The sequence below is a fragment of the Triticum aestivum genome, chromosome 4B (assembly GCF_018294505.1).
Source record: "Triticum aestivum cultivar Chinese Spring chromosome 4B, IWGSC CS RefSeq v2.1, whole genome shotgun sequence".
Taxonomy (NCBI): domain Eukaryota; kingdom Viridiplantae; phylum Streptophyta; class Magnoliopsida; order Poales; family Poaceae; genus Triticum; species Triticum aestivum.
The window spans coordinates 399,118,237-399,190,325 of NC_057804.1; the positions used below are offsets into that span (position 1 = coordinate 399,118,237).

General features: G+C 44.0%; 2 protein-coding genes across 32 annotated transcripts; one reads left to right on the forward strand and one right to left on the reverse strand.

Moving 5' to 3' along the window:
• The first annotated feature begins 19,310 nt into the window (after positions 1–19,310).
• Positions 19,311–27,748, forward strand: LOC123092340 (phytochrome B). Its single transcript, XM_044514087.1, has 4 exons — positions 19,311–21,721; positions 22,197–23,004; positions 23,995–24,288; positions 27,065–27,748. The coding sequence occupies exons 1-4, from the start codon at positions 19,546–19,548 to the stop codon at positions 27,285–27,287; spliced, it is 3,501 nt and encodes a 1,166-aa protein (XP_044370022.1). The 5' UTR covers positions 19,311–19,545; the 3' UTR covers positions 27,288–27,748.
• Positions 27,749–31,851: 4,103 nt separating this feature from the next.
• On the reverse strand, positions 31,852–37,022 carry LOC123092341 (uncharacterized). 31 transcript variants are annotated; one of them, XR_006444476.1, is made up of 9 exons: positions 36,133–37,010; positions 36,005–36,046; positions 35,719–35,787; positions 34,827–35,597; positions 34,648–34,742; positions 34,479–34,549; positions 33,775–33,874; positions 32,278–32,340; positions 31,852–32,182 (listed from the first exon to the last, which is right to left on the reverse strand). XR_006444476.1 is itself a non-coding variant. In XM_044514109.1 (9 exons), the coding sequence occupies exons 1-6, from the start codon at positions 36,362–36,364 to the stop codon at positions 34,718–34,720; spliced, it is 438 nt and encodes a 145-aa protein (XP_044370044.1). In that variant the 5' UTR covers positions 36,365–37,015; the 3' UTR covers positions 31,852–32,182; positions 33,775–33,881; positions 34,479–34,549; positions 34,648–34,717. The 31 variants fall into 31 exon arrangements, 22 of the variants coding, with proteins under 22 accessions (XP_044370044.1, XP_044370043.1, XP_044370042.1 ...); XR_006444478.1 differs by having other exon boundaries at positions 34,640–34,742; XM_044514109.1 differs by lacking the exon at positions 32,278–32,340 and having other exon boundaries at positions 33,775–33,881; positions 34,827–34,953; positions 36,133–36,230; positions 36,288–37,015.
• Positions 37,023–72,089: the final 35,067 nt, after the last annotated feature.

The window sequence follows — 72,089 nt, forward strand, 5'->3', positions numbered from 1 at the left end:
ATAAGGAGCACTATGATCATATTTGAGCATTGGGTGTAGCTAATATTCAAGTGTGTTTCATGAATGAATCAATGATTGAGCATGATGGGCTAGGGATAACTTGCTTTAATGTTGATATTTTGAAAGACATGGTTGCTTGTTGGTATGCTTGAGTATTGAAGTCTTCATGTCAAAACTAGACTATTGTTTTCAATCATATAAAAGTCCATATGTCCCATGCTATAAAGAAAAGAAATGTGGTGAACATGTTAGGTAGCATTCCACATCAAAAATTTTGTTTTTATCATTTACCTACTTGAGGACGAGCAGGAATTAAGCTTGGGGATGCTGATACGTATCCAACGTATCTATAATTTTTTATTGTTCCATGTTGTTATATTATCATTCTTGGATGTTTTACAATCAATTTATAGTCATTTTATATCATTTTTGGTACTAACCTATTGACATAGTGCCCAGTGCCAATTGTTGTTTTCTGCATGTTTTTTACATCGCAGGGAATCAATATCAAACAGAGTCCAGATGCAACGAAACTCCTGGAGGATTGTTTTTGCGCCAGAAGAAAGCCAATGGGCCAAGGAAGCACCTCAGGGGCTGCTCGAGGGGAGCAGCACCCACCAGGGCGCTCGAGGAGGCCCAGGCGCGCCCTGGAGGGTTGTGCCCACCTCGGGTGCCCCCTGAACCAGCTCTTTGCTCTATAAATACCCCAATATTCCAAAAACCCTAGGGGAGTCGACGAAAATCAATCCCAGCCGCCGCAGAGTCCAGAACCACCAGATCCAATCTAGACACCGTCATGGAGGGGTTCACCACTTCCATTGGTGCCTCTCCTATGATGCGTGAGTAGTTCTTTGTAGACCTACGAGTCCGTAGTTAGTAGCTAGATGGCTTCCTCTCTCTCTCTCTCTTGATTATCAATACAATGGTCTCTTGGAGATCCATATGATGTAATTCTTTTTGCGGTGTGTTTGTTGGGATCCGATGAACTTTGAGTTTATGATCAGATCTATGCTTTTATCCATGGAAGTTATTTGAGTCTTCTTTGATCTCTTATATGCATGATTTCTTATAGCCTCGTATTTCTTCTCCGATATTTGGGTTTTGTTTGGCCAACTTGATCTATTTATCTTGCAATGGGAAGAGGTGCTTTGTAGTGGGTTCGATCTTATGGTGCTTGATCCCAGTGACAGAAGGGGAACCGACATGTATGTATCGTTGCTACTAAGGATAACAAGATGGGATCTATATCTCCGCAATAGATAAACGGATCCCGTCTACATCATGTCATCGTTCTTATTGCATTACTCTGTTTTCTCATGAACTTAATACACTAGATGCATGCTGGATATCGGTCGATGTGTGGAATAATAGTAGTAGATGCAGGCAGGAGTCGGTCTACTAATCTTGGACGTGATGCCTATGTAATGATCATTGCCTGGATATCGTCATGATTATTTCTAGTTCTATCAATTGCCCAACGGTAATTGTTTTCCCACCGTTTGCTATTTTTCTCGAGAGAAGCCACTAGTGAAACCTACGGCCCTCGGGTCTCTTTTCATCATATTTGCCTTTGCGATCTATTTTCTCTTGCATTTATTTTCAGATCTATTAAACCAAAAATACAAAAATACCTTGCTGCAATTTATTTGTTTCACGATCTATTTATCTACCACTTTTACCTCACGTTATTTGCCTATCTTGAGGCGCCGTACCCGAAAGTGATTGACAACCCCTCTAACACGTCGGGTTGTGAGTATTTGTTATTTGTGTGTAGGTGTTGTTTAAGTGGTGTGAGGAGGTTCTCCTACTGGTTCGATAACCTTGGTCTCATCACCAAGGGAAATACCTACCGTCGCTATACTACATCATCCCTTCCTCTTTGGGGAAATATCGATGTAGTTCTAGCAGACATCATGCCCCTGCCCCCGTATATAAAGGAGGGGAGGAGGAGGCCGGCAGCCTAGGAGGGGCGCGCCAAGGGGGGTTGTCCTACTTGGACTCCTAGTCCAAGTAGGAGTCCAAGTAGGATTCGCCCCCTTTCCTTCCAACGGAGAGGGGGAAGGGGAAAGGGGGAAGAGGGGGAAGGAAAGGGGGGATGCACCCCCACCCCTTGTCCAATTCGGTTTGGGCAGGGGGCGCGCTCCACCTCCTGTGGCAGCCTTCCATCTCTCCACTATGGCCCATGAGGCCCATTAACTTTCCCGGGAGGTTCCGGTAACCTCCCGGTACTCCGAAAAATCCCCGATCTTCTTCAGAACCATTCCGGTGTCCGTATATAACCTTACAATATATCAATCTTTACCTCTTGACTATTTCGACACTCCTCGTCATGTCCGTGATCTAATCCGGGACTCTGAACAAACTTCGGTCATCAAAAAACACATAACTCATAATACAAATTGTTATCAAACGTTAAGCGTGCGGACCCTACGGGTTTGAGAACTATGTAGACATGATCGAGACACATCTCTGATCAATAACCAATAGCGGAACCTGGATGCTCATATTGTCTCCTCCATATTCTACGAATATCTTTATTGGTCAAACCGCACAACAACATACGTTGTTCCCTTTGTCATCGGTATGTTACTTGCCCGAGATTCGATCGTTGGTATCATCATACCTAGTTCAATCTCGTTACCGGCAAGTCTCTTTGCTCGTTCCGTAATGCTTCATCCCGTAACTAACTCATTAGTCACATTGCTTGCAAGGCTTATAGTGATGAGCATTACCGAGAGGGCCCAGAGATACCTCTCCGATACACGAAGTGACAAATCCTAATCTCGATCTATGCCAACCCAACAAACACCTTCAAATACACCTGTAGAGCATCTTTATAATCACCCAATTATGTTGTGACGTTTGATAGCACACAAGGTGCTCCTCCGGTATTCGGGAGTTGCATAATCTCATAGTCAAAGGAACATGTATAAGTCATGAAGAAAGAAGTAGCAATAAAATTGTAATGATCATAATGCTAAGCTAACGGATGGGTCTTGTCCATCACATCATTCTCTAATGATGTGATCCCATTCATCAAATGACAACACATGTCTATGGTTAGGAAACATAACCATCTTTGATTAACGAGCTAGTAAGTAGAGGCATACTACGGACACTTTGTTTTGTCTATGTATTCACACATGTACTAAGTTTCCGGTTAATACAATTCTAGCATGAATAATAAACATTTATCATGATATAAGGAAATATATAAATATTTTTTTATTGCCTCTAGGGCATATTTCCTTCAGTATGAACACTGGATTTTGGATGGGATTAATTATACCTATGGTGCACACATTGAACAAGACCAATTGTGTGCACAAAACGCTGGTAGAAAGTCTTATTTTAATGTTGATACTCATAAACTATATATATCTTCAACAATATGTTACGATTGGTTTTTATTCTACATTTCAACAGAAATTGCCCGATGTAGCAGTTCCTGGATCGATTTCCCGGCATGGTCGAATTACACTTGTGCCTGCTAATAACGCCAAAGTGATTACAAGGTATTGCATTTCCCATAGAAATGGAACCATTCAAATTAACAAGTTCTCGCTTGTCGTGGCAATGCATCCATATTGGAAAATTGGAGACACTGTTCTACTTATGCTCTACCAAGGCACAGGAGGGCTCTTCCTTTTCGTTGATGAGATGCCGAGTCGCCATGATCAAGCTGCTTCCAGCGGATAGTTGTGGTTGTTGGCCCTCAGCCTCTTAAAATGTGTTAGCTGTTACTATGTTAAGTATATAGATATGGACCATATGGTTGTTGGCCCTCAGCCTCTTAAAATGTGATAGTTGTTACTATGTTAAGTATGTAGATATGGACCATATGGTTGTCAAAACCGTGTTACAAAGATCCTCCTTTTGTCGAATAGTGTAACCAGTATATATATGTTATTCAAATGCTGGTAGCCAAGTTCTTAAATTTTCATGGAAAGTATTAGTATCGTACACATTCATTGAGTTTAAGCGTGTGCCCGATGTCTAGAAGGCATTTGCATATTAACTATCCATATTGCAAATTCACACATGTGTTAACATAAGGAAACATATGTGTAACTTACTAATCATCGCACACGAGTACTCGCAGATGCATAGTGTGCAATACTCCTAGCCACCGCAAGCAACTAGTTTGCATTTTTCAAAGTTTTTTATACACATAGAATCACACACGAACTAACTGTATTAACCGTCTTTGTTGTAATTTCTCATCGCAAACAATTCATCTGAGTCGGCTATTTCCCGCATATCACACACATCTTGTTTACACAACTCATTTGTGTTCTTTTGGCTCATCGCAAATAGTTCATCCATGTGAACTGTATGCCGCATATCACACACATCTTGTTATGTTGAACCGTTTCTGTTGTGTTCCCTAATCGAACATAGTTCGCCTGAGTGAACCATATGCCGTATATCACACACACCTTGATCTGTCTAACCGTTTCTGTTGCACTCCCTAATAGCAAATAGTTCATCAAAGTGAATTGTATGACGTATATTGCACACACATTGATATGGCCGCCCGTTTATGTTGTTCTCCTCATCGCAAACAGTTTGAATGGATCAACCGTGTGCCCTACATCGCACACGCAACTAAAATCGGAACCATGTTTGATGGCTCCGCCATCGTAAACGTTTTGCATCTTTTTTGACGGGTTTTTACATCACCGTTTGCGATTAATGCATCACACATAGTTTTGTCAAAGGGCCTCTGATCGTAGTGTCGCGTTAGCAGCATCCTGCAGTAGTGGGTCTTCATGATCCGGCAGCACTTCGCCATCCAGAGCTAATCATTGCCAGAGAATTAGAGGAAGGAGATTAAAACCACAGAGGGCTTCTAACTATCAGGACAAGAGGATTAGCCAAGATCTAATTAGTCGACTAGGACCAACTAGACCAAGAACTAGAAGAACTATAGGAGGCTCCAAAAACTGTGTATCAAAAGAGCACAAATCCTCATGTATATATAGGTTGGAGGGGAGAGGGAGGGCTGCCATCAAGGAGGGATTGGTGTGCCGACTAAGGGAGGAGCATTAGGACTCCTCCCCCTCTTCCAATTCGGCCTCAAGGAGGCACTTTCCCGCTTGGGCCTTTTTTGGCCCAAGTTGCCTTCCACCTCTTGCCCTTTTTAGGTCCGTTGATGTTTAAATTAAATATAAGATGTTATAAATACTCCTAGACCATTATATATATATATATATATATATATATATAAACATCTCCGGAAACTTTTTCCACCTATATATAATTTATCGGTAACACCCGGTATTACCCCGAAACGCTTCCGGATCCTCCCGGAACTGTTTTGAATATTAATGAAATAATTCCACAAATATGTTCTCATGACTCCCGTCCTTTGAACACTCAGTAGATCACGATTTCCTTAAGCTTGTGACCCCGTAGGTTTGGTAACTCACAGACATGGACGAAACCGTTTGTTCAATGACCGACAGTGGGACCGTGGATGTCCATATTGGTCCCTATGAGCACACGAATGATATTCGAGTGAACCTTTGGTTATCATGTGATCTTGGGATCCATCGGTATCCTCTTGAGTCATCACCGTGCCCACTATACCGAAATCCTCATTATCGATTTTGTTCTTTTTTCTTGTTATTGTGTTCCGGCATCCTTGTGATGAAGTCACTTGTGTCTGGCCAGACAATGATTGATGTCATCACACCAAGAGGGCCCTAAGAATATCTCTCCATCTTCGGAGGAGCAAACGCCACTCTCGAGCTATCTGGTCACTTGTCAAACTTTCTGATGAACCTGTAAGTTATCGTTATGATCATCGTGTTACAAGTGACATTTGAGAAACCACAAAGCATGTCATACAATAAGAAGTGACTATGATACACTCGTGGTCTAAGGAGCAATATCACACGTTAACACTCTGTGTTATTACAATTGAATGCAGACGATATTAACTCAATTCATAACAAACAAGATTGGGTCGATTCAATGTGACCATTCTTCTACCGTCATAATCTCAATGTTGTTTTAGAATCATATTTACACTTGACGATATCCTAAGATCCAAAAACGTGATCACCAACAACACTTGAGATAGTCTTAGAGGCGAGACTAGGAACCTTTTATTTACCATTTATCATTCCACACGTGCATATGAGTTTTCCCCTGAATCACATATTCCAAGATCATAGTAGTTATAGCATATATTATAAACTCTTAATTATGAATATGGAAATGTAATAATACAAATATTATTGCCTCTAGGGCATATTTCCAACACTTTGCTAGTGAAGATGAACTTGGATTCGAGCCATTTTTAGTGCAGTTGTGTGAAGCACCTAGAAGTATACTTCGGCGTCGAACCAGCTTTGGCAATGAAGCAAATCCACATGTGATTTAAATGAGTAAATAGCATAAAACTAAGATGTTTGGGGCTAGGGTTCCAAAAAACTATGACTTCCTTTAATTTCTCGAAAAGCTACCATAGAATTGGTTGTGTATTCCAAAAAACACTAATGACTAGATGATTAAGATTTATTCCGAATTATGACACGTAGGACCCGCTCCTGTACAAACCATTTGTTGATTGTTTGTTTGACTGTTAAATGACATGTGGGTCATGTGTCAGATCTCTCTTCATTCCTCTCATCTTTTTTCTCTCCTTGACCTTCCCATATCTCACCCTCTCTTGGGCGACCTGCAGCCAGCGCCGCCTCCGCCGTAGGCAGCTGCCCGAGGCCTCCTCCTCTTTGTCGACCCTTCTTTGTCTCTCCCGCAACTAGTACCGCCATCCGGCATGGCGCATTTGCAGCTCCGCCGCCAACGCCGTGGGCCACTACCCGATGTGCCCGCCCACTACTGCCCAAGGCCTCCTCTCTTTGCCGACCCATGTGTAACATCCCAAATTTTCAATTTGGAATGTTATACAATAGATCATCATTGCATATCATATTTTATTGCATTTTGGCTAGATCCTAGAAATTCTACGCAACTCAGGACCCACGGAGAGAGTTGGGGATTTCGTTATTTTCATATTTGAGTTTTCTCAAATTTTGAAAATAGGATCATTTGATTTTATTATTTTATCTTCAATTATTTCAATTATAAAAATAAGACAGAGGGAATAAAATGACTTCCCAAAATAAAGAAATATTGAGGATTTAATATAAAAATCAAATAAGATTTTATTTCGGAGTTTTGTCGCTATTTTATTTGAATTAGGAAAAATGCGCATTTCTGAAAAATGCATTTAGGCCCCAAATAAATGTTCATCTTGTCCGGCTTGATTTTAGAGGACGGGGAAAATTTATTTCGGGATTTTTGGAGTCCGTTTAGTATTTCTCTTATTTGTTTTTCTGTGTGAAATTATTTAAAAAAAAACGCGAATCGACTCGGGCCGCCGTGGGCGACCCGGACACCTCTTCGCCCGGCCTTTAAAAGCCGCCCGAGCCGCCCCAGCCCACCCCAGCCCACCGCGCCTTCAAACCCTAACCCTAAGCAGCCGCCGCCGTCGCCGCCGCCGTCGCCGCCGCCCGCGCCGTCGCCCGCGCCGCCGCCATCCGTCGCCACTCGCCGGACCCCATCGTCGGACCCCGCCGCCCTCGCCGGAGGTAGCCCCGCGTTCTTTAGATCGGTTTTATTTTTTTCCGGTTTAGTTTATTTAGCGAACGCCCGTTCGTTCGTTCTAACGAACGGTTTTCTTCGTTTAGCCGCAGACAGCGAACGTTCGTTCGTTAGCCTGTTCGCCCTTTTTTTTCCTTGGATTTTCCATGATTATTTTTTATCGCGATTTCTCATCCGATTTTCGTTCTAGTATAACTTTTCGCCCGTTTATCGGAATCAGGCGATTCAAGCGCCTGGAGTTTCGTCTCGAAACCCTCTTTCCGTTTAACTCACTCAAACAAGTTTTGCTACTGTAATATTTGACTTAGGTCCAGATTAGTAAACGAAGCTTGTTTCTTTTGCCGGTTGAGTTTCGTTGTTTCGTTTGATTTGATTCTTTTTGCAAACCGAAGTTCTTAAGTTGAACTTTCTGGTGAGATCTCTTATTTGAGTTTTACCTGTGCATTAGATGAGTTCTTCATGTATGCTTGTTTGTTTGCGATAGAGTACCCGGAGTGCGCCGCTTGCTACTTCGAATCTCTAGGTTTCACGGATCATCAGCAAGGCAAGTAACACTTTGATCATACCTCTTTTAATACCCAGTTTTATTGCATTAGATCAATCCTCAACAATTGCATGATTAGGATCTGATTAGTATGTGGGTTTTGGGAAGTAGATGAGGTAGTACCTATTACCTGTTTTATTATCAAACCTTTGGGAGTTACTTCTACGTGTGCTTATATTGCTATGCTATGCTAGTAGACGTGGATTGGGTGAGTGTATCCATGACATATGTGAGATTGTTAATTAATGGTTTACTTAAGGTGGCAACTTAAATTCACATCTAGGTGGACTGAGGCACCTGGGGAACCCAGTGTGGCCTGTATTTTTGGAAATCCCGGGGTACCGTGTGATTCTCCTATGGACCGCCACCCAGGCTCAAAGGGATCTTGAGATTATTCATGCTAGAAACTTCCGTGTGCAGCTGCAAGCTACTATGGGCTCTAGCATAGTTGAATATGATGCGTGAGCTCTTGAAGAGGTAGACTAGTAGATGTAGGGGTGTAGGTTGGTACTGTCTACCCGGAGTAGAGAGTTAATGCTTTTGAAAGACTGTGTCTCGGTCATCCGTTTCTCAAACACCATGTAGTGCGAGAAATCAAGCGGAGGAGATCGAGTCTTGCGGGGAAAAGTGTGCAAACCTCTGCAGAGTGTATAAACTAATTATGGTTAGCCGTGTCCCCGGTTATGGAAGTTTTTGAGTATCTAGTACCTGGATTATCATGTGAATCTCATCATGTTACATAATTTAATTTTGTTGGGTTAATGATGATGCTTAATTGGGATTGAGTTGGAGGAACCTTCTCAATGTTTAACAACCACCATGATAGTTAAATAAATTTTTTTCCATTATTGTAGGGAAAAATTGGCTTTATGCAAAACTATAACCATAGAGCTTTCCACCAGCCATATATGCATGTAGTGATAGCATTATTCTGTTCATTACTCTCTATGTGTTACCTTGCCAGCATATTCCATGTGCTAACCCGTTTTCGGGCTGCAACGTTCATGTTGCAGAATTTTCAGACGACGAGTAAGGTGCCTTAGGTCATGGTCTTATACTCGGTGATGTCGTTGGAGTTGATGGACTCACTTATCTTCCAAGCCTTCCGCTGTTATCGTTATTAGATGGCCTTAAGCCATATTTATTGTAATATGTTCTCTTTTGAGACATTCGATGTAATACGTGTGTGATTGCTACTCTGTTATAAATCCTTCAAGTACTGTGCGTGTCAGCATTACTGATCCAGGGATGGCACTGATGCACAGAGATCAGACTGTTTGAGGTCTGGTCACTACAAGATGGTATCAGAGCACACGCTGACTGTAGGACACGACCACTAAGCTAAAGCGCTAGATCACTACTCTCTCTTCTCATTTCTGACTCCTCATCTTTTCTACTATTTTAGGATGGCGGATGCAAGGAACAAGTTCACGCAACTGGATGAAGATACACCCTTTAGAGGCCACTTGAAGGAAGTCACTAGATACCTGAACATTGGATTGCCAAGCTTCACCGGGACCTACATCGCCACTTTACCAGAAGAAGAGCGTTGGATGATTCAAGTTCAAGTTCCAGGAAGGACGTTCATGCCCGTCACTGAGCCCATAGAGTTTTCCTTTGATGCACCAACCTGGAGTCTAGGAAAGAGCATGGCAGCCCACATCACCATGGGACGCATTGGAGAAGTTTACCACAAGGATCTCAAGGATACTATTTACCAGATTTGTGGGCGCCGAGATGAGCAATGGGAGATGATCAGTACCAGGAAGGATACATCAATTGCAGCTTTCATCCAAGAGTTAAATCAGCACATTCGTCGCCAGGAGAACCAGATGTGTGCAGGCATGATAGATCTGAAGAAGGCTATGACCAAGATCACGGAGCTGGAAGAAGAACTTAAGTCTACACACAATGGTTATGAGGAGGAAATATCAACGCTCGTGGAGAAGAATGATGATCTGAAGAAGAAGCTAAAAGTATTCATGGGATTCCCCGCGACTGAAGGAGAAGACGATGATTGCACTTGCCCAGAGAACTACATCATCATCGATGACACTGACTCGGACCCCGACGATAGCGATGATGACTTTGTTGATGAAGCTGGAGCAGATATCATGGAGTCTTCGACCGATCAATTTTCCTAGTCGACCACCATAGCAGTAGTAGTATTCCCCCATGTATATAGTATAGTCCGAGCACTTTTGTAATGATAGTTAGACCGTTGTATGCTCTTGTTTGAATTGATTGAAGTGATATTGTTTGCATTTGTCTCATGTGCATATGGGTAGTGTTTTCCCTTTAGACCTCGTTCTATTCTATATTCTCATCTTTTCTAAACCCTCAGATGCCTCCGAGACGTGACAATGGATTTGCTTTCCCACTGGAGCTCACTCAGTTGATCCAGCAGCAGAATGCATTGATGCATATGCTAGTCTAGAATCAGAATCAGGGGAACAACAACAACAACCCACCACCACCACCACCTGTTGATCACTTAGCCCGTTTCTTGAGGTTGAATCCGCCGGTGTTCTCCAGTAGCACCGAGCCGATAGTTGCAGATGATTATCTCCCGAAGATGGGAAGGGAGTTGACCACTGCAGGATGCACAGATGCGAAGAAGGTGCGTTTTGCCGCACATCAGCTTGATGGACCCGCAACATGATGGTGCGAGAATTTCACAGCCACTTATCCTATCGACACTGTCACATGGGACCAGTTTCAGCAGGCTTTCCGTACTGCCCATGTTTCAGCAGGAGCTATGGCCATGAAGAAGCGTGAGTTTTGCAACTTGTGCCAAGGAGGACGTACAGTTGGCCAGTATGTGGATGACTTTAGTAAGCTAGCACGTTATGCCCCAGATGACGTTGCTACAGATGCAGCTAAACAGGAGAAGTTTCTAGAAGTACTGAATGATGAGCTGAGTATGCAGTTGATGGTAGCAACCTTCAACAACTACCAGGAGTTGGTAGACCGAGCTCTCATGATTGAAGGGAAGCAGTAGCAGATTGACAACCGCAAGAGGAAGTATGGACAAGGGAAGTACAATTCTGGAGCTCAGCAGAAGCCTCGTTTTACCCCGAACTCGGGAGGACATTTTCAGCATACCCATGGAGGAGGAAGTTCGCACAACCATAGTGGCCCCAAGAATGGTAATGGGAATGGAGGAAGCAACGGACAGAACCATACCAACCCATTAACACCGGCCAAGAGGGATCTGAGCCACATTACCTGTTACAAATGCCAGAAGACTGGACATTATGCCACTGAATGTCCTGAAGCTAAGAATGGAAATGGCAATGGAAGCTCTGGGAAGAAGCCTAAACCTTTCAACAAGGGCCAGGTGAACCACGTTAGGGTGGAGGATGTTAAAGCCCAACCAGATGCAGTAATAGGTAAGTTTTTGGTTAAGTCATTTACTGCAATCGTTATTTTTTATACTGGTGCATCGCATTCATACATATCAAGGGGATTTGTGGATAAGTATAAACTGCCAACCCAAGCCCTTAGGTCACCCATGTTAGTAACCTCGCCAGGAGCAGAGTATATGGCTAGTCTATGGTGTGATCGGTTACCATTAAGGATTGGTAACTATGTGTTTCCCTCAGACCTAATTGTATTGGAATCGCAAGGACTGGATGTGTTATTAGGCATGGATTGGTTATCGAAGTATGGAGGGAACATTGAATGCGCCAGTAAGTCGATTTTGCTTACCACGCCAGAAGGAAGAAGGATCAAGTATGTGTCCCGGCATGTGCCGAAGAGGACTCAAGTAAATTCCTTATCAGGAGTTGTACAGGAGGAAGTACCAGTGGTGAAGGATTTTCCTGACGTATTTCCAGAGGAGTTGCCAGGCATGCCACCAGATAGAGACATTGAGTTTTTAATTGAGCTTTTGCCAGGCACAAGACCAATATCTAAGAGACCGTACAGGATGCCCGCAAAGGATTTGGAGGAAATTAAGAAGCAGATTAAGAAATTATTGGACAAAGGCTATATTCACCCAAGTTCTTCACCTTGGGGATTGCCAGTGCTTCTAGTGGAGAAGAAGGATGGATCATTAAGGATGATTGTTGATTATCGAGGATTGAATGAAGTGACAATCAAGAACAAGTATCTGTTGCCGATGATCAATGACTTGTTTGACCAATTGCAAGGAGCTAAGGTATTTTCCAAGATCGATCTGCGATCAGGATACCACCAGTTGAAGATTTGAGAGCAGGATATACCTAAGACGACTTTTACCACCAGGTACGGGCTGTATGAGTATACCATTATGTCATTTGGTCTGACTAATGCACCTGCGTATTTCATGAACATGATGAACAAGGTGTTTATGGAGTTTCTGGATAAGTTCGTCGTGGTATTCATTGATGATATTTTGGTCTACTCAAAGAATGAAGAGGAGCATAAGGAGCATTTGCGTTTGGTACTTGGGAAGCTCAGAGAACATCAGTTATACGCCAAGTTTAGCAAGTGTGAGTTTTGGTTGAAGGAAGTTGGATTCCTCAGACATGTTATATCCAGAGAAGGAATAACAGTAGACCCCACTAAAGTTGTCACTATGACAAACTGGGAAGCACCCACGTCAGTTGGAGAGATCCGGACTTTTCTTGGACACACAGGATACAACCGGAGGTTCATTGAGAATTTCTCGAAAATTGCAAAGCCCATGACGGAGTTGTTGAAGAAGGACACCAAGTTCAAATGGACTGAGGAATGTGAGGCCAGTTTCCAAGAGTTGAAGAAACGTTTGGTTACCTCACCAGTGTTGATTCTGCCATATCAACGCAAGGATTATGAAGTATATTGCGACGCTTCTCGTCGAGGACTTGGAGCAGTGCTTATGCAGGAGGGAAGAGTTGTCTCATATGCCTCACGATAGCTTAAGCCCCATGAGTTGAGTTATGCTACACATGATTTGGAGTTAGCAGCCGTAGTGCATGCATTGAAGACATGGAGACATTTTCTCATCGAAAACCATTGTGAGGTGTACACGGATCACAAGATCTTGAAGTACATCTTCACGCAGAAGGAGTTGAATCTCAGGCAAAGGAGATGGTTGGGGATCATCAAGGATTATGATATGAGATTGCATTATCACCCCAGAAAGGCTAACGTAGTAGCCGATGCGTTGAGCCACAAGAGCCATGTCAACACACTCATGACCGGAGAGTTACCAAAGGAGTTAGCCGAGGATCTTCGCGGGCTATGTTTAGAGATAGTTCCGAGAGGCTATGTTGCAGCTTTGGAGATTCAGTCTACTTTGATGGATAAGATCAGAGAAGCTCAGAAGACAGACAAGGAGATTGCAGAGATAAAGGAGAAAATGAGCAAAGGAAAAGCTAAAGGTTTTCGTGAGGATGAGCACGATACCTTATGGTTTGAGGACCGCGTTTATGTGCCTAATGACCCGGAGATCAGGAAATTGATTATGCAAGATGCCCATGATTTGCCGTATTCGATTCACCCAGGAAATACCAAGATGTATCTAGATTTGAAGGACACTTTCTGGTGGACCAGAATGAAGAAGGATATTGCGGAATATGTAGAAGTATGTGATGTATGTCAGAGAGTGAAGGCAGAGCATCAGAAGCCAGTAGGATTGCTACAGCCATTGCCAATACCCGAATGGAAGTGGGATAAGTTAGGCATGGATTTTATCATGGGATTACCCAGGACTCGTTCAGGCTATGACTCGATATGGGTTGTAGTCGATCATTTGACGAAGGTAGCTCATTTCATCCCAGTGAAGACCACTTACACCAGTGCTAAGTTGACAAAGATATACATGACCAGGATCGTATGTCTGCATGGAGTTCCGAGGAGCATTGTATCAGATAGAGGAACCCAGTTTACCTCAAAGTTCTGGGATCAGTTACATGAGACTTTGGGTACCAGGCTAGAGTTCAGTACAGCCTTTCATCTGCAGACAGATGGACAGACTAAGAGAGTCAATCAGATTCTGGAGGACATGCTAAGAGCTTGTGCGCTAGATTATGGATCTAGTTGGGACGACAATTTGCCATACGCAGAGTTCTCTTACTACAACAGTTATCAATCCAGTTTGAAGATGGCCCCTTTCGAAGCTCTGTACGGAAGGAGGTGCAGGACACCATTGTTGTGGGATGAAGTTGGAGACCGCCAGTTGTTTGGACCATATTTGATTACGGAGTCTGAACAGAAGGTGAAGTTGATTCGCGATAGGCTCAAGATAGCCCAGTCCAGGCAGAAGAGCTATGCAGATTCTAAACGCAAGGAGACAGTTTACGAAGTCGGAGACAGAGTTTATCTTTGTGTATCTCCGCTTCGAGGAGTTAAGCGCTTTGGAGTTAAGGGAAAGTTAGCGCCACGTTTTGTAGGACCATACAAAGTTTTGGAGCGGATGGGAGAAGTTGCTTACAAGTTGGAATTGCCCGAAGGATTGTCAGGAGTTCACGATGTGTTCCACGTTTTCCCAGTTGAGGAAGTGCCACGCAGAGATGGCTAATATTCCACTGATAGATACAGTGCCACTGGAAGCGATTCAGTTGGATAGTGATTTGACCTATGAGGAGAAACCAGTCAAGATTCTCGAATATGCCAGCCGAGTCACGCGCAGCAAGGTTATCAAGTTTTGCAAAGTTCAATGGAGCCACCATACCGAAGATGAAGCCACCTGGGAGCGAGAGTAAGATCTACTGAAGGACCACCCTCACCTATTTTCTAGCCAACCCGAATCTCGAGGGCGAGATTCATCTTAAGGGGGGTAGGTTTGTAACATCCCAAATTTTCAATTTGGAATGTTATACAATAGATCATCATTGTATATCATATTTTGTTGCATTTTGGCTAGATCCTAGAAATTCTACGCAACTCAAGGACCCACGGAGAGAGTTGGGGATTTCGTATCATCATATTTGAGTTTCCTCAAATTTTGAAAATAGGATCATTTGATTTTTATTATTTTATCTTCAATTATTTCAACTATAAAAATAAGAGAGATGGAATAAAATGACTTTTCCAAAATAAAGAAATATTGAGGATTTAATATAAAAATCAAATAAGATTTTATTTCAGAGTTTTGTCGCTATTTTATTTGAATTAGGAAAAATGCGGGTTTTTAAAAATTGCATTTAGGCCCCAAATAAATGTTCATCTTGTCCTGCTTGATTTTAGAGGACGGGAAAAATTTATTTCAGAATTTTTGGAGTCCGTTTAGTATTTCTTTTATTGGTTTTTCTGCGTGAAATTATTTAAAAAAAACGCGAACCGACTCGGGCCGCCGTGGGCGACCCGGACACCTCTTCGCCCGACCTTTAAAAGCCGCCCGAGCCGCCCCAGCCCACCCCAGCCCACCGCGCCTCCAAAGCCTAACCCTAAGCCGCCGCCGCCGCCCCGCGCCGTCGGCACTCGCCAGACCCCGCCGCCCTCGCCGGAGGTAGCCCCGCGCCGCCGGCGGATTTCTTTAGGAAACTCCCCGGTTTTTTAAAAAAAAACCGCGGTTTTTTTAGATCAGTTTTATTTTTTTCCGGTTTAATTTATTTAGCGAACACCCGTTCGTTTGTTCGTTCTAACGAACGGTTTTCGACGTTTAGCCGCAGACAGGGAACGTTCGTCCGTTTTTCTTTTTCTCGGATTCCGCGATTATTTCTGATCACGATTTCTGATCCGATTTTCGTTCTAGTATAACTTTTCGCTCGTTTATCGGAATCAGGCGATTCAAGCGCCTGTAGTTTCGTCTCGAAACCCTCTTTACATTTAACCCACTCAAACAAGTTTTGCTACTGTAAAATTTGACTTAGGTTTAGATTAGTAAACGAAGCTTGTTTCTTTCGCCGTTTGAGTTTCGTTGTTTCGTTTGATTTGATTCTTTTTGCAAACCAGAGTTCTTAAGTTGAACTTTCTGGTTAGATCTTTTATTTGAGTTTTACCTGTGCATTAGATGAGTGCTTATTGTATGCTTGTTTGTTTGCGATAGAGTACCCGGAGTGCGCCGCTTGCTACTTCGAATCTCTAGGTTTCACGGATCATCAGCAAGGCAAGTAACACTTTGATCATACCTCTTTTACTACACAGTTTTATTGCATTAGGTCAATCCTCAAAAAATTGCATGATTAGGATCTGATTAATATGTGGGTTTTGGGAAGTAGATGAGGTAGTACCCATTACCTGTTCTATTATCAAACCTTTGGGAGTTACTTCCACGTTTGCTTATATTGCTATGCTATGCTAGTAGACGTGGATTGGGTGAGTGTATCCATGACAGAAGTGAGATTGTTAATTAATGGTTTACTTAAGGTGGCAACTTAAATTCACATCTGGGTGGATTGAGACACCTGGGGAACCCAGTGTTGCCTGTATTTTTGGAAATCCCGGGGTACCGTGTGATTCTCCTATGGACCGCCACCGAGGCTCAAAGGGATCATGATAATATTCATGCTAGAAACTTCCGTGTGTAGCCGCAAGCTACTATGGGCTCTAGCATAGTTGAGTATGATGCGTGAGCTCTTGAAGAGGTAGACTAGCAGATGTAGGGGATGTAGGTTGGTACTGTCTACCCGAAGTAGAGAGTTAATGCTTCTGAAAGACGGTGTCTCGGTCATCTGTTTCTCAAACACCATGTAGTGCGAGAAATCAAGCGGAGGAGATCGAGTCTTGCGGGGAAAAGTGCACAAACCTCTGCAGAGTGTATAAACTAATCATGGTTAGCCGTGTCCCCGGTTATGGAAGTTTTTGAGTATCTAGTACCTGGATTATCATGTGAATCTCATCATGTTACTTAATTTAATTTTGTTGGGTTAATGATGATGCTTAATTGGGATTGAGTTGGAGGAACCTTCTCAATGTTTAACAACCACCATGATAGTTAAATAAAATTTATTCCATTGTTGTAGGGAAAAATTGGCTTTATGAAAAACTGTAACCATAGAGCTTTCCACCAGCCATATATGCATGTAGTGATAGCATTATTCTGTTCATTACTCTCTATGTGTTACATTGCCAGCATATTCCATGTGCTGACCCGTTTTCGGGCTGCAACGTTCATGTTGCAGACTTTTCAGACGACGAGTAAGGTGCCTTAGGTCGTGGTCTTATACTCAGTGATGCCGTTGGAGTTGATGGACTCGCTTATCTTCCAAGCCTTCCGCTGTTATCGTTATTAGATGGCCTTAAGCCATATTTATTGTAATAAGTTCTCTTTTGAGACATTCGATGTAATAAGTGTGTGATTGCTACTCTGTTATAAATCCGTCAAGTACTGTGCGTGTCAGCATTACTGATCCAGGGACGACACTGATGGGAAGAGATCAGACTGTTTGAGGTCTGGTCGCTACACCATGGTGGCGTGCAACAGGAAAAACAATAGTAGAACATCGAGAGCGGCGACAGCGGAACAACGGGGAGCAACAGCTCCAGGCGCATGCAACGACCGACACGACTGGCTCCCTCCGGCCGTTCCTCGTAGCGACGTTCAGCAGGAGCAGGAGCAGGCACGACGGGCTCCCTCCGGCCACTCTCCGTGCCCGGAGCCCAAGAGTGGAGATGGTCGTGAGGCGGAGCTGCATCGATAGCAACCTACTGCAGGAGAGGTTGCACTGCAGTGGTGCCAAAGAGCAGGAAACAACTTCGATGGGATGGGGTGCAAGGCACCGGGGCTCACAGCGGGCATCAGGGAGGTCGGGCGACGGGGTGGGGCAACTGTGCTGGGATGAGGACATGGGCTACATCGGTGACGTTCAGCAGCTAGGGCGGCAATGGAGGCGGGATGGCAAGAGCACGCCCGACCACCTTCAGCCGCTCCATAGCCACGACCGGCCACCACCAACAGGGACCCGATTGCTTTTTATTTTTACGCAGGGACCCGATTACTTTTAAAAAAGAAGTACATGGACCCAAATGCTTTTCATTTTTTTGTAGGGACTAGATTGCCTTTTAAAAATATGTGGGCCCCACCTATCATAACCTGTCAACGATCAACTTAACGGTCAAAGCTCTGACTAAGGGCCAACATGAAGAGTGGACCCGAGCTGTCATAATCACACTTAAAGTTAAGCAATGTAGTTATCATTGAGTCATTGGTGTTTTTTTGGAACAACGAACCAATTTTGTGGTAGCTTTTTAAAAAATTAAAGAAAGTGGTAGTTTTTTGGAACCCTAGCATCAAATATGATAGTTTATTCGATTTGAATCCATTCAAAGCTAAAACAAACACGACCGGAAAATTAGATTTGCTAGAAAAGCGAATCCAGAAATAATTCGAATCCAATCAAAATAGAGCTCCTTATCCCGATGCATATGTTTATTTTGTTCACCGAGTATGAGCGCACATGCGTTTTTTTAACACAGTACATGCGCATGTCATCTTGAGATTTTACTAAGTCATTGTAGACGCCTCGTAATCAACGGGAACGTCTCCTTTCACTTAACGCGTATCGCCGAAAATCCTGAAATAAATTCAGGATAAGTGCGAGCACTAGGATTTGAATCCTGATGGGTTGGGGATACCATTGTTCTTCTAAACATCCAACCAAAAGTTGGTTCGCCGAGCGCACATGTGTTGATGGTACTCCCTCCTTTTCGGTTTATAGGGCTCAACTTAAAAATCTCACCCACCAAGATAGATGATGAGTGGTGGAATAATTTTGGTAGTTTGCAAAAACACCCAATTATTGTGCTCGTTTTCATTAAACAATTGTGTTACCAATGCATTAATTGCAATGCATGCATGCATGGCCAATAAATCACTAAGAACTTCTACTACATGCATCGAGCCTTGCATGTAGTGATTTAATGCATCTCGATATTTGAGCATGTGATGTGAAGCAATAAAAATGAGATTTATAAAACGAGGAAAACGAAAGTTTTGAAATAAGCCTTATAAACCCGAAAGGAGGTAGTATGTGTATATAGTATCTCATCTGTACTGCTCGCAAAAAACAATTCTCACATGTATCGAATGTTTTATTAAATAATACTTCCTCTGTCTCAAAATAAGTGTCTTAACTAATTCTAGTATAAAATTGTATTAAAATTGAAACACTTATTTTGGGACGGAGGGAGTACAAGGACAATGCATTTTTAAAAACAGAGTAGTACCACCAGTGAAAATATATCTAACTTCACACCAGTTGGTCGTCATCTTCAGCGCGAGAGACAGCACGCTCTCTCTTCTATCCCCCGAGTCCCTGACCTTCCCTTTCGAGCCATCGCATCGTCATCGTCTCAGCGACTCGCTCAAGTATCCTCCTCTGTAAATCGAGCCGCTCCCATCTTTTTATCCTCCCACTCCCAAAGTCGGAAACAATGTCTCCATTAACCGCATAGCCGCGAGGCTAGCTATCGGACGAGCTGCCCAACCGGCCGCGGCCGCCTAATCCAGACCTGTCTCCGACCACCGCACCGTCGCCATGGCCTCGGGAAGCCGCGCCACGCCCACGCGCTCCCCCTCCTCCGCGCGGCCCGCCGCGCCGCACCAGAATCACACGCAGTCCTCGGGCGGGAGCACCTCCCGCGCAGGAGGGGGAGGGGGAGGCGCGGCCGGGAGCGCGGCCGCCACGGAGTCGGTCTCCAAGGCCGTGGCGCAGTACACCCTGGACGCCGGCCTCCACGCGGTGTTCGAGCAGTCGGGCGCGTCGGGGCGCAGCTTCGACTACTCTCAGTCGCTGCTCGCGCCGCCCACTCCCTCCTCCGAGCAGCAGATCGCCGCCTACCTCTCGCGCATCCAGCGCGGCGGCCACATCCAGCCCTTCGGCTGCACGCTCGCCGTCGCCGACGACTCCTCCTTCCGCCTCCTCGCCTTCTCCGAGAACGCCGCCGACCTGCTCGACCTATCGCCTCACCACTCCGTCCCGTCGCTCGACTCCTCCGCGGCGCCTCCCCCCGTTTCTCTCGGCGCCGACGCGCGCCTCCTCTTCTCTCCCTCCTCCGGCGTCCTCCTTGAGCGCGCCTTCGCCGCACGGGAGATCTCGCTGCTCAACCCGCTCTGGATCCACTCCAGGGTCTCATCCAAGCCCTTCTACGCCATCCTCCACCGCATCGACGTCGGCGTTGTCATCGACCTCGAGCCGGCCCGCACCGAGGACCCGGCCCTCTCCATCGCTGGCGCAGTCCAGTCCCAGAAGCTCGCCGTCCGCGCCATCTCCCGTCTCCAGGCGCTCCCTGGCGGGGACGTCAAGCTCCTCTGCGACACCGTCGTGGAGCACGTCCGTGAGCTCACGGGCTATGACCGCGTCATGGTGTACAAATTCCACGATGACGAGCACGGGGAAGTCCTCGCCGAGAGCCGGCGTGGTGACCTCGAGCCCTACCTCGGTTTGCATTATCCTGCCACTGATATCCCGCAGGCATCACGCTTCCTGTTCCGGCAAAACCGTGTGCGGATGATTGCTGATTGCCACGCAGCTGCGGTGAGGGTCATCCAGGACCCTTCAATGCCACAGCCGCTGTGCTTAGTTGGGTCGACTCTTCGCTCCCCGCATGGGTGCCATGCGCAGTACATGGCAAACATGGGGTCGATTGCATCTCTCGTCATGGCAGTGATCATCAGTAGCGGTGGGGAGGATGAGCACAACATGACGCGGGGCGTCATCCCGTCGGCGATGAAGTTGTGGGGGTTAGTGGTGTGCCACCACACATCTCCACGGTGCATCCCTTTCCCACTGCGGTATGCATGTGAGTTCCTCATGCAGGCCTTTGGGCTGCAGCTCAACATGGAGCTGCAGCTTGCGCACCAACTATCAGAGAAACATATTCTCAGAACACAGACGTTACTGTGCGACATGCTACTCCGGGATTCACCTACTGGCATTGTCACACAGAGCCCAAGCATAATGGACCTTGTGAAGTGTGATGGTGCCGCACTGTTTTACCACGGGAAGTACTACCCACTTGGTGTCACCCCCACAGAGGCTCAGATTAAGGATATCATCGAGTGGTTGACGGTGTGCCATGGAGACTCCACAGGGCTCAGCACAGATAGCCTGGCTGATGCAGGCTACCCCGGTGCTACTGCATTAGGGGATGCAGTGTGCGGAATGGCAGTAGCTTATATCACGCCGAGTGATTATTTATTTTGGTTCCGGTCACACACAGCCAAGGAGATAAAATGGGGTGGTGCAAAGCATCATCCGGAGGATAAGGATGATGGGCAGCGGATGCACCCACGATCATCATTCAAGGCATTTCTTGAAGTGGTGAAGAGTAGGAGCTTACCTTGGGAGAATGCTGAGATGGATGCAATACATTCCTTGCAGCTCATATTGCGGGACTCCTTCAGAGATGCAGGAGAGGGTACTAGTAACTCAAAAGCCATTGTCAATGGTCAGGTTCAGCTTGGGGAACTAGAGTTGCGGGGAATAGATGAGCTGAGTTCAGTAGCAAGGGAGATGGTTCGATTGATCGAGACGGCTACAGTACCCATCTTTGCAGTTGATACTTATGGATGTATAAATGGGTGGAATGCAAAGGTTGCTGAGTTGACTGGCCTCACAGTTGAAGAAGCTATGGGCAAATCATTAGTTAAAGATCTTATCTTCAAGGAATCTGAAGAAATAGTTGAGAAGCTACTCTCGCAAGCTTTAAAAGGTATTCCTGACTACAAGTCCTGCTAATTTGGTTGTTCTTCCTTGATTTATGTTTCTTGACGAATCATTTACACACTGTTGCTTACCAGATAATTTCAGGCATTCACATGAAAGTATCTTACAATTACTCCCTCCGTTCCTAAATAATTGTCTTTCTAGATATTTCAACAAGTGACTACATACGGAGCAAAATGAGTGAATCTACACTCTTAAATATGTCTATATACATCCGTATGTGGTTGTCCATTCGAAAGCTCTAGAAAGACAAATATTTAGGAACGGAGGGAGTAGTATATATTGAAAATATGTCAAATTTATAATCAAAGATTGGAGTAGTTAACCCGAAGTAAATGTCATTATTCATACTGTTTATAGTATTATAAATTACCTGGTCTATACACAGTCAACCTGCCTTATAATTAATGGAAAATGGTTGGATTGGATAGTGATGGTTTATGGACTTGTTTCTCATCCAGGTGAAGAAGGCACAAATGTAGAGATAAAGTTGAAGACATTTGGGTCAGAGCAATCTAAAGGACCAATTTTTGTTATTGTCAACGCCTGCTCTAGTAGGGATTACACCAAAAGTATTGTTGGTGTTTGTTTTGTCGGCCAAGATATCACAGGGCAAAAGGTGGTCATGGATAAATTTGTCAACATACAAGGGGATTACAAGGCTATTGTACACAATCCCAATCCTCTAATACCGCCAATATTTGCTTCAGATGAGAACATATGTTGCTCCGAATGGAATACGGCAATGGAAAAACTCACAGGATGGTCGAGAGGAGAAGTTGTTGGTAAGCTTCTGGTTGGGGAGGTATTTGGAAATTGTTGCCGACTCAAGGGCCCAGATGCACTGACAAAGTTCATGATTGTTCTTCACAACGCTATAGGAGGGCAGGATTCTGAGAAGTCCCCCTTTTCATTCTTTGACAAGAATGGTAAATATGTACAGGCCTTATTGACCGCAAACACAAGGAGCAAAATGGATGGTGAGACCATAGGTGCCTTCTGCTTCTTGCAGATTGCAAGCCCCGAATTACAGCAAGCCTTTGAGATTCAGAGACAACAAGAAAAGAAGTGTTATGCCAGGATGAAGGAGTTGGCTTACATTTGCCAGGAGATAAAAAACCCTCTCAGTGGTATACGGTTTACAAACTCCCTGTTAGAGATGACTGATTTAAAGGATGACCAGAGGCAGTTTCTTGAAACTAGCGCTGCTTGTGAGAAGCAGATGTCCAAGATTGTAAAGGATGCCAGCCTCCAAAGTATTGAGGATGGGTCAGTATTCTGATATTAGCCCATTTTAACTTCACTTGTGTGTAGTAATAATAATAATAATAATAATAATAATAATTACGAGTGTGATGCCTTTTCCCTCCACAACTTCTGCTTGGACTCTGAATAGTTTCAACGTTAGCTGGCACTAATTTTGTTTGATTAAGCATGTAAGAAAGATAAGGGATTAGAGAAGTAAGTACATCAGACACTGATAGCTCCAATCCTTGTCTTGGCACCTCTCTAGAGTGTAATTCTTTCTGTGCACATCAACCCTTCATGACAGTTGCATTATTTCCATCCTTGCCTCCTTGGCATCTATCTCACTGTACACTCGCTTTGTCTGGGCAACATTCAAAACACGTTGGTGGTACTGCCTGGATTCTCAACATTGCTACATCAAGTACCACACTAGGAATCTAGGATCATGTCAAAACTAAAGGAATATCCTTATGCATTTATCACATCCTACAAAACTCTAAAGTAAACTTCACAGCCCACGTAACTCCAACCTGTGCAAGAAGTTTGTGCCAAGCATATATCCGTGGTAGTATAATACTAGCATCCTAGTATAAACTTGGTACCATGTTTGCAGATGTTGCAGTTCATCTGCTTGCTTAAAATTTCAGATACTTTTGGTTGCCTTGCACAACTCGTCAATCATCTCAGCTTTTATTGATGGACAATAAATCTGTACCACTTCTACCCCAAGGACGCTCCGGCTCATGTTATGCAAAATCTCCCATATCATTTTGCGAAGTTTAAACATAAAGGAAGCTGAATATCCTTTTGAATACGAACTCACAGCTTTGTGCAGACTATCTTTTTTTCATTTGTTATTATGTACTCTGTGATTTCATATGGATTCACTGGTGTATAGATAGAAGCATTATCTCACCTTTTGCATGATCTATGACAGTTTACCTCTCTGTTAAGTACTTTAGCAATTTATTATCCAAAAATTTATTTGTTCTGTTTTGGCTTATTTTACAGCTCTTTGGTGCTTGAGAAAGGTGAATTTTCACTTGGAAATGTTATGAATGCTGTTGTCAGCCAAGTGATGATATTGCTAAGAGAAAGAGATTTGCAACTTATTCGAGATATCCCTGATGAAATCAAAGAAGCCTCGGCATATGGTGACCAATATAGAATCCAGCAAGTTTTGTCTGACTTTTTGCTTAGCATGGTGCGGTTTGCTCCAACTGAAAATGGCTGGGTGGAGATACAAGTCAGACCAAACGTAAAACAAAATTCTGATGGAACGGAAACAATGCTCTTCCTCTTCAGGTTAGCTGCTTTCCTGTCTCTTTGCAATATACACGAAGATGATATATTACATTACTTTAGAGGAATGCCTTTGCTTGAACTTGATTGAAAGCAAGATAACGATTGTTTAAATTTTTATTGGTCATGTGTGTGGTATAACCGTGCCTTGTTATATGTGGTTGTCATGACCTATTCATGAATTATACAAGTACTAGGAAAGTATGAATACTATCATAATCATTATAATTGTTGTTTGTTATACAATAATTGCCATGGCATGAATATGCTAGTTTTTAATAGTGCAACCTGACTGGATGTACACCTGACGCTGATCACATTGCTTCTATTTTTCTCATGAAAACATAAAATACAAATGAAGCTCCCAACTAACACAGAAGTAACAACAGTATTTGACAGATTGTCTTTAGAGAAGGGGAAAAGGTTAAATGTAAGGAATGAGATGTGGCATCACCGTAGCGTTATGGCCGTCGGTGAACTAGCCAGGAGGAGATAGGCGAAGGTATTGGATAGGTTATATTAGAGGTAGGAAGTTTAAGGGAAGGAATAAATCAAGTACTCCCTCCGTCCGAAAATACTTGTCATCAAAATGGATAAAAAGAGATGTATCTAGAACTAAAATACATCTAGATACATCCCCTTATATCCATTTTGATGACAAGTATTTCCGGACGGAGGGAGTATTAAGTATCCTTGTTGGATACTACTGGGTCTGTTATAAAGTGTCTGGCTAAATTAGGAATAGTCCAGTTGAACTAGGAAGGTAGATTTATGGTCCGGTCTAGAGTTTGAATTAGATCTGACTTGTAGATCAAGTTAGTCGTTCTATATAAAGTACTAGTATCTCTCAATCTGTTCTCTCCCGTGTCCATCATCTCTAACCAGTGTTTTACTCCCCAATCCCCTACGCCGTGCCATCCTGCTATCTTTAAGGGGGAGACGGAGGGAGTAGTTATCAATCTATTATCTCCCTCGATCATCCTCCCTAACCGGTGTTGTACTCCCCAATCCCCTACGCTGTGCTGTCCAGCCAGCTATCTTCATGGCGGTAGACCGGTACTGACCCAGCTTATGCCATGTAGACGCAAGCGTATTCAGCTTTTCACGAGACATACTGTACATAATTTGTAGCCAGTGTGCATGTGAATTCAGGTCACCTGGAAGTCACACAACTTCATGGTGCAATGGACTCTTATTCAATGACTCAGTAGTGCAAAAGATAGTGTTGAACATTTAATCAGAATCAACCCAGCGCATTTTGTAGTAGCAGTCATGGGGATTGGTTTTCCTAACAAATGGATGCAAATACAGTGTGATTTAAGGTTAAGGGTCCAACTTTAAATTTGAGCCTTCTGATTAGAACGATGAGGGCCAGGGTGTTATGGATCTGTAAAGCTTATGTTTTTTAGGCATCCATACATCAGCTGTGTGTTTGTTTCTTCTCGTATTTGTTGTTTGGTTGTATATGTGATAAAAGAGATGTATCAAGCTGGCATGCGTAAACACCGCTGTTCGCTTCCAGGAGAGCGTAAAGATTTGGAGAGCTATTTAACAGATTAGAAGGATTCAGATTTGAGTTTCTGTCATTCATGTTTTTTTAACTTATTCATGCATTATTTTGTTTCTAGTGAGAGCAAAAGAGATAAAGGGAAGGCAAAATGAGTCTTAATACTGCACGATTCACATCCATCCGCAGGTCACATGATGTCAAGCCAATCATATCTTTTTGGCACTTCTGGTGCCTCATGGCACCAATAGCGTCATATTTTAGGAAGACGGCTTCGTTATATTATACTCCCTCCATCCCACAATATAAGACTTTTTTGCAAGCTATGTTAGCTTGCAATCCTCCGTCCCACAATGTAAGACGTTTTTGCAAGCTAACTTGCAAAAGCGTCTTACATTGTGGGACGGAGGGATTATTAGGAAGATTACAAAGCTATATACGAGATAACAAATAGCGCCATAGTTTAGAAAGGTAGCTTCATTACATTATATTAGAAAGGTTATTAAGTTATATATATGTGGCCATGGATTTAGCATGGGTCTATGAGTCACGCGATCAATGTTTGTTGATTCCATCCAGTGCCCATGGTTGGTTAATCATAGCAAGGGTTGAGCAACGGCTGGGTGTTTTGCTTGTTTGTAGGAATTTTTAGCATGTTTTCGTGTTTGTCATTGGATTTATTATGTACTCCCTCCGTCCTACTCCCTCTGTTCCGATTTACTCGTCGTGGTTTTAGTTCAAATTTGAACTAAAACCACGACGAGTAAATCGGAACGGAGGGAGTATAATATAAGATGTCATTACAACCAATGTATTCATATATTGGTTGTAATCTTATATTATGGGACGGAGGGAGTAGTACATATATCTCTTAGATCTCCTGGCATAGCATGCATCTTTGTTGTATTCACTGCCACATGCTGTTCTCGTTTGGTTTTATCAGCTTCAGTGTTGTCTTGTGACTCTAGTATGAGCAGTAGGATCAAGGGACCATCTTCTGTAAATCATGTTATTACAAAATTCTACTTCTGTTGCAATATACTCAATGTCAAAAAACGTCTTATATTTTGATATAGAGGGAGTAGTTGTGAATAATAAATGAACAAACATTCTATTTGATGGTTTGGGGGAGATTTTATTGTAAATGGTGGTTATAATGGGCTTGGTGACACAAATAGTGCTTAAAAGTTCAATCTCTTGTGTTGGTACAAATCTCAATAGAGTAACTCCTGCTGGACCTTGATTGCCTTTCATCTATGTATGTTTCTCCAGATTTGCCTGTCCTGGTGAGGGCCTCCCCCCTGACATAGTCCAAGATATGTTCAGTAACGCTCGTTGGACGACCCAAGAAGGCATTGGACTAAGCGTATGCAGGAAAATCCTCAAATTGATGGGTGGTGAGGTGCAGTACATCAGAGAGTCAGAGCGGAGTTTCTTCCTCATTGTGCTTGAGCTACCCCAGCCTCTGCGATCAGAAAGTAGGGATCGGAGCTGAAATGGCAAGCTCAAAGCTGACCTCGCCTAACTGTTTCGGTCAGCCAGGTGACCTGAGATTCCCGGATAGGAGGGAACCTAGTTCGTGAGAAGCCCGCAAAATCAATATGAGCACGCCGGGAGCTGCAAATGTGATTCCCGGCCATTCCTGGCACTACGACTGTACGCCAAGTGTTGTTCGATTAGAGTTTCGTGGCGGCAAGCACTGAACATGAACACTGACGGTAATGTAGCTGGTAGCATAGGCCCATGACTACTTGGATAAAGTAAATACGATGTTCTTAGCCGCTATGTATATATACATGAGAATATCTCTTGTATTATGGATAAGGAGAGCTGTACAGCTCCCACGATTGTATTCTGATACGTAATACTTTTGTCGCAGTCTCTTGCCATGAACTATTTCTATTCATACGAGCCAGGCATATTTCAGTCTGAATCAGGCTTCCTGGTGTTGATTCCTGATGCTTGAGGTGTCTGTCCAACAACTGAATGAAATTACTGCCTTTCTTCATTCAAGGACTAAATAGTGGCCTTACATTATAGTATTATTAACTCTAGTGTTAGTCCACACGGATCACCGTGCCTTGCATTATCTTCTTATTACAAATAAGGATGCCAAGCCTCATTTGATTCGATGGATATTGTTGCTCCAAGAGTTAGATTTGTACTCCCTCTGTTCCTAAATGTAAGTCTTTGTAGAGATTCTACTATGAACTATATACGGATGTATATAGATGCATTTTAAGTGTGGATTCGTTCATTTTGCTTCATATGTAGTCCATCCGGTGGAATCTCTACAAAGACTTACATTTAGGAACGGAGGGAGTAATAGTACGTAGATTGAAGGGGCGAAGACAACCCAGTGGCAGATCATCTATCACGTATGGAGAGGATACCTTATGACCCTCTTCTAATAAACTAGATGACCAGTTGCGCCAATGGCGCAAAGGCCGAGAGCAAGCCATGTATTGAAAGAGTGTACATTAATATTATTCGGGCACATATTGAAGTGATAAACATTAGACAGAGTCATAGCTGCACGTTTGACCATGGCGGCAAAAGCAAGAGCGAGCCAAACATTCAAAGCATGTGCATGAGATTGATTTAGAATCAACTTAAAGATACTTATATTCCATTACATGAAAGCTTGGTGCTTAAAAGAAAATATTCAGATCACTTGGTAATAGCATACATTGGCTTTAAAAGACAGGCTATATTAGCATAGATGGATGGTGTATATAGTGATTGCCGTTAACCATCGCTCGAGTCTTGTACCTGCCGTCGGCAGGAAGGAAGGAACCTACGACCTAGGCAGACGAACAACCTAGCCGCACACTGCAGACAGGATCAGAGGCCTAGACGAACAAAAAGAATCAAGCGACTGTGTATAAAACAATAAGCAGATGGTACACTTTATTAATTATTTTTCTAGCTGTTTTTCCTTTATCACCAAGTAGTGCGTATTAGTTGGGTAAGAAATAACCAGGTGGTACACTTGATATTGGAACCCCCAATACATTTATTATTCTCTATTCATCCAAAGAACAAACCCGAGCAGGCATTGCGAGACTATTAAGAATCGGTATGAAACTAAAAAAAGTGGGCATCCTCAATAAAGATGGATATTGACCAATGGCATATGAGCACACAATCACCCAGGAAGAAAACCACCAGGACAAGCATAAGGTAAAACAAAAATTTATGATAAACAGTCTGTAGATAACAATATATATAGCTTCAAGTGCACTATATACCAGTAGACATGACCATGAGGACAGATTCAAAGCCAAATGGCATGGAAAGGAGTCAAATATATACCATAGAAAAACAAAACTGGAAGTGTCAAAAAGACGTAAACAGAGTATACAGATAGAACGGCATGGTAAGATAAATAACATGATGTAACAGTGGCTATGATTTGTTTCTGTTAAAACCATCACAGAGAAATAAAATTCACATGAAAATATTTGCTTCCTACAGGCTTACAATGATAGGTATAACTATTTAAACTCATAATTGGATAAGAAGAATGTATGATAAAGGCTGGAAGATGCAAAAGGACAACAAATTTAAACAGAGCCTTTGTTTCCATCATTTTTTCACCTGGAGAAGTGATGCATTGCTACATAAGAACGAAAAGCACAATTTGAGAGGAATCACAAAGCCAAAAAGCACAATCTGAGAGGAATCACAAAGCCAACCAGTACATACATCGTTTTAGAATGACATGAACATATTTTTCTTCATTAGGACTTTTACAATTTATTAGGAGGAATTTGTTTCAGGAGATCCATTTGACAAGCACAAGTTGATTATGATGCAACAGAGAACATTCACCATGTAAAATCAAGATTACCTGAGACTGTTGTGGACCAGCCAAACCATTCAGTTCCTCTGCAAAAGAAAGGTAAGGATTTGACAGAGCAGTTCCAACCTGTGATAAAATAAATACCATTAGTGCTAGATAAACAGGTTAGTGCATGTAGGATATATAAACAGGAAACAAGTAAACAACCAAAGCACACTAAGCTAGTAGGATCACAAGCAACGCACAAATAATTGAAGGCCAACCAGACAAAGCTGCTCCACTTCAAAAAGGCTCCAAATTGCAGCGCTACAAATTAGGAGGCTTCATATGCTATTCACCATTACAACAATGATGCGTCACAGTCGCACGGGCACCAGTGCCTTCGCAAAGGCCAAAAGTGAACCAAGTATTCAAGCCATGAATATAAGAATATTTAGAGTCTGGTCATAAAATCCGTAAAGCATTAGAAAATGGGCTAAAAAGATCCGCCTCCTCGGCAGCCCTTAGATCTGATGTTATCCAACAACCCAGCTCTGTCCTCATCATTGCAACAAAGGTGACGTTGCAGAAGCCTTTGAAACAGAACTCATGCTACAGAAACATTTGTAACAGAGGTTGTTTAGCAAAATTCTTTTTTTCAGCTTCACCTTTTTGCAACAAAGATGATGTTGCGGAAAGAACTTTTGCAACATGGATGATGTTGCAATTTTTTATTTTTTTACAATGAAATGATGTCGCAGCAACAATGTCGTCATCACCATCGCCGTTCTACATCTTCATAGTTGTTGAAACTCGTCGGCATGCGCCGCATGGCCTGGCGGGCATGGGCGGCGGAAGCGCGAGGCCGACCCGTTGGTGTCGTGACGCTGTCCCTGAACCCGCTTCGCCGCCGGCGACGGGGTCCTCTGGCCGGGATCGCGCCGCGGCGAAGGAGGCGTGGCTCTTCCTTTCGTCACCTGGGTAGCTTCGACGGCGATCGCTCGGGCCCAGCCGACTTGGTCGCCCTACCATGGTCGCCTAGTGGGTTCGCAACAGACTGCTTGTATGTGTGGATAGCGTTTCAGTGGAGGTAAGGATGAAAGAAAAGATGCGGTGCGCGGGCCCATGAAGACGCACGATAGACGTTGAACGTGACGGATGTTAGGGAAAAATCGGTCAGTTAAGTACCAACTTTTCCCTTAGAAAATAGATATTTAGATATGATGTTCTTACACGGCGTTATAAGAAAGACATGAGATCAATTCATGATAGCTTTTTTACATGAAAAAGCGGTTATTTGCCACTTCCGATATTGGGCTTCGCAGAACTGCCACTCTCAAAATTGGCCCGGTAAAAATGCCATCTAGCTCCGTTGCATTTTGATTACCATGCCATTTTTTCTTTTTCCATTACTTTTTCTTTTTCCATTTCAATTTCCTGTCACCTGAAAGGACCAAAGTACCCTTACCTCTTTCTACCTTATCCAATGTGTTTGTGGTTATCCGATTGCTCTGTAGCTAGCTTGTTCTGGTCGCCATGGTTGCTCGCCGGCGTACGTCGCTGATGCCTGCGCGAGGTACCCTAACTCGCCGCCCTAGCTTCCCACGCCTGAGCGAGTAACTGCAGGTCGCCGCCGGTGCTCGCCCATGGCTGCGCGCGCCGCTTCAACTCACCCTCGTCACTGCAGCTCTCCGCCGGCGCTCGTCCATGTCTGCACGCGCCGGCGCAGCTCGCGCTCGCGTGGCGGATGCTTGCGCTCTGTGGGTGCTTGCCCTCGCCTTGCGGATGCTTGCGCGTGCCAGCACAGCTCATTGCGGGTGCTCGCCCAGGCCTGCGCGCGACAACACAGCTGGCCCTCTCCTGCGTACGTTGGCGCAGCTCGCTCCGCGACATGCTGGAGAAGTGGGTGGCGCTGAACATCAGCACCAGTGGCGTGATGGCAGCAACAGCTGGAGGAGGAGATGGATGCGTGTGAAGTTCTGAAGATGTTGAATGCAAGCAACCTGTAAGTGATGTTTGCTGTAATCTTTACTTGATGTTGGATGCAATTTCGCAATTACATCAAGAATAGCATGTCATATTTAATTTCACGTCCAGAATCAACTGAGCAACAATACGACAAATAAATAATGCGGCAAATTTCAATCTATAAGCTACTTGCTGCAATATCTTCTTTTGCATTTATTGTAGCTTATTCAGAGACAAGAAATGGAATTGTGGCTAGAAAAAAGTATGTAGACCTCAAATTTTAGTACATTGGCAAGGGAGAGACATATAGACACTTCAACCATGATTGATAGATGAATATGAAATGAGTTCACTTGTCACAAAACAAAGTGTTGAGTTTACATAATATGTTCACAACTCAAAAATATATATGAGCTCACAGCCGAGAGAAATTGGAGAAATTGAGTTATAGAAGATCGGTGGCACGCGGCGTCAAGGAAATCGGCGGCGTCATGACGTCCAGGAGACGGGGGTGGCGTCCAGCGATTGACCCAAGAAGTCCAGGCAATCAGGGAATGTTCCAGCAAAGAAGGCAATGACTTTTCCATATCACCCATATCATGAATTTTTTGACTTCAAACTGTATGATATCATGGACTCTGCATAAGTTGATAAGACATGATAATTAACCGCAAAAAGCATGGGTATGGATAACACATTGAAAGTAATACCAGAGAGCAAATTTAACGCTTACAATAAAGCATGGGCACAGATAACTTATTGGTTCATCTGCCACTGCTTATTATCTACCAAGAAACTACAAATGAAATGTATAACTAAATTAGGAATAAGAACTCCATAAAACATTGGCTTTGGTCCGCAAACCATTAATCTGATTGGAGATGGAAACTAAACCAAGATCGGGTAAAGTTTGAACGTAAGATATAAGTACAGTCATTCGAGTAAATAATAGAGAGGTAACCACCAGATCATCTTCTATTCTAGAACTCTGTAAATCTGGGATTACAATATTTGGCAACAAAACTGACATCTTAGGTATTCTATTGACTAACATCACCCATCTGTTTGCAGAGAACACAACTTTTAGATACCTTTGAAGAGCAATAAGATATCGATATGTCAGGTTAAAATGCTATAAAACTAAATTTACCATGCTACAAAGTAAACTTGCCATGTTAGTTCACATAATGAATCCTTTGTGCAGGGAGTTCTAGCGACGCATTATACAAGGAGCTATGGCATGCTTGAGCTAGGCCGTTGATCACAGTGCCTCGCCAAGGTGAAAGGATTTACAACTTTCCGCATGTTTATATGGAACAGGTATGTCTCACCGCATTGGTGTTTGCTCTTCTTGATGCCCCATAACTAATGAATGAATTTTCTACTCAACACATGCAGTAGCTATTTGTGTCATGGGACACTGCTTTGTTCTTGTGTTAAAAATGACAATATGACTTTGTTTATGTGGAATAATCATCCAGGTATTTAAAGATCATCCACATCCACGTACATATTTAGAACCTGATAGGATCCTTGTGTGTGCGCGGCGTGTGCTTCTCTAGTGTGGTCATGTATTAGTTGACAAATGAATATCCATCAAAGGGTACCACCTTACATACAGTGCTTCCAGCCTTGTAGGCCTCACCAGAAGTCCCTTTGCTAAGCTTCACTGCGATGCCTAACTTACTACATTTGACAAACATCTTTGCTAACTGATAAAAGCAACAGCGTAAGTAAATAAAATCATTTTCACATGTTATGACAAACTGATTCTTCCAGCTGACCAAAACCAAAGAAAACAGAGTACTAATACACAAAGAGACTGTATAATTGTTAAGGCTACTTTACGAACTAATTTGGGAATAGACTGAACATATCAGGAAATACACGAGTTGACTGAAGAAAAAAAACATCATCTACTAATACTATACTAAATGAACATTATCCATTCACATCTCCAGTATTGTACTATTATACATGATAGAGAATGACTAATAGTACTCATTCTTCTCTTAAAGACGTCACGAAAATACAGTCAGTAGAAAAGGTAGAAGGATTTTGAGCACTAAACTCCAGTTATCAGTACACCTGACTATCTACATATCTCCAACTGGTTAATTTATGAATCATCACATTTACCTATAAGGGGGAATTTGTCTGTAAGATGTGATTTGCTTGCATGCATTTCATAGATAAATATGTGAATAAAAGTTAGGACTTGCTTACATACCTGGATATTGACATTCACATACAGAGACAATACATCTTCAAGACACAAGAATGTATAGTCACAAACTCACAATTCCATGGCAGCAAAAATCTTCAATAATCTGTGAACTCCATAAACAATGATATTATAGATCTCTTGTTTTATTGATATATTGGAATATAGAAGAAGGAGATGTACTCTACAAGAGAGAAGCAACCATCAACCATGCTAATGTCACCTCTCCATACTACCATCGGTCCAAAGGCACTCAAGTAAAAATCAAAACACAAAAACGGCAAATGGCACTTGGAGTTTGGAGCCCGCTCATCTGATTTAGATAATCTGGGAAAGAGCAATGATTTTGCCCTCTTGTGGACTTAAAATAGAACTTGAAAAGTTCAGTGAACTGATGAATGGGTGCTTTAAGCTCATCCAACTTCCTTAGTTTTGAAAATGAACAAATCCCTCTCAAAACATAATTTAATACATCATATTTATGTAGACATTGCCAATTCAATTTTCTGGTACGCAATAGTTAAAAAATAGGAACTTCTAGTACAACATACATATACGCAGGAGTATATCAGTAAGCATGGTAGAGTTCATCTGCAACACAATAAATGTTCAAATACATGGAAGGCTGAAATTATCTTTATAGATTAATATAACCAAGGCATCAATCAGTACATGCATGAGATCTGTGTTGCTCGCTAGCAGGAACAAACCTTGTTGTATTCACAAGAGAAAAGATTCACCTTCCTTTGCTAGATTCCTCTTCTCATCTTATTTCTTGGATCTGCACACATCCATTTTAGAAAGTCCATATCTTAGCAAGCCAAAAATCAGAGTGGCGGGGCAAATGAATGGTAAAGAGAGAAGCACCTACTTCCTAACCTTGCATTCCAAATAACTACATAAATGATACCCTGGCCTTTTTACACTTTTCCAAGCAGTAATTGCATTTTCACACTTTGTCGAGCAGATTCAGTCTATAACAAAACAAACAATAGATATGTGAGGTAAGTGTTGCTTGCGGGCAAGTAAATGGAAGGCAACCAGAACTGAACATATACCTGTTCTGGACTGGATGGCCGCTGCTTATTTCAAAGGTGTGGCTGGCCCTCTTTTGTCCGAGATAAAAATCAAGCAATGAAGAACCCATAAGCAAATTGTAGACTACCATAATCACATGGTCAGCAACTGAAACAGCCATAAATTACCATCCATACCCTTAATTTTTGCAGCATACCTTTATATGTAAGAAATGTAGATATGGAAATGATCCAAAAAAGTAGACCCAAACAAAATTTGCCATAGAACTCGCTTTAGATTATTTAGTAATTACTAATGAAGTATATTAAAATGAGATATAACCAATTCATCTGTGGTAGAGTACATACTAACCTAAGTAAAGCAAACCCTGAAATCCTGGGTGCTGTAATAAAGCTAGTGGTCAATAACTGAAAGTAGCATGGGAGTATAGCATGCTCATAGACGTGCCATAATGATTTTCACACTCTCATGCACATCTACAATTTTAATGCACAATGGCTTTGGCTAACTGAATGGAACCTAGCTGCATTTGTTAAGCGACTTGACACTGATCTATGTCACCAAACTGCAACAGGAGTCTCCCGCAAATTGAATCCGCTGAAGAATAAACTCTGAATCCGCTGCTAATGCAGAAGCTAATTAAACAGCAGTGGCAAACTGCGTTTGAAAAGCAGTGCATGATTGAGGGGGAGGGTAGCTTCGCTGCGATAGCCACTCCCTCCTTATTACTGTATGCCCCCTCGGTAGTTTGATTCATGGCGTGCACCTCTTGGTTAGCACCTAATGGTCATCTGCAAGGCCGATGCAATGAGGCATCACTAAACAATAAAACACATATATAGGAATATGCAGACCTACAATCTGGCTCGAGCAAGGAAAATAAAAACCTACTAAAAGGGCCAAAACACTAACCTGAGAGGGTGAGGGATGACAAAAGCACACTCGTCATGAAGCATATCGGCATGGTGCATATTTGGTTTTCTGAAATAAAGCATTAGCAATTAACATTCTTTTTTCATCATACACGGCCAGAGATTAAAATCTCCTCCTTAAAGCATGTAAGCCAGTAATATAGCATGCAGAATATAGCATCACAAAATTTCTCCCCAAAAGAAACGCCTAATTTCACATGGCGGTAATTAAAACAACATCACAATGAAATAAGAGAATAAAGCTACAATCAAATTGATCCACAAACCTCTGTAGCTTGCATATACACCAATGGAAGGTAGCTGGCAATCTGAAATTACAAACCTAGCTAAAGTTAGTGAAAGCGCTAAACTTGAAAGGAAGCATGGGGGCAGCCGAGCAGTGATAGCACCATACCTCCATGTACCTCATCCTTTGTGGCCAATTGCAGATTACCAAGAAGCCATCGCTGCTCTTTGTGGCCTCCTTTGAAGGATAATCTGCAGACCACCGTACTGTATAATAAAAAAATCAGTGTGGGGATTAAATATTTTAGATCAAGGACGACTCACCTGGGCAGGGGAGAAGGGAAGTGGAGCGCCGCCAACCACAACACGCGAAGGCCGCCGAACTTGAACCGCCACCCCATCCTGCTCCATCAGCCTATTTCTTTGTCGGTCGCACGCCTTCCTCCGACGATGAGGGATTTCGGCAACCATCGGATCCACCACTTCTGTCCATCTAATCCAGCAGAACCAGACCTAGGCCGACGAGGAGGAAGACCTGGCAGGTCAGGGCGCTGTCAGGGAAGGATGTCCTCTTCCTCTCGTCTCCTTATCCATACCACAGCGGTCTCAGCCGGTGACGTCTAGGTCGACGGCGGCGGCGGCGACAACGACGACTGAGGTAGGAGAATTCGGGGAGAGGAGAGGAGGAGGCGGCGGCGGCAGGAGAACGAGGAAGAGGAGAGGAGGCGGCTGCAGCTGCGGGCGGCTAGGTCACATGGCCTTTGACCAATGGTCGAGACCGCCACGCCGCTCTTATCCAGTTGGCAATCCCTCTCGTATGAGCTACCTGAGCACCCAAGCCACTTCACAGCGGGCCCAAATGCCAACCGGGACCATCGAAACAGCAGGGTAGAGCACGGTCTGCGTAGACCAGGGAAAACCCATCCCTTCACGTCGCTCCCACCCAACCACGAACTGCGGTCCACCAGCCAATCGCCCACCCAGCTCAAGAGAAACCCAGCCTCCGCTCAGTGGCCCCATAGACGCTCGACCCCATCAGTCATAGAGCTACATAATTATTGGACGTGTGTGAATGCAATGAGCTGTTGGCCAATTGACAGCAGGGTAAAACAAACAGTAAATGCATCTTGCGGTTGAAAATGCTGCACGAACGCAATGCCGCTGGAACAGCGGGTAGTCTAGCAGGCTTTATATGTTAGATGAGTATCCATCATATATGGAGAGGATACCTTATGACCCTGTTCTAATAAATGAGTCCTTTCTAGGTGAGAGTTTTGCTATGATTAAAAAAAAATCAAACCTTGGTTTGCAGATTATACTGTCTTGTAAGGAAGTATATGCCACCGGATATGAACTATCATCAAAGAAAGAAATTATTTAGTGAGTTAAAGTACTACTTCTGGGAAGATCCTTTTCTCTACCGGCATGGGCCGGATAACATGATCAGGCAGTGTGTTCTACAACACAAGATGAATGCCATTCTCGATAAGCGCCACAACAGCCTGTATGCAGGACATCATGTTGGGGACCAAATCGCCGCTAAAGTACTCCAATAAGGTTTTTATTGGCCCACACTCTTCAAGGATGGGCACAGATTCGTTAAAGGCTATGATGTGTGTTACAGGTAATATAGGTAGGACACAAGACATGCCTATGAATTATAATCTAGTATGTGAACCTTTTGATGTTTGGGGTTTAGATCATTTGGGACCGTTTTCGGTCTCCGATGGACACACTCATATTCTTGTGGTTGTATGTTACCAAGTGGGTTGAAGTAATCCCTACACACCACGCCGACGCCTCTACCTCACTAAAGATGATAAAGAGCATCATCCTTCCCAAGTTTGGAGTACCTAAAGTGCTTATTACTGACGGTGGATCCTGTTGGGGATATAACTATTGGGTATGACCCGCCCAGGAGGGGCCGGGTCATACCACTGGTGGTTCATAATGAGAAGGCCCAAGAAGATGTTGAAGATGGCGGTTCATGAAGCAAGCTTACTGAAGGCCCAAGACCGGAGGCGACTTGAGGCCCACGAGCATAAACCGCCGTATGTTTAACTTGTATGTTAAGGAAAGTTTAATTTTGTCACCGAGCCGGACACGTTGTGTATGAGCCGGCCGGGACTCTGTAAGCCGTCGAGCATCAACCTGTGTATATAAAGGGGTGACCCGGCGGCAGGTAAGGGAAAGAAACAATAAGTCGAGAACTAGGTCAAGCGTATTCGTTCCCTGGTAATTGAAACTCAAGCAATACAACCTAAAGTAGGAGTAGGCCTTTACCTCGCTGAGAGGGGCCAAATCTGGGTAAAATTCTTTGTGTCCTTTGTCCCGTTTAACCCCTTCAAGCTAACTACGTTGCGATGGCTCCACACTTAAGTCCTCATGCTAGGGCATCTGCCGTGACAATTCCACGACAGTTGGCGCCCACCATGGGGCCAGCGCACGGTGGTTTCGAGTTCTTGAAGGGCAACTCCGCAGGGCTCAAGGGATACGCTGTGGGCCGGATGACTAAGAGTCGTCGCGGCAAGCTCTACATCAACGACGCAGGCTGGGGCCCCGAGGCCGGCTCAATCGAGTACGGGTACCGGGTCCCCTTCGGCGGAATTCATGTCTTCATCGGCAAGATTGGTGAGTCGGACGCTGAGCCGGACACCTGCGCCGACATCGTCGAGATGGCTCAGCGCGCACGACCCACCAAGGCTCAAGCCGCCCTGAAGCATATCTTTGTTGGCTTTACTCAAGGAGTAGATCTGGGAGGAGGATCTGAGTCCGGTGGTGAGACAGCCATTTATTCAGGCGATGAGTCCTCAACCGGTGAGACCAACTCCATGTATCAAGTTCAGGATGGTGGGCTTGGGGGTTGTTCCGATGGTGACAGTATTCCGGACCACTATGAGCCGCTAAACCGGGTTACAGTCTTCATGGCCGGTACGCAGCCAGGGCAGAATTCTTCAACTGCGCCAGCAATGATCTCCGGTTCAGCGACTTCTACGGTAGCCGGGGCAGGAGGCCCTATGCGCCAGCCGACTCAAGTTTTATATGAACTGTTGGAGGCTCTGTCAATGTTGTTGACGGCGAAGGTGACCCCGGCGAATCAAACGCAACATAATGTGGACGTTGCAAAGTTACATGATGAGATAGCTCAAGGAAAGGAGGATCTAAATGCTGAGAACACCCGGATGGCGACGGAGCGAGCCGCCTTGGAGAGGGAGGCAGAACGGCTTCAAGCAGAAATTTTTCGCTTGAGCTTGGACGAGACGCATCAAACGCTTTCTTTAACAGAAGGCATGTGAGTCGTTTACCCTCGGTTTACGATGCGAGAAACCTTTTCAACACGCTTGGGGCGGGAACCAGTAACCCGCCTGTGGTGGATCGGGCCGTTGAGGCGCCGACGACTGGAGCACCGGTTCAGCCACGTGTTGCAGGCCCCCACGTTTGAATTTGACCCCTCCTCAGCATGTTTCGACACCCCCGGGTCATTATTCTAATCCTCTAGATAACATGATAGCTGCAACTGCTCGATTGACGGCTCTCCCGGTTCAGGATGAGTCGCCAGCAGTGATGGAAATACGGCGAGCCGGAGAACTTCTTCAGACGGCTATGGCTCAACAGGCGGCTTATTCATACAGTCGTGAACATATTGACTCGACCCCGCATCCAAGCCAGAGTTATAGCAGACACATTGATGAAGCTGTATCGAACAGTGAGCGGCACCGCAATCAGCCTCGTAGGCCTGACCCGCCGCGTGCTGGTAATGATGCTCAGGATTTGGTGGACCAGGGCAGGGCGCGACGTGAGGCTGAGCTGGCGGCTCAGTTGGCGGCTCAACAGCAACCTCCGGTTTATCCGTCAGCATCTGTGGAGACAGGGGTGACTTCGAGAACCTTGGGCGTGCCATGTTTAGTGCCAGCTCTACGCAACGAGCGCTTGCCTAAGGATTTCAAGGGCCCCCGTAAGGTGCCTAACTACACGGCAGATCAACCCCCGGAGGCTTGGATTGAAAGCTATAAGATGGCTATGGAGATGTTGGATGTTAGTGATGCTGCATGTGCTAAGTATTTCACCATGATGTTGGATGGGCCGGCTCATACTTGGTTAAAAGGGCTGCCCGCTAACTCCATCAGATCATGGGCAGAGTTGAAATCACGTTTTATCCAAAAATTTAAAGACACGTGCAAGAAGCCTATTTGGACTCTTGCATCCAAGGTGAAGGTAAGTCAACAACCAATTGGGTGCACCGGATCTCAGCTGTTATACACTCATCATACAGTATCAAACACCAGTTCAGCAGTGTAACGCCCCGGATTCGATGCGCCGGGTGTCTGCTAGTTATTCACTGTCGTTGCCATGTCATTTTCTTGTGTGTTGCATTTTATCATGTCATCATGTGCATTGCATTGCATACGTGTTCGTCTCATGCTTCCGAGCATTTTCCCCGTTGTCCGTTTTGCAATCCGGTGCTCCTACGCCCTCCGGCGTTCCCCTTTTATCTCTCGTTGTGAGCGGGTGTTAAACATTCTTGGAATGGACCGAGTCTTGCCAAGCGGCCTTGGTATACCACCGGTAGACCGCCTATCAAGTTTCGTGCCATTTGGAGTTCGTTTGATACTCCAATGGTTAACTGCGTAGCCCGAAACCCCCCTTTCTCTTTGCAGCCCAACACCCTTCAAAATGGCCAAATAACCCAGCAAACTCCCCTCCATGCTCTCGGTCGTTCGATCACGATCGCGTGGCCGAAAACTGCTCCTCATTTGGACTCTCCTAGCTCCCTCTACCTATATATATGTGATCCTCCCCCGAAATCCCGGTCTAACCCTAGATCCCACCTCCTCTGCACCACCGGACATGTCCGCCGCCGTCCGGATGCTTCCCCGCCGCCGCTCCCAGCCAGTGGCGTGCTGCCACGTGGCGCCCCGCGCCGTCCCCGCCGCCGCGGCCCGGAGAGCCCGGATCGGGCCCTCCCGGCCCATCTCCCCGCGCCGCCGCCCGGATCTCGCCCGCAGGCGCCCGTCCCCGCCGCCTGGATCCCGTGCCGCCATCTCCTTCCTCGTCCGCGTCGCTGCCGGCCACCGGAGGCCTCGCCGCCGCCGCGGCGCCTGAACCCGCCGCCGGTTTCACCGGACCCCGCCCCGCTGTCCGCCTCCCCCGACGTCCGCCGCCCCGGCCGCCCTCGACCGCCGCCGCCTCGCCGCTCCGCCTCGGCTCCGCCGCCTGGCGCCGCCCCGGCCGCCTTGCCGCCTCGCCGGCGTCCCGCCTCCTCCCTCGCGCGCTCCGGCGAACCCTCGCCGCCGCCGTCCCGCTCGGGGAGGAGCCCGATCCTCCCTGCCGTCGACCTCGTGGGCCCCTCCCCTTCAGCCCAGGCCTGCGCAGCCCAGCGCGCCAGCCCGCCTTGCCTCCTCTTCATTTTGGGCCGAAGCCCAGGGTGAGCAACCCTCTTTCCCCTGCCCCGTGCGACATTTAGCCATATAGCGCCCGTCTGTTTATTTTTAGAAAAACGACTAAGTCCCCAGATCTGTGTAATTTTCATGCCATGTTTATCGCATTGTATCTCTGCATCCGTCGCTCCGTTTCGTGCGTGTAATATGTCAAATTGTTCGCCTCAAAGAGTACATCATTCCATTCCATTGTATCATATTCATTTGAGTTCATCTTGATGCCTGAATCTTCATTGCAAGAGTGCTTCATAATGTTTTCTGCTGTCTGTTAACAGAACGAGCTCATTTGTCATTTTTGCCATGATTGATCTGTGCATCCTATGAGGTTGATGTCTACATGTGTTTTGAACTATGCCATGTCTTCTTTACAGAGGTGCTTACCATGTATTTTTGTGATCATTGTGGTGACTAGAACAAGCATGCAAACTAGGCATCGTGATGTTGCTGATTTTAGTTCCTGTTCTGCTGTTATTTTGATGTCATGTAAACATGTTGCTACAGAGAGATGCATGCGTATTTTGAGATACTTCAGTAAGGATGTTTTGAACATATGGTTATGCTCTATCTATTCATGCCCTTTTTTGCAATTATGGAGTAGTCTAGCATGCCATTTTCGTGCTCTACTTTTGCTTCAAAATGTTTCCTGGCAGATTGTTTACATGTTATTCAATTTTGCCGAGGTTGCTATAGTTGATCCTTGCATGCTATGGACTTGTTCTTGACTTGTTTTGTTTCACAAACATGTCTTCTTGATGATGATATGCTTATCTTGTCATGCAATGACTTGTGGTGAGTGATTCGAGCTTGTTAAGTAGGGTACATGATGTTGCTGTTTCGCCCGGCTGAATCTGTTATTTCGTGATGCTATATAAACATGTTGCTACTAGTCATTCTATGCATAATCTGGAGATGATCATTAAACATGTTTTGTTCTACATGTCTTGCTCTATCCATCCATACCTCTGGTTGCATTTATAGCTTGCTGTAGATTATTGTAATCTTGCTCCAAAGTTGCTTGATAATGTTGTTGTTAGCCTGTTAACATTAAGTTCAGTTGTTTCCATGACTGTTGCTAGTGATCCATGCACCCTATAGACTTGCTTTTGCCATGCTTAGCTTCACAAACATGTCTTCTTACTGTTGGTTGCCCTGCCATGCCATGTATTGCTCTGCAGTGAGTTGCACAAGCTCATCTACATGCTTTCATAATTCTGTTTCTGCCATGAATGAATCTGTATTATAACTTGCCATGTTTACGTGGGTGCCATCATATTTTCTGATCCTTTTTGGCTCATGGTCAGTAAGGGACTGTTGTTCTATGCATTTAGTAGATTCATGCCATGCCTTTGTTTGCCATGTTAAGTTCCTGTAACATGTTGTTTGATAGCTCTGAACATTGCAACCTGATATTATTTTCTGCAAAGTCTGAAACTGATATTTTTTGCAATCTTACCATGTGTGTTTGAGCATGTTCTAGTGATTTCTGGAGATAGTTCAGTGTTCATGTTTTGTTATGCTTTACCTGTACATCATGCCCATGCCTTATGTTTTCATGTTGAGATGCTGTAGCTTATTGTTTTGATGCTTGCAATATGCCTAGTTGCTGTTTTGGACAGATTGTTGCTATAACTTGTTTAGTGTGTGTGTGTTGAACCGTTGCTCCGTTTTGAGTGTGCTTTATATGAAACTTGCTTAGAATTGCATGTAGCTTCATATTATCATGTTGCATCCTTGTTTTTGTATGTTTGCTTGATGTTTGGGTGCATTTTGCATCAATGCCATGTTTTACTTGTTTTGCTCATATCTTCTAGGCCGTAGCTCCGAACTAAATGAACTTCATATGTAACTTGACTAGAATCTCGTGTAGATCATCTTTGTGCATCTTAACTTGCTGTTTAACAACTTGAACATAAGGTTTATTCAGATCTGAACCAACTTCGAAATATGCATATGAGGACTTACCGGAATTGTTATATGTTGTTTCCGGCCTCATTTAAACTTGCCTTGATGTGTTGCTCTTGTTTGCATCATCTCTTGCCATGAGCAGCTTCATGTAGTTTTATCATGCATCATGCTTGGTGTTGCATCATGCCTTGTTCATGTGTGGTGTGTTTACTATGTTGTGTGCTTCTTTTCGATAGTTCCTGTTTCGTTGCGATCGTGCAGATTCGTTCGTCTACACTTGGTTCGGCTTCATCCGTTCGTCTTCTTCATGGATTCGTTCTTCTTTCTTGCGGGATTTCAGGCAAGATGACCGCTACCCTGGATCTCACTACTATCATTGCTATGCTAGTTGCTTCATTCTATCGCTATGCTGCGTTACCTATCTTTTGCTCATCAAGCCTCCCAATTGCCATGAACCTCTAACCTTTGACACCTTTTCCTATGCAAACCGTTGCTTGGCTATGTTACCGCTTTTGCTCAGCCCTTCTTATAGCGTTGTTAGTTGCAGGTGAAGTTGAAGATTTCTCCATGGTGGACAGGATTTTGGTTGGGATATCACAATATCTCTTATATTATTAATGCATCTATATACTTGGTAAAGGGTGGAAGACTCGGCCTTTTGCCTGGTGTTTTGTTCCACTCTTGCCGCCCTAGTTTCCGTCATACCGGTGTTATGTTCCCGGATTTTGCGTTCCTTACGCGGTCGGGTGATTTATGGGACCCCCTTGACAGTTCGCTTTGAATAAAACTCCTCCAGCAAGGCCCAACCTTGGTTTTACCATTTGCCTCACCTAGGCCTTTTTCCCTTGGGAGTCGCGCTCTCGAGGGTCATCTTTATTTTATCCCCCCCGGGCCAGTGCTCGTCATGAGTGTTGGTCCAACCTGTCAGCCGCCGGTGGCCACCAGGGGCAACTCTGGGCTGGCCTACCGGAAGTTTGGACAATCCGGTGTGCCCTGAGAACGAGATATGTGCAGCTCCTATCGGGATTTGTCGGCACAGCGGGAGGCTTTGCTGGTCTTGTTTTACCATTATCAAAATGTCTTGTAAACCGGGATTCCGAGTCTGATCGGGTCTTCCTGGGAGAAGGAATATCCTTCGTTGATCGCGAGAGCTTATCATGGGCTAAGTTGGGACACCCCTGTAGGGTATAGTCTTTCGAAAGCCGTGCCCGTGGTTATGTGGCAGATGGGAATTTGTTAATGTCCGGTTGTAGATAACTTGACACCTGATCCAAACTAAAACGCATCAACCGTGTGTGTAGCCGTGATGGTCTCTTTTCGACGGAGTCCGGGAAGTGAACACGGTTTTTGGGTTATGTTTGACGTAAGTAGGAGTTCAAGATCACTTCTTGATCTTTACTAGTTGACGACCGTTCCTTTGCTTCTCTTCTCGCTCTTATTTGCGTATGTTAGCCACCATACATGCTTAGTCGCTGCTGCAACCTCACCACTTTACCCCTTCCTTTCCCATTAAGCTTTGCTAGTCTTGATACCCATGGTAATGGGATTGCTGAGTCCTCGTGGCTCACAGATTACTACAACAACAGTTGCAGGTACAAGTTGTGCGATGATCATGCGAGAGCGATGCTTGCTTGCATTGAGTTCTTCTTCTGCTTCTTCTTCGATTAGGGGATAGGTTCCAGGTCGGCAGCCTGGGCTAGCAAGGTGGATGTCGTTTGAGTTTCTGTTTGTGTTTCATCCATAGTCGGATGATGCTCTGATGTATTGTGATGTTGTATTCGTGTGGCATTGTTTGCCTTATGTATGTATCCCCATCTATTATGTAATGTTGATGTAATGATATCCACCTTGCAAAAGCGTTTCGATATGCGGGTCTATCCTTGGTGGGACCTTCGAGTTCCTTTTGGATAGGGTCGCATATTGGGCGTGACAAGTAGTCCTGATGTTGGAGAAGAATTGTCGTTTTCTTCCCCTTAAGCAGCAATTGAGGCGGCTTAAGCGCAATTGCAATGATATGGGGGAGCTCATGACAGCTCTCATCAAATATGCTAACTCTGATAGCACTAAAGACCCTGAGTCTGATGAGCAGAAAGCTGGTAAAGGGAAAAAGAGTGGCAATACAAAGGGACAACATAACACGGCGGGTCAAGGTGGCAATGGTAAGCGCAACTGACGACGGTTTAGACTTTGTGGCTAACACCAATATGCAGAGTAAAAGCCAGCGTCGTAAGGGGAAAATGCCAGCGCCCGATTTGGAGGGCCGAAGTTCAACCTTGAGGCCATGATGAATCAGCCTTGCCCAAAGCACGGAACCTAGGAAAAGCTGACCAGTCATCTGTGGAAGGATTTCATCATCATGAGGGAGTATAGAAACTCTATTTTTTTTCCAGAATAATCATGGCCCGCATGGCGGTTCAGGATCCGGCTCTCATGGACCTGGATTTGGAGGTGGCGGTTCAAGTTCTCGTTTTCAGGGCCAAGGCAATCAAGGCGGTTTTAACCAACAATCTAGCCAAGGGAATCAGTAGCAGTAGTCTGGTTATCAAAGCAATCCAAAGCAATTGAATAGTGGTCAATATCATGTATTCACCACAAGTATGTGCAAACGAGATCAGAAAATCCATAAGCGGGCGATGAACTCAGTTGAGCCGGCAGTACCTCGTTATTTGAGGTGGTCTGAGCAGCCTATTGTATGGAGCTCTGAGGATCACCCGCCCCGGGTTGACAATCCGGGTCAATTGGCATTGGTGGTGGCTCCTCAGGTAGGAGGATATAAGCTTACAAAGGTGCTCATGGATGGGGGCAGTAGTATCAATATCCTTTACTATGATACTCTTCGTCGTATGAATTTGACTGGCAAAGATCTTAAGACGTCTTCTACTATTTTCCATGGGGTGGTGCCTGGTAAGTTGGCGTATCCAGTGGGTAAGATTGCTGGGGAACGTAGTAATTTCAAAAAATTTCCTATGCACATGCAAGATCATGGTGATGCATAGCAACGAGAGGGGAGAGTGTTGTCCACGTACCCTCGTAGTTTGAAAGCGGAAGCGTTAGCACAACGCGGTTGATGTAGTCATACGTCTTCACAATCCGACCAATCAAGTACCGAACGTACGACACCTCCGAGTTCAACACACGTTCAGCTCGATGACGTCCCACGAACTCCGATCCAGCAGAGCTTTGCGAGAGAGTTCCGTCAGCACGACGGCGTGATGACGGTGTTGATGATGCTACCGACGTAGGGCTTCGCCTAAGCACCGCTACGATATTACCGAGGTGGAATATGGTGGAGGGGGCACCGCACACGGCTAAGAGATCAAGAGATCAATTGTTGTGTCTAGAGGTGCCCCCTGCCCCCATATATAAAGGATTAAGGGGGAAGGGGCGGCCGGCCAGGAGGAGGCGCGCCAGGGAGGAGTCCTACTCCCACCGGGAGTAGGACTCCCTCTTTTCCTAGTTGGAGTAGGAGGGGAAAGGAAGGGAGAGAGGAGAGGAAGGAAAGGGGGGCGCCGCCCCCTCCTTGTCCTATTCGGACTAGAGGGGGAGGGGGCGCGCGGCCTGCCCTGGCCGCCCCTCCTCTTCTCCACTAGGGCCCATGAGGCCCAATAAACCCCCCCGGGGGGTTCCGGTAACCCCCCGGTACTCCAGTATATGCCCCAAACCATCCAAAACCATTCCGGTGTCCGAACATAGTCATCCAATATATCGATCTTTATGTCTCGACCAATTCGAAACTCCTTGTCATGTCCATGATCATATCCGGGACTGCGAACTACCTTCGGTACATCAAAGCACAAAAACTCATAATACTGATCGTCACCGAACTTTAAGCGTGCGGACCCTACGGGTTCGAGAACTATGTAGACATGACCAAGACACGTCTCCGGTCAATAACCAATAGCAGAACCTGGATGCTCATATTGGCTCCTACATATTCTACGAAGATCTTTATCGGTCAAACTGCACAACAACATACGTTGTTCCCTTTGTCATCGGTATGTTACTTGCCCGAGATTCGATCGTCGGTATCTCAATACCTAGTTCAATCTCATTACCGGCAATTCTCTTTACTCGTTACGTAATGCATCATCCCGCAACTAACTCATTAGCTACATTGCTTGCAAGGCTTATAGTGATGTGCATTACCGAGAGGTCCCAGAGATACCTCTGTGACAATCAGAGTGACAAATCCTAATCTCGAAATACGCCAACTCAACATGTACCTTCGGAGACACCTGTAGAGATCCTTTATAATCACCCAGTTATGTTATGAAGTTTGGTAGCACACAAAGTGTTCCTCCGGTAAACGGGAGTTGCATAATCTCATAGTCATAGGAACATGTATAAGTCATGAAGAAAGCAATAGCAACATACTAAAAGATCAAGTGCTAAGCTAACGGAATGGGTCAAGTCAATCACATCATTCTCCTAATGATGTGATCCCATTAATCAAATGACAACTCACGTCTATGGTTAGGAAACACAACCATCTTTGATCAACGAGCTAGTCAGATAGAGACATATTAGTGACACTATGTTTGTCTATGTATTCACACATGTATTATGTTTCCGGTTAATACAATTCTAGCATGAATAATAAACATTTATCATGATATGAGGAAATAAATAATAACTTTATTATTGCCTCTAGGGCATATTTCCTTCAGTCTCCCACTTGCACTAGAGTCAGTAATCTAGATTACACAATAATGATTCTAACACCCATGGAGCCTTGGTGCTGATCATGTTTTGCTCGTGGAAGAGGCTTAGTCAACGGGTCTGCAACATTCAGATCCGTATGTATCTTGCAAATATCTATGTCTCCCACCTGGACTTGGTCCCGTATGGAATTGAAGCGTCTCTTGATGTGCTTGGTCCTCTTGTGAAATCTGGATTCCTTTGCCAAGGCAATTGCACCATTATTGTCACAAAAGATTTTCATTGGTCCCGATGCACTAGGTATGACACCTAGATCGGATATGAACTCCTTCATTTGATGCTTCCGAAGCAGCTATGTACTCCACTTCACATGTGATCCCGCCACGACGTTTTGTTTAGAACTGCACCAACTGACAGCTCCACCGTTCAATATAAACACGTATCCAGTTTGAGATTTAGAATCGCCCGGATCAGTGTCAAAGCTTGCATCGACGTAACCATTTATGACTAGCTCTTTGTCACCTCCATAAACGAGAAACATATCATTAGTCCTTTTCAGGTATTTCAGGATATTCTTGACCGCTGTCCAGTGATCCACTCCTGGATTACTTTTGTACCTCCCTGCTAAGCTAATAGCTAGGCACACATCAGGTCTGGTACACATCATTGCATACATGATAGAGCCTATGGCTGAAGCATAGGGAACATCTTTCATTTTCTCTCTATCTTCTGCAGTGGTCGGGCACTGAGTTTGACTCAACTTCACACCTTGTAATACAGGCAAGAACCCTTTCTTTGCTTGATCCATTTTAAACTTTTTCAAAACTTTATCAAGGTATGTGCTTTGTGAAAGTCCAATTAAGCGTCTTGATCTATCTCTATAGATCTTGATGCCCAATATATGAGCCGCTTCAACGAGGTCTTTCATAGAAAAACTTTTATTCAAGTATCCTTTTATGCTATCCAGAAATTCTATTGCATTTCCAATCAACAATATGTCATCTACATATAATATCAGAAATGCTACAGAGCTCCCACTCACTTTCTTGTAAATACAGGCTTCTCCAAAAGTCTGTATAAAACCATATGCTTTGATCACACTATCAAAGCATTTATTCCAACTCCGAGAGGCTTGCACCAGTCCATAAATGGATCGCTGGAGCTTGCACACTTTCTTAGCACCTTTTGGATCGACAAAACCTTCTGGTTGCATCATATACAACTCTTCTTCTAGAAATCCATTCAGGAATGCAGTTTTGACATCCATTTGCCATATTTCATAATCATAAAATGCGGCAATTGCTAACATGATTCGGACAGACTTAAGCATGGCTACGGGTGAGAAAGTCTCATCGTAGTCAACCCCTTGAACTTGTCGAAAACCTTTCGCAACAAATCGTGCTTAGTAGACAGTAACATTACCATCAGCGTCAATCTTCTTCTTGAAGATCCATTTATTCTCCATGGCTTGCCGATCATCGGGCAAGTCAGCCAAAGTCCATACTTTGTTCTCATACATGGATCCCATCTCAGATTTCATGGCCTCAAGCCATTTTGCGGAATCCGGGCTCATCATCGCTTCCTCATAGTTCGTAGGTTCACCATGGTCAAGTAACATGACCTCCAGAATAGGATTACCATACCACTCTGGTGCGGATCTTACTCTGTTGACCTACGAGGTTCAGTAGTAACTTGATCTGAAGTTTCATGATCAATATCATTAGCTTCCTCACTAATTGATGTAGGCGTCACAGGAACCGGTTTATTTGATGAACTACTTTCCAATAAGAGAGCAGGTACAGTTGCCTCATCAAGTTCTACTTTCCTCCCACTCACTTCTTTCGAGAGAAACTCCTTCTCTAGAAAGGATCCAAATTTAGCAACAAAAGTCTTGCCTTCAGATTTGTGATAGAATGTAGCCAATAGTCTCCTTTGGGTATCCTATGAAGACACATTTCTCCGATTTCGGTTCGAGCTTATCAGGTTGAAGTTTCTTTACATAAGCATCGTAGCCCCAAACTTTAAGAAACGACAACTTTGATTTCTTGCCAAACCACAGTTCATAAGGCGTCGTCTCAATAGATTTTGATGGTGCCCTATTTAACGTGAATGCAACCGTCTCTAAAGCATAACCCCAAAATGATAGCGGTAAATCAGTAAGAGACATCATTGATCGCACCATATCTAGTAAAGTACGATTACAACGTTCGGACACACCATTACGTTGTGGTGTTCCGGGTGGCGTGAGTTGCGAAACTATTCCGCATTGTTTCAAATGTAGACCAAACTCGTAACTCAAATATTCTCCTCCACGACCAGATCGTAGAAATTTTATTTCCTTGGTACGATGATTTTCCACTTCACTCTAAAATTCTTTGAACTTTTCAAATGTTTCAGACTTATGTTTCATTAAGTAGATATACCCATATCTGCTCAAATCATTAGTGAAGGTGAGAAAATAACGATACCCGCCGCGAGCCTCAATGTTCATTGGACCACATACATCATTATGTATGATTTTCAATAAATCTGTTGCTCGCTCCATAGTTCCGGAGAACGGCGTTTTAGTCATCTTGCCCATGAGGCACGGTTCAGAAGTACCAAGTGATTCATAATCAAGTGATTCCAAAAGTCCATCAGTATGGAGTTTCTTCATGCGCTTTACACCAATATGACCCAAACGGCAGTGCCACAAATAAGTTGCACTATCATTATCAACTCTGCATCTTTTGGCTTCAACATTATAAATATGTGTATCACTACTATCGAGATTCAATAAAAATAGACCACTCTTCAAGGGTGCATGACCATAAAAGATATTACTCATATAAATAGAACAACCATTATTCTATGATTTAAATGAATAACCGTCTCGCATTAAACAAGATCCAGATATAATGTTCATGCTTAACGCTGGCACCAAATAACAATTATTCAGGTCTAAAACTAATCCCGAAGGTAGATGTAGAGGTAGTGTGCCGACCGCGATCACATCGACTTTGGAACCCTTTCCCACGTGCATCGTCACCTCATCCTTAGCCAATCTTCATTTAATTCGTAGTCCCTGTTTCGAGTTGCAAATATTAGCAACAGAACCAGTATCAAATACCCAGGTGCTACTGCGAGCATTAGTAAGGTACACATCAATAACATGTATATCACATATACCTTTGTTCACCTTGCCATCCTTCTTATCTACCAAATACTTGGGGCAGTTCCGCTTCCAGTGACCAGTATGCTTGCAGTAGAAGCACTCAATCTTAGGCTTAGGTCCAGACTTGGGTTTCTTCTCTTGAGCAACAACTTGTTTGCCGTTCTTCTTGAAGTTCCCCCCCCTTCTTCCCTTTACCATTTTTCTTGAAACTGGTGGTATTGTTGACCATCAACACTTCATGCTCCTTTTTGATTTCTACCTCCGCAACTTTTAGCATTGTGAAGAGCTCAGGAATAGTCTTGTTCGTCCCTTGCATATTATAGTTCATCACGAAGCTCTTGTAGCTTGGTGGCAGTGATTGAAGAATTCTGTCAATGACACTATCATCAGGAAGATTAACTCCCAGTTGAATCAAGTGATTATTATACCCAGACATTTTGAGTATATGTTCACTGACAAAACTATTCTCTTCCATCTTGCAGCTATAGAACTTATTGGAGACTTCGTATCTCTCAATCCAGGCATTTGCTTGAAATATTAACTTCAACTCCTGGAACATCTCATATGCTCCATGATGTTCAAAATGCCATTGAATTCCCGGTTCTAAGCCGTAAAGCATGGCACACTGAACTATCGAGTAGTCATCAGCTTTGCTCTGCCAGACGTTCTTAACGTCGTCAGTTGCATCTGCAGCAGGCCTGGCACCTAGCGGTGCTTCTAGGACGTAATTCTTCTATGAAGCAATGAGGATAATCCTCAAGTTACGGACCCAGTCCGTGTAATTGCTACCATCATCTGTCAACTTAGCTTTCTCAAGGAACACATTAAAATTCAACGAAACAACAGCACGAGCCATCTATCTACAATAACATAGTCAAGCAAAAATACTATTAGGTACTAAGTTCTTGATAAATTAAAGTTCAATTAACCATATTACTTAAGAACTCCCACTTATATAGACATCCCTCTGATCATCTAAGTGATCACGCGATCCAAATCAACTAAACCATGTCCGATCATCACGTGAGATGGAGTAGTTTTCAATGGTGAACATCACTATGTTGATCATATCTACTATATGATTCACGCTCGTCGTTTTGGTCTCATTGTTCCAAGGCCATATTTGTATATGCTAGGCTCGTCAAGTTTAACCTGAGTATTCCGCGTGTGCAACTGTTTTGCACCCGTTGTATTTGAATGTAGAGCCTATCATACCCGATCATCACGTGGTGTCTTAGCACGAAGAACTTTCGCAATGGTGCATACTCAGGGAGAATACTTATACCTTGAAATTTAGTGAGAGATCATCTTATAATGCTACCGTCAATCAAAGCAAAATAAGAGGCATAAAGGATAAACATCACATGCAATCAATATAAGTGATATGATATGGCCATCATCATCTTGTGCTTGTGATCACCATCTCCGAAGCACCGTCATGATCACCATCGTCACCGGCGCGACACCTTGATCTTTATCATAGCATCGTTGTCGTCTCGCCACCTATTGCTTCTACGACTATCGCTACCGCTTAGTGATAAAGTAAAGCAATTACAGGGCGATTGCATTGCATACAATAAAGCGACAACCATATGGCTCCTGCCAGTTGCCGATAACTTTGTTACAAAACATGATCATCTCATACAATAAAATTTAGCATCATGTCTTGACCATATCACATCACAACATGCCCTGCAAAAACAAGTTAGACGTCCTCTACTTTGTTGTTGCAAGTTTTACGTGGCTTCTACGGGCTGAGCAAGAACTGTTCTTACCTACGCATCAAAACCACAACGATAGTTCATCAAGTTAGTGATGTTTTAACCTTCTCAAGGACCGGGCGTAGCCACACTCGGTTCAACTAAAGTTGGAGAAACTGACACCCGCCAGCCACCTATGTACAAAGCTCGTCGGTAGAACCAGTCTCGCGTAAGCGTATGTGTAATGTCGGTCCGGGCCGCTTCGTCCAATAATACCGCCGAACCAAAGTATGACATGCTGGTAAGCAGTATGACTTGTATTGCCCACAACTCACTTGTGTTCTACTCGTGCATATAACATCTACGCATAAAACCAGGCTTGGATGCCATTATTGGGGAACGTAGTAATTTCAAAAAAAATCCTACGCACACGCAAGATCATGGTGATGCATAGCAACAAGAGGGAAGAGTGTTGTCCACGTACCCTCGTAGACCGAAAGCGGAAGCGTTAGCACAATGTGGTTGATGTAGTCGTACGTCTTCACGATTCGACCGATCAAGTACCGAGCGTACGGCACCTCCGAGTTCAGCACACGTTCAGCTCTATGACGTCCCACGAACTCCAATCCAGCAGAGCTTTGCGGGAGAGTTCCGTCAGCACGACGACATGATGGCGGTGTTGATGATGCTACCGACGCAGGGCTTTGCCTAAGCACCGCTACAATATTACCAAGGTGGAATATGGTGGAAGGGGGCACCGCACACGGCTAAGAGATCAAGAGATCAATTGTTGTGTCTAGAGATGCCCCCCTGCCCCCGTATATAAAGGATCAAGGGGGAGGGGGCGGTCGGCCAGGAGGAGGCGCGCCAGGGAGGAGTCCTACTCCCACCGGGAGTAGGACTCCCTCTTTTCCTAGTTGGAGTAGGAGGGGCAAATGAAGGGAGAGAGGAGAGGAAGGAAAGGGATGGGGGCGCCCCCCCTCCTTGTCCTATTCGGACTAGAGGGGGAGGGGCGCGCAGCCTGCCCTGGCCGCCCCTCCTCTTCTCCACTAGGGCCCATGAGGCCCAATAAACCCCCCGGGGGTTTCGGTACTCCGGTATATGCCCGAAACCATCCGAAACCATTCTAATGTCCGAACATAGTCATCCAATATATCGATCTTTACATCTCGACCATTTTGAGACTCCTCATCATGTCTGTTATCATATTCGAGACTCCTAACTACCTTCGGTACATCAAAACACAAAAACTCATAATACCAATCGTCACTGAACTTTAAGCGTGCGGACCCTATGGGTTCGAGAACTATGTAGACATGACCGAGACACGTCTCCGGTCAATAACCAATAGCGGAACCTGGATGCTCATATTGGCTCCTACATATTCTACGAAGATCTTTATCGGTCAAACCGCATAACAACATATGTTGTTCCCTTTGTCATTGGTATGTTACTTGCCCGAGATTCGATCGTCGGTATCTCAATACCTAGTTCAATCTCGTTACAGGCAAGTCTCTTTACTCGTTACGTAATGCATCATCCTGTAACTAACTCATTAGCTACATTGCTTGCAAGGCTTATAGTGATGTGCATTACCGAGAGGGTCTAGAGATACCTCTCTGACAATCGGAGTGACAAATCCTAACCTCGAAATACGCCAACTCAACATGTACCTTCGGAGACACCTGTAGAGCTCCTTTATAATCACCCAGTTACGTTGTGACGTTTGGTAGCACACAAAGTGTTCCTCCGGTAAACGGGAGTTGCATAATCTCATAGTCATAGGAACATGTATAAGTCATGAAGAAAGCAATAGCAACATACTAAACGATCAAGTGCTAAGCTAACGGAATGGGTCAAGTTAATCACATCATTCTCCTAATGATGTGATCCCGTTAATCAAATGACAACTCACGTCTATGGTTAGGAAACACAACCATCTTTGATCAATGAGCTAGTCAGGTAGAGGCATACTAGTGACACTATGTTTGTCTATGTATTCACACATGTATTATGTTTCCGGTTAATACAATTCTAGCATGAATAATAAACATTTATCATGATATGAGGAAATAAATAATAACTTTATTATTGACTCTAGGGCATATTTCCTTCAAAGATAACCCCGGAGGTAGCCTTTGGAGATGACCATGATTCCAGAGCTGAGAAATTGACCTTTGAGGTGGTCAAGATCAAAAGCCTGTATCACGCTTTGTTCAGGCGGCCGGCTTACGCCAATTCATGGCACGGCCTTGTTATGTTTATTTGCAGCTTAAAATTCCGGGTCATAAGGGCACCATCATGGTGCATAGTGATATGAAGATTGCCCTGGATTGTGAATAGGGTGATGCTGCGTATGCTGAGTCGGCCTGTGCCACCGAGGAGTTGGAGTTTTATAAATATAATGTTTACCTGGCGGATATGACACCTTTTAAGAAGCCGACTATAGAGAATGACCCCCTGTTGAAGTTGAAGTCGGTAGATGACACTAAGTTGGTCAATTTTGTTCCTGGCGACTCGTCCAAGCAGTTCAGCATCCGTGCTAATATGGATCCGAAATAGGAAAGCGCACTTATCGAGTTCATCCGTGAGAACCGGGACATCTTTGCATGGAAACCTTCTAACATGCTAGGTGTACCGAGGGAACTCACTGAGCACACTCTTAATGTTGATCCAATGTTTAAGCCGGTCAAGCAGTTTCTTCATCATTTCAATGAAGAGGCGCAAGGCAATTGGTGAAGAAGTGGTCCGGCTCTTGGCTGCTGGATTCATCATTGAGGTTTTTCATCCTGAGTGGTTAGCTAACCCGGTGCTGGTACTTAAGAAAAACGGCACTTGGCGTATGTGTGTGGATTATACAGACCTTAATAAGGCCTGTCTGGCTGACCCTTTTGCTCTCCCTCGTATTGATCAGATTATTGATGCTACGGCGGGTTGTGAGCGTTTGAGCTTTTTGGATGCTTATTCTGGTTATCAATAGATCAAGATTGCAGTTAAGGACCAGGAGAAGACAACTTTCATCACTCCCTTTGGAGCCTTCTGCTATGTGTCTATGCCCTTTGGGCTCAAGAGTGCCTAGGTGACTTGCCAACGCTGTGTTCAGAATTGCCTCCATGACCAGATTGGATAAAATGTTCACACCTATGTGGATGATATTGTTGTGAAATCTGGGAAGAAAAGAGACTTTGATAGATGATTTGAAAGAGACCTTTGACAATCTCCGGGTCTATAAAATGATGCTTAACCCGGCCAAGTGTGTCTTCGGTGTGCCAGCAGGAAAACTTTGGGTTTCCTGGTTTCTGAGAGAGGCATTGAAGCTAACCCGGAGAAAATCAAGGCTATCACTTCTTTGTCTAAGCCGGCATGTATCAATGACGTCCAGCGGTTGGCGGGTCGTATTGCAGCTTTGAGCCGGTTTATAAGCCACCTGGGAGAGAAGGCTATCCCTTTGTATCAAATGATGAAGAAGACAGATGACTTTGTGTGGAGTGATGCTGCTAATGAGGCATTTGAGGCGCTTAAGAGATAGTTGGCTGAACTGCCGGTTCTTGCAGCTCCTATTGAGAAGGAGCCCTTGCTTTTATATGTGGCTGCAAATAGCAGAGCTGTCAGTGTGGTAGTTGTGGTTGAAAGGAAAGAGTCAGACAAGGAGTATCTAGTTCAAAGGCCGGTTTATTATGTCAGTGAGGTGCTCATTGAGTCTAAGCAGAAATACCCACATTGGCAGAAATTGGTTTATGGCGTGGTCATGGCTAGTCGTAAGTTGAAACAGTATTTTCTTAGTCATCCCATTACTGTGGTTAGCTCTGCTCCCTTGGGGGATATTATTAAAAACAGAGAAGCCACAAATCGGGTAGCTAAGTGGGCCATTGAGCTTGGACCCCATGGCTTGAAATATATGCCTCAGACGGCTATAAAGTCTCAAGCACTGATGGATTTCATCAATGACTAGACGGAATTGCATATGCCTAAGGATAAGCCATATAGCACATATTGGACTATTCATTTTGATGGATCCAGGAATTGGAAGGCTCAGGGGCTGGAGTTATATTGACTTCCCCGTGAGGTGATAAATTTTGTTATGTTTTAAGGTTGATGTTCCCTTGTACTAACAATGCAGCTGAGTATGAAGCCTTACTCCATGGTCTTCGGATGGCTAAAGAGATGTATTTAAGTCGGGTGAGGTGTTTTGGCGACTCAGACTTGGTGGCTCAGCAGGTGTCAGGAACTTGGGATTCAAAGGATCCACTCATGGCGGCTTATCGTCGAGAGGTTGATACTATTGTTGGTCATTTCAAAGGTTATCAAGTGGAGCATGTTGATCGTAGGAAAAATGAAGCTACTGATGCTTCAGCCGGCTGGGGTCTCAGCATAAGCCGGTATCCCCTAATGTTTTCCTCGATGTTTTGCATAACCCATCAGTTAAATTGCCTACGGAGGAAGATCTTGCAATTCTTGACCCGGAGGTACAGTTGGTGGCGGCTCTCCATGTTATTCCTGATTGGACTGTTCCATATTTGGCTTATATGACCCGGGGCGAGTTACCTGAGGATGAAACCTTGGCCAGGAAAATAACCCGAAGGTCTAAGTTAATGACTATTGTCAATGGTGAGCTACACAAATGGAGTGTTACAAGGGTGTTTCAACGATGCATTTATCTTGAGGAGGGCCGTGAAATTCTAAGGGAGATTCATGAAGGAGATCATGTCGTCTCTAAATCTCTTGTTGCTAAAGCTTTTCATCATGGGTTTTATTGGCTGACGGCTCATGCTGATGCGGAAGATCTGGTCAGTAAATGTGATGGCTCTCAGAAATTTTCTAGACAAGCTCATGTGCCGGCTCAAGAATTGAGGATGATTCCGATTACTTGGCCGTTTGCAGTCTGGGGGCTGGATATGGTTGGGCCTTTTAAAAGGTCCAAAGACAAAAAGACTCATCTCCTGGTAGCTGTTGACAAGTTTACAAAGTGGGTTGAAGCTGAGCCGGTCAGCAAATGTGATGCAGCAATGGCGGTTCAATTCATAAAAAAGGTGATCTTTCGTTTTGGATACCCTCATAGTATCATTACTGATAATGGTACTAATCTGTTAAGGGTGCAATGAAAGAATTCTGTCAACAAGAACATATTCGGCTTGATGTGTCATCGGTGGCTCACCCCCATTCTAATGGTCAAGATGAAAGAGTCAATCAAGAAATCTTTAGAGGTATCAAACCTCTGCTTATGGTCCCTTTGCAGAGGACGCCGGGTTGTTGGGTGGAAGAATTGTCCTTAGTGCTTTGGAGTATCAATACCACCCCAACAGATCTATGGGTTACACGCCTTTCTTCATGGTTTACGAAGTAGAGGCGGTTCTCCCTAGTGAGATACACCACGACTCGCCCCGTGTGGCGGCTTATGTTGAAGCTGATAATGAGAAAGCACGTCAGGATGCTATTGACCTTTTGGATGAAGAGCGTGACCTTGCGGCGGCTCGTTCGGTGATTTACCAGCAAGATCTGCGTCGTTATCACAACCGCCAAGTTAAAACCAGTACCTTTCAAGAAGGAGATTTGGTGCTCTGACTTATCCAGGATCAAACTGACATGCACAAGTTATCCCCACCTTGGAAAGGACCTTTTATGGTTAGCAAAAATCTGAACAACGGGTCATACTACCTTATCGATGTTCGAGACCACAAGGACTCACACACGTCGGAGGAGGAGACCCATCGGCCATGGAATATTGCTCATCTTAGGCCTTATTACACGTGAGCCACCGGCTCTTGTGATGTACATACTTTTACCAATGTATATATATTATGATTAGTATAATAAAGCCGGCATCCCTGATGATTCAGAGCCTCTGTCATTTCATTTTTGAGAATCTGAGTCTTTATCATCACTTCATAAGGTCACTTGGGGGCTTCCTGCTTATTGAGCATAGCTATGACTAGCCTTTTGATCTGGCTTGTACACCTTGATTACAAATTACTTGGGGGCTTCCTGCTCATTGAGCATATCTATGATTACCCTACTGGTCTGGCTTGTACGCCTGGATCAAAATATTACTTGGGGGCTCCTTGTTAACTGAACAAAGCTTTGTTGTCCATCGTAATAGGCTTGGACGCCAGGTGTGTTCACCAAAAATCCTGGTTATCCTACCTTTATATGCTTGCTGCTCCGACCAGGTAATCCTGGAATGACTCGCTATACTCTTGATAGTCAATCTTATAAAGACCCTGAACTTGTCAAAGTTAAAACGGGGATTGGTCATGTGAGGCCCGACTTACATGTTTGAATTAAGGAGTAACTCAGTGGTTGTGCAGCCCTTGAATAGCACTTGATGTTGAGGCTTGGCTGCCTTTGAATGCCTTGTTTTTCTGGTTTATATTGACTTTGAATCTTTTTGGTGATTTCTGTTTGTACCATATTGATATATGGTTGAAAGTTGATTAGGGCCATGTTGTCTTGGTCTTTATGATTCATATTTGAAAATATCCGGTGTTTTGCTAACCCGGCCTGGCTTTGGACGTTAAGTCGCCAGTGTATGATGATCATATGTTCGGAGTTCTGTACTCTAATTTTTTTGGGATGTACCCTTTGCTGTCTATGGCATTGTAAGTCGACAGTATGAATAAATTGCATAGAGCACTACGCTCTAAGTCTGGGCTGTTACCCTTACTGCATGTGGCATGGTAAGCCGGCAATACGCATAAGTATCATAGGTATGATATTTATTTTGTTATGATTATATGAGGTTTTGATAAACCGGCCTTGGTTATGGACGATGCAGTCACCAGTGGTTTTTATATGGGGCATTATGACCCGCCTTGGGGTAAACCGCCAAGGCACTTGTTCTTTGTTTGTATACAGGCTTTACGACAACATGATCAACAAAGTCGACAATGATTATGAGCATAAACAGTGGATCCTCAAATAAGATCAAATGGCTCATAAGTGTTATGAAAATCAACACGCGCGATGGCATGGCAAATCATTGTTTTCAAGCTAGCCTATTACAAGGCATCAGACGGCCCAAAAGAATAATTGTTTTGATAAAGTATTTCAACTGGAATATGCTAAGCCGACCTTTGGATTAATGGTCTTGACCTTGGCGGGTAGAGGATTCCGGGTCATCTTGCACTGGTTTATCTCCTTCCTCTTCACCCGTTGGCTGGAAGTCAGAGGTGGCCCAATTGATCCTAGTCAAAGCTTTGAATATAGCTTCATCATAAATAAGTGTTGACAGGCCAATATTAGGGGCAAAGGTGTGCTTACGGATTGGCGGAATAAGCTCCTGGGAGTCGTGAACCGACGCCTTCACCTTTTTGATATCAGCATTATAAGCTGCCTAGTAATGAGATAGGTCCGTGTCTTCAGCCAGTTTGCTTGCTAGAGGGTGCATTTCTCTTGCTATTGCCGCAAAGTCCTCAACACTGAAGGGAGACCCGTCCTCCTTTACATTTGGGCAGCCATTGGCCAAGTCTTCCGGGTCAAGATCTGCTTTCCACGCCTTGGCCCAGGTTAGCGCAGTGATTGCACCAGCTCTAGCAGCTGATTGCTTCAGATCCTCAACCCTTTGAGGCAGCACAGATGACTTTCCCAGCATGCCTTTGATGAGGGTTGGTGGTTGTTTCTTATGAGAAGCTGCAGATATAGCTTGTTGCGCGCTAGTATACAATTGCTCTATCAGAGTATAGGCGGCTTTTAGCTTCATGCGCGTATCTGCACCAAGATGGGCGATTCTGGAGCCTGCATTACCAAGTACATCTATAAGACGGATGAATGGTTATTACAATGCATTGGTGGTCATAAATTGAGATAAAGTTACTTACCAAAGATGGCAGCTGTCATGTTATTTATTTGATGTTTTAAGACGGAATGCTCTTTAGCCACCAGCTGAAGGGCTGCTTCTGCTTCTTCTGCTCTCTTCAATAGAGCTGTTTCTTAGTCTCCCAACCTGCCTGGTCAGCCTTGAAGTCCTTTTTCAACTTCTCCATCTCTACAAAGGCGGTGGTCAATTCTGCTTTGGCCTTGGAAGTTTCATATTGTTGAGACTTAATATTTTCTTGAAGATCGGCGACTTGGGATTCTTTCACATTGAGTTCAGCCTGCAGTATGCAAACAACAGGCGGTGTTACAATCATCTTATTTAAAAGTCCCCAACACAATACAAGTATTTCACTTGGCACTTGGGGGCTAATGCACATTGCTCTTTTTTGAAGACAATTTTATGATGACCCGACTACACTATTGTGACTATAACCGACTCATGGGGGCTATATACTTGGATTTTATTGACAACTATGGTAATGAGACCCGGTTGATCTTAACAGTTTAAGTCGGCCCTTGGGGGCTACAGGTGCAAAATTGAATCATTACTATTTGAAGTCCTGGCTTATCTTGACAGTTTAAGCCAACCCTTGGGGGCTATACGGGCAAAGTTGAAGCATTACTATTTGAAGTCCCAGTTTATCTTGAAAGTATAAGCCGACCCTTGGGTGCTACTTGATTTGATCTACAAGGCTATCTAAAGTCTACGGTACATTCAATTCTATCATATCCAGTAGACTTGGCGGCTGATAGAAGTATATTCATATGAAGAAGACTAGCATTTACCTCAAAACCTTCCTTCATGAGATTCACTAAGCCGGCCTCGAAGTCACGGTTTGTGTGCAAATGGTTCAGATACCTAGAGTGGACCTCTTGGGCGCTATAGTGAGCATAGCTCTCTAAGTTCACTGACCACTTGCCTTTGTCAGCAATAGATATTTCTTCTTTGGCACTATGTTTTGAGGAGACAGTGGGTTGGCCTGGTGCTGCATAACCAAGCCCAGCAATGATAACATCATCAACCTTTGCTTTAGTAGGCTTGATGGGACTTGGTGGCTTGGTGGTGGCTGGATCAACGTCCATATGATATATGGTAATGTTGTGCTCTTCCAGTGGCGGATCATCAACTGTGGCTTCAGTGGCATGGAGGGAAGTGTCTGTTGACTGCTTCTCCGGTTCAGAAGGGTTTTCAGTTGTTTTTGTCACCTTCAATTTCTTGTCGGGCTTTTCCATAGCTCTGTGAATTAAGCACAAGATGAGGTTAACACAACAATTGAGTACATGATTGAAAGCAGAGATTTAACATTCTTACCCAGGCACAGTCTTGAAGACTGGGGCATGAGTTTCCGTTGAGTCACCAAAGGAGGAATGAGATGTTCCCTGGTAATTTGGGTTAGAAGGATTAAGAGGTTGCGAAAAGGACCCGCCTCGGGATAAGTTAAGTCGGAATTGGTGAAACCTCTGGCCGACTCTTGCGGGGAGTTGGTGTGTTTGGTAAGCAGGAGGAAAGGATCCCGCCTCCGCTATTCCGGGTTGTGCGGCGAGCTTCATGTTGCTGCTTATTCAAAATAAAGTTGGGATCCAAATAAGCTAAAGGATGAGAAAACCATACTTTCTGGCTTACTTGTCGAGATTTTTGTTTTGGTAGAGGTTCTGAGCTGGAGGAAAGAACAATTACATCTTCGTCACCCGCACGGCTGGCTTCCACGTCATGCTGATAATAGTTGTTGTCAATGAGATGTACAAAAAATGAGCCAAGAGAATCAAGTTCTACCTCCGACTCATCATCATCATCATCATCATCATCGTCATCCAAGTTAAGTAACTCGGAGGGGTTGGTCTTCTTCTTGGCAGGATTTTTATTAGCCTTGGTGTTTGTCCGGGTCTTCTTGGACGGCTTGTCCTGCAGCGTCTTCTTCCAAAAAAGGAGAATCGGCCTATGGAAGTCAGATGATTATAAGAGGATAGTGTTAATGAAAACATGATTCAACTGAAAAAAATTATGTACAAAACTTACAACTGGTGGCTGGTTGAGGGTGCAGAAAGGATTAAGTCCGGCTTTGCTGCAATCTGCCAAGCTTTCATTCAATAAAGCCTTGGTCGCATCATTGATTTCTTCATCAGTTAATTGGATCTCACAATGGCGTTGTGGATCTTTTAAGTCGCCAGTGTACTTGCACATTAAGCCAGGGCGGCGGCTTAAGGGCAGAATTCTCTAGGCGACCCAACACCAAACTAGGTCGATGTTGGTTAAGCCGTTAGCCATGAAGGCTCTGATTTTTGAAAAATGGGCGCATATTTGGCCCGTTCCTTTGTGCTGATCCGCTCTGGGAGTCGATGTGTGTTGCTAAGCCGGTGTTCATGGTAACCCAACAGGGGATTTTCACCCTCTGGAGATGTATCTTTCTCGGTAACCAGTCCTTAGGATGACTGGGCAGCTTGGCATATGGGAAGGTGGCTTCTTTCCGCTTCTGAATTAAAACTTTGCCTAGCTCCAAGCTGGGCCCATCGGTGAATTCAATCTGCTGGTTCAAGTAATAGAATTCCTCAAACAGTTCGACAGTGGGCTCTTGTTGAAGATAAGATTCGCAAAAAAACTTGGAAGTTGCAGATGTTGGAGACAGAATTGGGCCCAATATCTTGAGGTTAAAGCTGGAAAAAGTGTAGCACGTCTCGGAAGAATTTTGAACCTGGCGAGGTAAACCCCCAGATCATATGATCAGTAAAAGCGATTACTTCTCCTTCCTTGGGCTGAGGAGGATTTTCGGTGCCTGGGACCCTCTAGTGGATGTCGTCTTTTTTGGCTGAGACGCCAGTCTGAACAAAGTTGTTCAAGTCTTCCTCGATAACCCAGGATGCTACCCAGTTGCATGAAGTGAAGGTCTTAGTCATTGTTGATGATGGTCTGAAAAGAAAATATTGCCGGTTTAGGATTATGTTGTTAAGCCGGTCATTGGTTCAAAGGTAAGAACTATAAACATGTAGTGTGTTAAGCTGGAGGATGATGTGTTGAGTTATGCAGAGCAATCTATTGGCGGCTTAAGAGGGGACTAATGGTACCTGGCGGGTTATGGTTTATCAGTTCAGCCGCCCATACAGTTATCAGTTTTCAGATCTATGAGTGAAGGATTGCTAAGTGTTGGTCAAATAGTTTTCACAGATCGGTGTTATAATTTTGGATCTACAACAGTTCAGATAATGAAGAAAAAATTCTAAACCTAAGTGGCGGCAGCAGGACAGTTCACGTGCTCACATGAGATCTCCTACGGAGGGGAGGCGTTCAAATATTAAAAACAAGTGCTAAACTGCTACCACACAAGATTGGTACTATACTTTGATAAAAAAACTACACGATCTAAGGAGGAACAGAGATGAACGGGATGAAATCCGATGAACTCGAGCAAACCCTAATGGAGATCTGTAGTGAGGAAAGAGGAGAGCTTACTGAGGCTGATGGACAGTGAAGACGCGCCGCGGTGCTCTGGTTTGTTCAAGTCGATGCAACGACCATGGATGAGGCAGTGCGCAAGGTCGACGACGGCGGAGCTCGGGCACGTTGGCGTCAAGAGGAAGGAAGAAGAAGAGGCAGCGGCAGGGGGTAAAAATGAAAAGGACCCCTGTCCCTATTTATAAGGCAGTGGATAGATGGCATGCGCGGGAATGGAGGAGACTGAAAAATGATTATGTGACAACACAGATGCCTCGATTTTTGGGAGGTTCATTAAAAGTGAAGATATACTGAGATGTTTTGGGCCTCGTGTTATATTAATGTGAGGTGACGTCATGGCGGGTTAGCACAATTCTGTGAGCTGACATCATGGCGGGTTATAACATTTTATAAGGATTGACGATGAAGGATTTTTTCTAAGTCAAGTATTGAAGATTGATATGAACAAGTTCACATCAACCTGGGGCCTAATGTTGGGGATATAACTATTGGGTATGACCCGCCTAGGAGGGGCCAGGTCATACCACTGGTGGTTCATAATGAGAAGGCCCAAGAAGATGTTGAAGATGGCAGTTCATGAAGCAAGCTTACTGAAGGCCCAAGTCCCGGAGGCGACTTGAGGCCCACGAACATAAACCGCCATATGTTTAACTTGTATGTTAATGAAAGTTTAGTTTTGTCACCGAGCCGGACACGTTGTGTATGAGCCGGCTGGGACTCTGTAAGCCGCCGGGCATCAACCTGTGTATATAAAGGGGTGACCCGGCGACAGGTAAGGGCAAGAAACAACAAGTCGAGAACTAGGTCAAGTGTATTCACTCCCTGGTAATCGAAACTCAAGCAATACAACCTAAAGCAGGAGTAGGCCTTTACCTCGTTGAGAGGGGCCGAGCCTGGGTAAAACTCTCTGTGTCCTTTTTCCCGTTTAACCCCTTCAAGCTAACTACACTACGATGGCTCCACACCTAAGTCCTCATGCTAGGGCATCTGCCGTGACAATTCCATGACAAGTCTTATTTTTTACAAGGTATTTTCAGGAGGGCCCTTTGTAAGTATGGACTTATTCACAGAATAGCTTGTCCATATCATCCTCAAACAAGTGGACAAGTCGAGCTCTCAAACCGAGAGGTAAAGACAATATTACAGAAGACGGTGTAAAAATCTAGAAGGGATTGGGCAAGGAAGTTAAATGAGACCCTTTGGGACTATCACACAACCTATAAAAATCCTATGGGTATGAGGCCCTACAAGATATGGTCTATGTTAAGGCATTCCAATTAACCTTAGAGTTAGAGCACAAAGCTTATTGGGTGGTAAAAAATATAAACTTTAATCTTAAGGAAGCAAGGGAGAAGAGACTACTAGACATGCATGCCTTAGGGGAGCTCCGGAATAGTGCCGATGAGAGTGTCGTTTGTTTAAAGAAAAAGTTAAGATGTGGCATGATCGAAAGATCTCGAAATGGACTTTTAATGCTAGGGATAAAGTCCTCCTATTTAACTCCCGTCTTATGTTGTTTCCAAGAAGCTCAAGCCTCGATGGGAAGGGCCATACGAAATCGAAGAGGTAAAAGATGCACCATGGATCGTAAACGGTCAGCGCTTAAAGCAATACCTCACTGATGGACAAAAGGAAGGACGAGAAGTAGAAGAGGTAAGTTCATCATGACTGAGGAAGCTGATGTTTTCAGAAGAAAAATAGAAGGTCTAACAGAGTAATATTCTGTTATATATGTAAGTATGAGTTTAGGTTATAGATTTAATTTTTCTTGAGTTAGACCTGTTTAGACTTCACGTTGGTTCGCTAAGTTTTTGCTTGGCGTTGGATGTTCTCGTTACTAATTTTCACTGAAAGAATTTTTCTTAAGGAAAATTTTGACGAGGAAGCCAACAAAGCAAAAGACGACATATCATACGATCGGAATCAGTCGTATGGATGCTCACATGCAGGGAAAATGGGAACAACAACAAAGACAAAGCAAAAGGCAACCAATCATGTGCCCATGGACGGTCATATGGGTGCTCGTACGCTTGTTGATGACAGAAGATTCGGCAACAAAGTCAGAGATGGTGTACCATGCAAGAACTTATGTTCATATGAATGCTCGCATGGATCAACCGGAGTAGCATGTATTATTAAAAATAATAGAAAAAGGGCTCAGCAACAGGTCATACGACCATCCAGACGAGCAACCCCACTCGTAAGGAAGGCCATCAATTGATCTATCACCGCGATTCTTTCCCGATTTTGTTTTCATCTCTTTCTAACTAACTCTTTGTGCCTAATCTCAAGATTATCAGGGTTGCAAACCTTTATAAAAGGCCGGGGGGCACGTCCCTTGGCCAAAAACCAATGTAACACTACAGAACAAAAGACACATCCATGACATTTAGGTCCGAATGATTTTTTTCTGTCATGGTTATGACACTTCTATGACAATAATTGTGACAAAACCCGGTATCATCGTAGATGTGGTGGGCTCCTACTTCTATGAGAAAAAATCATGACAGAAAATGGGCTTTTCATCTTGGGCGGGTCGGAGGCGCAGCTGCATGACATTCTTTGCGCCGTCCATGACGGAAAAAACCGTGGTAGAAGTGAGGGCGAGGAAAATATCAGGGAGTTCCCGGTTACGGTGGGTGGTCGGCGGCCGAGCGATGTGTGTTTCTCTTGTACACGTACGCGCGTGGGTGCGAGACATTGGGCTCTAACTGAACCCGAGCAAGGCTTTCGCCTAATTGAACCCGAGCGATTGCACTGCAGGCTACACGTTACTAAACCCGAGCGATTGATCGATGGCTGTTAACTGAACCCGATTGAGCGATTCCTTCGTTCGCTACTGTTGCTAACTGAAGCCGATTGAACCTGCTGCCTCCTTCCCTTGATGAATAGTGAGCATTATTGTGTGTGTGTGTGTGGGGGGGGGGGTGGATGAACAGTTCCCGATGGGGGGTTGGATGAACAGGACCCCGTGATGTTGCCGCTGGATGAACAGGACCCTGATTGATCGAGCTGGTTGGGCGTGGATGAATAGGACCCCGTGGAGGGCTGGATGAACAGGACCCCATGGAGGGAAGGTTGAACAGTAGCCGGTGGAGGGCTGGTTGAACAGTAGCCGGTGGAGGGCTGGATGAACAGTAGCCCGTGGAGGGGTGGTTGAACAGGACCCCGTGGAGAGGGCTGGTTGAACAGTAGCCGGTGGAGGAGCGGTGGAGGCTGGATGAACAGGAGCCCATGGATGAACAGTCGCAGGTGGAGGCTGGAGGAGGTGGACGGTGGATGAACAGTAGCCCGTGGATTCTAGAGGAGGTCGATAGTGGAGATGAACAATATCCAGTGGAGTCCCGTTTTGTGGTACGCCACACCCCTCCCGATGAACAGGACCCCTGTTTCGGCCGTAGCGCTCCAACACAAGTCCGTTTCCTCCATTTTGCGGTACGCCACACCCCTCCTGATCAACAAGACCCCGTTTCGACTATAGGAGGTCCAACAAAAGTCCGTTTCCTGTGTTCTGCGGTACGCCAGAACCCTCCCGATGAACATGATCCCGTTTCGACCGTGGCCAGTGATACGTCTCCAATGTATCTATAATTTTTGATTGCTCCATGCTACTTTATCTACTATTTTAGGCAATATTGGGCTTTATTATCCACTTTTATATTATTTTTGGGACTAACCTATTAACTGGAGGCCCAGCCCAGATTTGCTGTTTTATGCCTATTTCAGTGTTCCGAGGAAAAGGAATATCAGACGTAGTCAAAACGGAACGAAATCAACTGGAGAAGTTATTTTTGGAAGGAAACCCACCTGATGGACTTGGACCCCACGTCAGAAGATACGGGAGGTGCTCACGAGGGTGGGGGGCGCGCCCTCCCCCCTGGGCGCGCCCCCTACCTCGTGGGGCCCCCGTAGCTCCACCGACGTTCTCCTTTGACCCATATATACCTACGTACCCTAAAACTTCCAGAACAGAAGATAGATCAGGAGTTCCGCCGCCGCAAGCCTCTGTAGCCACCAAAAACCAATTGGGACCCTGTTCCGGCACCCTGCCGGAGGGGGATCCCATCACCGGAGGCCATCTTCATCATCCCGGCGCTATCCATGACGAGGAGGGAGTAGTTCACCCTCGGGGCTGAGGGTATGTACCAGTAGCTATGTGTTTGATCTCTCTCTCTCGTGTTCTCTCTCGTGTTCTTCTATGGCACGATCTTGATGTATCCCGAGCTTTGCTATTGTAGTTGGATCTTATGATGTTTCTCCCCCTCTACTCTCTTGTGATGAATTGAGTTTCCCCTTTGAAGTTATCTTATCGGATTGAGTCTTTTATGAACACTTGATGTATGTCTTGCCGTGATTATCTGTGGTGACAATGGGATATCATGTGACACTTGATGTATGTTTTGGTGATCAACTTGCGGGTTTCGTGACACTTGGGAACCTATGCATAGGGGTTGGCACACGTTCTTGACTCTCCGGTAGTAGCTTTGGGGCACTCTTTGAAGTACTTTTATGTTTGTTGGATGAATCTGAGATTGTGTGATGCATATCGTATAATCATGCCCACGGATACTTGAGGTGACAATGGAGTATCTAGGTGACATTAGGGTTTTGGTTGATTTGTATCTTAAGGTGTTATTCTAGTACGAACTCTTTTATAGATCGATCCGAACGAATAACTTTGTGGTGGTTTCGTACCCGACCATAATATCTACGTTTGTTCTCCACTATTAGTGTATTTGGAGTGACTCTTTGTCGCATGTTGAGGGCTTGTCATATGTTCTATCTATGTTATTATTGTTGAGAGAACTTACACTAGTGAAAGTATGAATCCTAGGCCTTGTTTCCTATCATTGCAATACCGTTTACGCTCACTTTTACCGCTCGCTACCTTGCTGTTTTTATTATTTCAGATTACAAAAACCTATATCTACTATCTATTTTGCACTTGTATCACCATCTCTTCGCCGAACTAGTGCACCTATACAATTTTTCATTTTATTGGGTGTGTTGGGGACACAAGAGACTTTTTGTTATTTGGTTGCAGGGTTGTTTGAGAGAGACCATCTTCCTCCTACGCCTCTCGCGGATTGATAAACCTTAGGTCATCCACTTGAGGGAAATTTGGTACTGTCCTACAAACATGTGCACTTGCAGGCCCAACAACGTCTACAAGAAGAAGGTTGTGTAGTAGACATCAAGCTCTTTTCTGGCGCCATTGCCGGGGAGGCTAGGTAAGTGAAGGTATATCTTTAGATCATGAAATCGAATCTTTTTGTTTCTTGTTTTATCACTAGTTTAGTTTATAAAACAAAACTACAAAAAAATGGAGTTGAGTTTGTCTCAAACTCTTCACCTTTTTAATATCTTTCGTGAGTATGATGGAAAGGAAAATTGTGCTCAAGTGCTAGAAGAAGAAATCTATAGAATGCTTTTATATGATGAGCATGATTGCAATGTTGTTAGTATGAATTCCTTGAATATCCATGATGCTAATGATATGCAAAGCCACAAGCTTGGGGAAGCTATGTTTGATGAAGATGATATTTTTTGTCCCCCAAGTTTTTATGAGAAAATTTACTATGATGAAAGCATGCCTCCTATCTATGATGATTATTGTGATGATACGTATGCTATAAAGAAAAAGTTTGCTTATGAGGAGAGTAGTAAAATTTCTATGCTAGTAGATCATGAAAAGAATGTTTTAGGTGCTGGTTATATTGCTGAATTCATTCATGATGCTACTGAAAATTATTATGAGAGAGGAACATATGCTTGTAGGAAGTGCGATAATATCAAGTTTCCTCTCTATGAGCTTAAAATCTTGAAGTTATGCTTGTTGTGCCATCCTATGCTAGTTGATTATTGTTCCCATAAGTTGTTTGCTCACAAAATCCCTATGCATAGGAAGTGGGTTAGACTTAAATGTGCTAGTCATATGCTTCATGATGCTCCCGTTATGTTTCAATTCTTATCTTTTATGTGAGCATCATTGTCATCATCATGCCTAGCTAAAAGGCATTAAAGAAAAGCGCTTGTTGGGAGACAACCCAATATTTACCCTTACTGTTTTTGTGTGTACACATGATTATGCTACTGTAGTAACCATGTTTTATAGCTTTTGTTTCAATAAAGTGCCAAGTAGAACCTTTGGGAAGACTTGGGTGAAGTTTATGTGATCTTGCTGTGAAAAACAGAAACTTTAGCGCTCACGAGTTTAGCTGCCATTTTTTACTGGAGAGTGATTTTAGGTTGATTATTTTTGCAGATGATTAATAGACAAATGTCTCAGGTCCAGCAATTCATTTAATAATTTTTGGTGTTCCATAAGTATACGTTTGATACAGATTACTACATACTGTTATGTTTTTGACAGATTCTGTTTTCTATGTGTTGTTTGCTTATTTTGATGCATCTATGGCTAGTATTAAGTGGTATGAACCATAGAGAAGTTAGAATACAGTAGATATTACACCAATATGAATTTATAATGAGTTCATTACAGTACCTAAGTGGTGGTTTTATTTTCTTATACTAACGGAGCTTACGAGTTTTGTGTTGAGTTTTGTGTGGTTGAAGTTTTCAAGTTTTGGGTAAAGATTCGATGGACTATGGAATAAGGAGTGGCAAGAGCCTAAGATTGGGGATGCCCAAGGCACCCCAAGGTAATATTCAAGGACAACCAAGCAACTAAGCTTGGGGATGCCCCGGATGGCATCCCCTCTTTCGTCTTCGTTCATCGGTAACTTTACATGGAGCTATATTTTTATTCGCCACATGATATGTGTTTTGCTTAGGGCGTCAATTTCTTTTGTTAGTTTTTGCTTGCTGTTAGTTAGAATTGTGTTTTGCCTTTTTAGTTTCAATAAAAAAGTCAAGGATAGCCTTTGCCATGCTTATTTTGCTAGTTTGCATGTTGCTGTTTGAAAACAGAAAGTTTACCGCTGTTGCAAAAATTCCCTAGAAAAGTCAGAGCATGGTCTAACGTTGAATCTTTTTGCATATTGATCTATGATAAATTTATTACAGTGGGAATTTTAGTTCATAATTTTTGGAGTCAGGGAAGTATTTATACTCTTGCATTCTTCATAGACTGTACTGTTTTGGCAGATTGCTGTTATGTTTGCATTGTTTGCATATGTTTGCTTGTTTAATGATTCTATTTGAAGATAGGAGTATTAAATATGCAGAGGCATTTAGTATTCAATGTTGTATAATAATTTTAGTGATTTGTTACAACAGAAAATGATAAGGTGTTGCATTGGTTTATACTAACCTATCTCACGAGTTCTTGTTGAGTATGTTGTGAATGAAGCTTTTGATAAAAAGAGAAACCGTGATATGAGAGGAATTAAGGAGACACAAAAGCTCAAGCTTGGGGATGCCCAAGGCACCCCAAGATAATATTTCAAGAAGTCTCAAGCATCTAAGCTTGGGGATGCCCCGGTAGGCATCCCACCTTTCTTCTTCAACAACTATCGGTTAGTATCGGTTGAGCCAAAGTTTTTGCTTCTTCACATGAGTTGTGCTATCCTTGCAATGTTTTCTTTAGCTTTGCTTGCTGTTTGAATAAAGTATCAAGATCTGAAATTCTTTAATGAGATAGAGCCATACATGATTTGGAATTTGTTAGAATACTCTATGTGCTTCACTTATATCTTTTGAGCTTGATAGTTTTGCTCATAGTACTTCACTTATATCTTTTGAGCGTGATAATTTTTGCTCTAGTGTTTCACTTATATTTTTTAGAGCACGTTGGTGGATTTGTTTTATAGAAACTATTGATCTCTCATGCTTCACTTAGATTATTTTGAGAGTCGTTAATAGCATGGTAATTTGCTTAATATTAATATACTTGGTGTTCAAGATATGTGAAACTTTCTTATGAGTGTGTTGAATACTAAGAAAAGTTTGATGCTTGATAATTGTTTTGAGATATGGAGATGGTAATATTAGAGTCATGCTAGTTGAGTAGTTGTGAATTTAAATAATACTTGTGTTGAAGTTTGTGAT

Excerpts from the sequence above, each read along its gene's own strand:
- LOC123092340 (XM_044514087.1), top strand. The coding sequence starts at position 19,546 with ATGGCCTCGGGAAGCCGCGCCACGCCCACGCGCTCCCCCTCCTCCGCG. Across the intron at positions 23,005-23,994 it reads CTCCAAAGTATTGAGGATGG|CTCTTTGGTGCTTGAGAAAG; the intron begins GTCAGTATTCTG and ends CTTATTTTACAG. Across the intron at positions 24,289-27,064 it reads ACAATGCTCTTCCTCTTCAG|ATTTGCCTGTCCTGGTGAGG; the intron begins GTTAGCTGCTTT and ends ATGTTTCTCCAG.
- LOC123092341 (XM_044514109.1), bottom strand. The coding sequence starts at position 36,364 with ATGGGGTGGCGGTTCAAGTTCGGCGGCCTTCGCGTGTTGTGGTTGGCG. Across the intron at positions 35,788-36,004 it reads TGTATATGCAAGCTACAGAG|AAAACCAAATATGCACCATG; the intron begins GTTTGTGGATCA and ends GCTTTATTTCAG. Across the intron at positions 34,743-34,826 it reads GGCCATCCAGTCCAGAACAG|ACTGAATCTGCTCGACAAAG; the intron begins GTATATGTTCAG and ends GTTTTGTTATAG.